The following is a 69,941-nucleotide window of genomic DNA, read 5'->3' on the forward strand; positions in this document are numbered from 1 at the left end:
TGCCACCTTGGCTATCTCTTGGGGAGGACACTACCCTGGATTGAGGGTAGCCTGTCCTGCTAAGAAGTCCCTGAACCCATTTCATCTTCCAGTTTCTCTCCTACCCCCTCCCAGTGGACGTTCAAGTCAGGAGCAGAACATGCCCTAGGCCAGGTGGAAAATATGTGAGTGGAAAGGTCCACATTCTCAGCTCAAGGACAGAGAGGGACTGTCCAGAAGTTCAAGGTCAGAGAGCGTGTCCACAGCCATGTCGCGGGCAATGTGTGTGTTCATATGCCTGTGCTTTGCTTTTGAAAGAGAGAGTAACAGACCTGGGCAGGGCTAGAGTAGGAGGGTCCTCTTACCTGGAGCTTGGGCATCTCATGGCATAATGACACCCCAGGTGTGCAGAGGCCCGAGGAGCACAGGGCTCTGTTCAGAATGCCCTGCTTTCCTCCCCCTTTCTTGCCTATGCTTTGGGGAAGGGCTGGAGTACTCTGACTCTGAGACCCTTCTTGGAAGTTGGCCACACTTGGGTCAGGTTGGAGCCGCTCTCTGTGGCCACATAGTGACTCCAGAGAGGTGGGGAGGAGGCTCTGGTCCCTTCAGATCTGCTGAGTTAGGAGGCTCGCTGTCACCGTGTGCAATGTAGAGCTGGTCTGCTACACCTCATGCCTTGAGTCAGTGGTCCGTCTGGTCCACCCTCTGTCTGTCTGGCCCTTTGTCTCTGCCTTCTTGGGCACCGGAGTCTCTTTATCCATTTGGCCATTGGTCCCTGCTCTCCATCTATCTGTCACATCCAACTGTGCCTCCATCTGCCCTTGCGTGCCTCCACCCCTCCTTCCTTCCTCCAGCCATCTGCCAGCCTCCCTGTCCATCCTGTAGACTGCGGGTGTGTCTATCTGTCCCTGCTCCTCTGCACCCTGGGAGGCTGAGCCTCCATCCAAGGGTCCATCCTGGCCTCCATCTGTTGTAGCCTGCCTTTCCATCCTGCTGTCCTCCTGCCGGCTGCAGAGCCGTCCCCTGGCCTTTCCTGTGTCCCTCACTCCTACGGGTCGCTTGGCTTGCGGGGCACCTCAGCAGAATTGCCGGCACCCAGCATGGGCCTGCCTTTGAGGGCGCCTGGCTGGCGGCTGGGGTGCAGCCTGGTCCGGCTGCCAGGGCGGGACTGGGCTGCAGCGGGTGGTGGCGGGGCCCTGCCCTGGCCCTGATAGCGATGCCCTGGCCCGCGGGTGGCAGGCGGGGCGGGGCTCTGGGCGGGGCTCTGGGCGGGGCTCGGCTCGGGGCGGGGCTCGGCTCGGGGCGGGGCTCGGCTCGGGGCGGGGCTCGGCTCGGGGCGGGGCTCGGCTCGGGGCGGGGCTCGGGGCGGGCGTCCGGGTGACTCAGCGGCGCTCCCGGGTCCGCGCGCCCGCGGCCTGGCAGGCGGGGCCGAGAAGATGGCGCTGCCCCCGGCCGCCGCGCCCCCCGCCGGGGCCCGGGAGTCGCCGGAGCCGCCGGCCTCGGCCGCCGAGCCTCCGGGGCTGCCCCCGCCGTCGGCGCTGCGGCCCGAGCCGGGCGGGGTCCCGCTGCACTCGCCCTGGACCTTCTGGCTGGACAGGTGAGGGGCAAGGGCGCCGCCGCTTTGTCTCGGCCGGAGGTGGCCCGGCCGCGGCGCCTCAGCGCAGTCCACAAGTTTCGGCCGCACCCCCTCCGCGCCCCGGGCCAGCGCCCAGGGACCGGGCGGGCGAGCGGGCGGAGGGTCCCCGGCGGACCGCGCTGTCCCGCTGCCCCGGACGCCCCCGGAGCTGTGACAGCAGCGGGCAAAGTTGGCCAGCCCTGGCAGCGCGGCCGCGGTGACACCTTCTCCTTCCCCGTCCCCGCCTCCTGCGGAGCCGCCGCGCGCTGGGATTCCACCGGGAGTCACTCTCCCCTTGCCCGCGAGGGACAGCCCCCTCAGGGGCAGCCCGCCTGCCGCTCCTCAGAGAGGCCCAGAGTACCCGCTGGCGCCCACCTGTCCCGCCTAGTCTCCTTGGTGGCGCTCAGGGGGACCTGGGCAACCGCGAACTTGTTTACCTCCAGTCCTCAAGGCCTCCCCGCCGCCGAGGGCACAGAGCAGGGCTTTTTTTGGACGCTTGAAAAAAATCCCAGGACCTAGAACTGTGCCTAGGGACACGGGAAAATGTTGAGGAGGGAATAGACCTGGGAGTGCACAGCCCTTCCCTGGGTCCCACGGGCGGCCAGTGAGGACCCCTCAGGGTGGACCCCCAAAGCCGGTGGAAACTCTGCTGGAACTCGGGGCTACCGCGGGCCGGGGTCACCGGGCGGGGGAGAATGTATGCGATAATGAGACAATTCCACAGAAGCACAGCTGTGGTTTTAAAGAGCCTTATATGAACCAGCAGCAAGATTTTCAGAAAGTGGCATGTCACTTTCTAAAGACAAACAGGGTCCCTTCTTCCTAGTGGAACTAGCACCCATCTCTGAAGAGTTGACACTTGCAGCCAGTTTGTTTTCTGAGGACCCAAATTTGTTGCGGGGTGGGAGAAGTGGAGTGAGTCTGGTTTTCGAAACATTTTCACTTTGGCTATGGGGTTATGGGATGGTGGGGCATTGGCTCACAACAGGAGTGGTGTGGGCACGCTGCAGCAGGTCCCACCAGGTGCCTTCACTTTCCAAGCTGTGCTGTATTCAGGCTGTTGGGTGGTACCTGCCTTCACTTCATCCAACCTCCACCCATGTCCTAAATTGTGGATGCAGAGGACCCAGGGAAAGAACACAAAGAAAGTTTCTTTTTAAGCAGGTCAAAATTCAGTCTACACAACAGAACAACACCTTGTAGGAATGGTCTAAGACTTTTAGTATCCTATGACCACACACAGTTTTTAAGAATTTCTAGTATCTTTTAAGATAAGAATATGGAACTTTAGCGAGGACCCAAATGGTGTCTTTCCTACTGCTGATTTGCCCATTTTTTTTTCTATGAAGTCAGTCATCAACTGAGGTATGTTATTGCCACACTGTCAAATCTTTAATAGAAACAGCCGTGTTCATTTAGAAGTCATAATTAGTTTCCTCGTTGTGCATATGAATTCATTTTGCCTAATCAATCATCTCATGATTTTTATTGGACTTTTTTGATTTTCCGGGGAATGCTCTGTATTTATGTGGACTGCTCCCCCTTCCCCTGAGGACTGTAAACACACCATGTTCTAGGAGTTCATTTGTAACTCTCCTAGAAGTAACATTTGCAGAGCCTGGAAGGATCTCAGGAGAGCCTCTCTGGGCCGCAGCGCTGCCCAGCTAACCTCGGGGGACCTCCTTTGTGATTCTGTAGCATCCAGCTACCTAACATTCCCCCTGCGTCTGCCTTCTGGCCTGTCCTGCATTCCAGTCTGCTGTGTGGGGAGGATGAGCAAGTCTGGGCCTCCCCAGCCGTCTGTGCACTGAGAAGGCAGCTCAGAGTGTGCTTCTGAGGGTTCCCTGAGGACACTGACTGCAAAACCCCAACAGGCGCCCAGCCTGGAGGAAGTGCTCAACAAGTCTTTGACTCTTAACTTCATGCTTGCCAGGATCCCAAGTTACCAGATCCTCCCACACCCCCGCCAAGGTCTCTGGAGCAACTTATGAGAATTCAGGAGGAAGGCAGCAGCCTAAGTTCCTAGATTCACTGCCCCCCTGGGTGAATTGGAGATGCTTCATCAAAGTTATTTGCATTTTCAAATAACTTTAAGTAACACTTGGGGTTTTTTTGTTTTGTTGTTGTTGGTTTTGTTTTTTTTTAATATTTTTTAGTTTTCTTTAGGCGGACACAATATCGTTATTTTTATATGGTGGTGAGGATGGAACCCAGTGCCTCACGCATGCCAGGCGAGCACACTACCACTTGAGCCACATCCCCAGCCCTTGTAGTTGTTTTGGTTTGTTTTAAGGGAGGGGTATAGGATGAAGCATTTTGAATTGAGACAGAGGATGAGGGGGTTTCTCCCACATTGCTGATATTTCTAACCCAGCCCTTTCTGGATTCTTGGAGGCCACTCTGTTTCCTGTGGGTTTCCCTGGTACCCCTCTTTCTGAGTTGTCCCTGTGGATTCCCCCGACTGGGGCCTCAACTCCACCTGAAGCGCCCCCCCCCCCCAACTGTCCTTGTGGACCCAGCTCCTGCTGCCTGTCCCCGTGAGGTCTAATGCTCTCCCACCTACCAGTGCGGAAGTGCCTCCTCCATTCCTGCTCATCTGAGCTCAGGCAGGAGAGATGGCGGCAACTCCAATCCCCCAGTGCTCCATCCCAGATCCTGGAGTCACCTATAACCGCTGCACCCAGAGCAGAAGCCAGAAGGGTCTCCCACAGCCACAAGACTGCGCTTCCTGCTCCATTCACACCTCCCTGCTCCCATTTCCCCTCTCCCCTACACTGACCCCTGGCTCTCCCTCCAGCATCCCCTAAGGCCTTTGCCAAGGTCCTCCTGCTGCCCAGAGGCTCCTCCCACTGCCCTTTGCTAGGTCACTTGCCCTGCAAGGCTCTGCCCTCGCGTGTCTGCTCCCCAGAACTTCCCTGATGTCACGGCACACGCGTGCTGACATGCGTGCCCAGCCCCCCCCCCTCATTCTCTCTGTGGTGTTGCCACCATTTGTGGTCTTCTGTCACTGGGATGTCGGCCTGAGGGCACCAGGGTCTCACTTCCTGATGCTCGCTCCTCAGCCTAGCCCTGCCTGGCATGGGTCAGTTTTCAAGGCGTTGAACGCTGCCCTCAGCACCACTGCCCTTCCCAGAAGTGACAGGGGTTCATTGCCCCCTGGCTACCACCTCTAGCCCCGGCTCCCCAAGTTCTGGACACTTCTGAGAGCCAAGGAAGTCCGCAGATGCTTTAAATGTCTCCTGGTTATCAGTGACCGAGCGGCTTTCTCGGCACCCTCTTCCTTTTCTGCCACCGTGTGGCTCAGGCCCACCACACTGTCTGCCTTCCATTTGGTCCTTGAATCTTCTGTCCCAGGTGTTCTGCTCTGACCTGTCCATGACCCTTTGAAACTTGCCCAAGTCGAAGCCATCCCCTCCTGTGTCTGTCCCTCTGTTTCCAGGCTCTGGTCAGCACCAGCCTCGTTACCCACAGCCTATTGGGCTATCTGCCTGCTTCCCAGCTCCTCCCTCCTCCAGGGCCCTGACCTGGCTGGCCTGGCTGGCCTGCCGGCAGGGTCCACCTGCTGTCGCCGTTCATAGCCACCTCTCTGCCACTCAGTGGAGTTTAACTGTCACTCCTGCAGATGTGTGGTCCAGGTGGTGGAGGAGGGAGGATTTTAGACCTGGACCTCTATCTGAGCAGCTCTGAGCAGTGATAGGACGTTGGTTTATTTATAGACACTGGCCATATTAATTGGAAGAAAAAAATCACTTTTTTTTTTTTAAGGAAAATCACAGATTTACAGATTGTGGTGGAAATTCACAGATATCAGTGTTTTAAGCACGCAAGCCACATGCAGTGTTATCACCTAGCCCTCGCCAGCTCCCACACACCACTTGGTCTGTATTTCTGGGGAGGCGGAGCCCACAGCAGACCTCTGGCCCTTTTCTCAGCTGAACCGTGGACTTGGCAGCTAGTAAAGTTGGACTCATGAGGTTCCTGCTGCCTGGGGTGCCCTTCTCCCCCTTGTCTTCCTGGAAAATAATTTTAAAAACCTGTCCTGCCTCCTTTAAGCCCAGGGGTCCCTGACCCCTCTGTTCCCCTCTGGCCTTCCCACAGCATTTTTATAGGCTAAAAATGATGGACAAGTATGATGGACAAGTACCTGTATCCCTCACTCTTGGCTGCAAGACCCTGCGCTGGCTGTGTCTGCGATTCTAGGAGTGCACATTGCAGTGCCTGGCACACAGTAGGTGCTTAGTGAGGTTGTGCAGGCTTCCATTTTGGGTCACAGGGGTGAGCCGTCACATACCGTCACCAGTCCTGCCTCGTCGGGTTTGGCTGCACCAGGTCTGAGCATCTCAGTGTGAAAGTCCTTCCTGCACTTCCGTCAGGGCCACCAGACTGTGCTTATTAGAATGCAAGACTCCAGACCCGCTCCATCAGCCCTCCGCGGAGGCAGCTGGATTTACAGCCAACGCCTCAGGCCTCCACACTGGGGAGTCCCTGCTCTAGGTATTGACCTTATGAACTGACCATACCAGTGGCCATTACTGTGGTGGGAGAGAAGATGGCTACAACAAGGTCCTTGTCCTCCTAGGAGGGACGGCTCACATGCCATGTGCTTCAGTAGCATCAGCAGACGGTACAAAAAGACATGAGTAATAGGGACCCTCCTTACAGGGAGCGGGAGGTGCTTCCCGGGGCAGACAGTGGTGTGGCCCATACGGCAGACCTGACATGGGGAGGTGAGGTGGGCTTCACAGGGACCCCAGACTCATCTTTGTTCACAGAGAAGCCTCCAGGGGTGAGGCCAGGGGAAGAGAGGCTGTGTGGGGGGCCACAGTGGGCAGCAGAGTGGCTCTGCTGCCGCTTCTCCGGCTTCCTCCCCTTTTTGCCCTCTGAACTCTTAAAATGGCCAAGGATGTTATTCTGGGTTAAGGGACTCTGGATAGATCTCTCTGGCAGGAAGAAGCCGTCCCCTGGGGACTCAGCCTTTCCCGCTGTAGGTCAGCGGCTGCTTCTTACAGAATGGCCAGGGGCCTCCAGTGGCCTCACTCGGGAAGGTCACTAATCCCTAGTGGGTAATATTGCAGGTGGCATTTACTCTCTTGAACCCAAGGCCGTGGGTGAGATTAAGCTTTAGGACAGATGCTGCAAGGGTCAGCCTTCTTGAGCTGATTTGTAAATCTCCATGTTTATTTGATTGTTTCCCCTCCATCTCTCATGCTCCCCTCCACCCAGGCTGGGTACAGAGGATGAACTGTTTATCAAGATGGAAAGAGCCTCAGTGGCTACTGCCAAGGAACTGTGTGATGGACCAGGAGTGGTAGGAGATGGAGGGATCAACACCGAATCAGCATGCAGAGCCAAACCCTTGGATGACACGGGTCGTCTCGACAGATGCATTATTAGCTGTCAATAACGGGCTCGGATGAACTTCTTATGTGACTCATCCTCCAACAGGAAGCTGATGTAGCCGCAAGCCACAGATCTATCTAAAAGTGATTATAGTGACAGCTTCTTTAATGGAGTGAATGATGGACGAGGGGCTTAGTCAGGCAGCTGGGCCTGTGCAGACCCTCCCCTAGCCAGCAGAGCTGGAGTGGATGGCAGTCCACAGGAGCCTGCCTTTAAAGTCTCCCCCGAAAGTTGATTCTCTTGGCTGAAAGGAAACCATCTTCCATCCGAGGTGGAATGTTTTTATCATTCATTTTTTTTTCCACAAAATATTGTGTGCATGCACCCTGGGGGCTTGTGTCCGGAAAGGAGGCATACCATGCTGTGTGACGTCCTGAGTATCTCTTTCCAGTGTGCACTGTTGGCAGGAAGTGTGCGTCACTCCTGCGTGTTCAGCATGGGGGGAAGCCCTGTGCAGAATCAGCCACAAAACCCTCGTTATATGAAGTAGGAGGACTCCACAACCCTCCCAGGAGGAAGAAGGGACACCACAGAAGTAACTTATCTGAGGTCACACAGCAATAAAAAGATCAGAAACAGGCTTTGCATTAAGGACTGCATGACCCCAAGCACCAGGGTCCCCGACCCCCTGAACACTGCTTCCCTGTGCCTATGAATGGTGCACGGAGCATAATTCTCCCACAGCCCCAAACGTGGGAACTGGGCCTGCCACTGAATTTCACAGATGGGGAGACCGAGGGCTAGTGACATGGGAGATCATTAAGCCAGGGACCCCCTGCTTCAGAATCTGCGTAGAAGAGAGCCTGCCCGAAAACACATGTTGGAGCCTGTTGCCACTCTCCTTCAGGGTGATGGGGCTCCTGTCCTGAGGTCCTGGTTTTACCAGCTGAGCCCAGGAGGACAGTGAGGGCTGCGTCCTTCTTAGGGTGCTGTCACTCACAGGGCTTCCCCTCCCGGTTGTGCTCATTTCTTCCGGCGCCTTGCACTGGCCCACATCGGCCGGCGCATCTCAAATCGAGGGTCCAGAGGCTGCATCTCTAACGAGCTTCCAGCTCTGACGATGCTGCGTGGTGACTGATCACACCCTCGGTGACAGTCAAGTAGGTATGAGGAGGCTTGCTCGGTGCCCACTTTGTCAGAAGCCCCTCCAGGTTTTCGGATGGCTGGTGTGGGGTGCCACGGCCTCTGCAGCTGGCCAGGAGCTCACAAAGCCCCCTTGTTCTTGAAAGCTGGGGCTGACGGAGAAGGCAGGGTAGGAGGGTGCAGGGCAGCTGGGGCTGTGCTGGGTGCAGAATGTGTTGGTGGCCCTGGGGGACGTGTCCACGGTGGCTCGTCCTGATTCAGGTCCTATCTCTGCAGCTGCGGTTACACATCTGGGCAGGCTTCCATTCCACCCTCAGACTTGGTTTCCGTACCTGCAAAGTGGGGTTCCAATGAGACAGTGTCTGCATGTGTGGCCGGATGAGTAGTCCTCTCATTTATTGGGCACTTGGCATTTCCTAAATAAGGAAGCAATGAAATGCTCTCAAGCATTCGGACTTAAATCAAGCTAAGAGTTTCATCCTGACCGTGCTTGGAGACCTGCTTTAATGAGGAGCGCTCGGGATTTGTAAACAGCTCGTTGCAGTCTTGTGTGTAAGTGGGGCTTAGGGGCCTGGAAACTACCGCAGGAACAGTTGGTCCAACATTATTGAATTTCCTGCCTTCTCCTGTCTCTCCAAATGAGAAGGAAGTCGCACCAATCTCACATAGAGCTTAAGATGCATTTCCTGTGACTCTGTCAAGTTCGAGAGATGGCAGTAATTTCAAGCTAGAGCTGGGAGCTTTGGTCTTAAGTAGCATAGGCAGTTCCCCGACGCTGTATGTCCCTCATCTGCTGGGCCCACCAAGGTCCTCTCCTCCTCTGCACTGACCTGCAGAGCTTCTGAATCAGCCCAATCCACTGGCGATGGCCTGCGCTGTGGCTGAGTCCCTGGGCTCAGGGAGGCTGCTACCTGGCATGCTTGCTTTTCTGAAGCTGGATGTAGGAGGTCCCCAGCTATGCATGTGACTCTCTCAGTCTCCATCCTTCAGATTGGAACACGTGCTCAGCACCCCCAGGTCTAAAGGCCTTCTGCCCTGCACCTGTCTGCCCGTCTCAGAGCTGATGATGGCCGTGTCCCCAGGGCTGTGTGGGAGGTGTTCAGAAGCACATGTCAAGACCCGTGCAACATTATCTCACGTGATCCAAGCAGCATGGTAGTGGGTGGAGGTTTCTGGAAAGAGGGCGAGGGTCAGGCTGGTCCCATGGCTGCTAAGTGGCAGAGCTGGGACTCAAACTCAGACCTGCTGATTCCTTTCAGTCCCCGAGTCTCCCTGCTTCCACCCATAGGTGGCCCTTGTTCGGTGCTTTATCTTCCTCTGTTGTCTGGCCCCCCAAACACAAGGTCGTGGAGTCGTGGTCCCCCCAGATTGTGCTGTTCATTTCCCATTGGGGTGCCCTTATCTCCAGGGATCCTGGCATCTCTGCCCTGCTCCTCCCAGCAGAGTAGCAGACACCTGGTGTTGGAGGGTAGGCCCTGGGAGGGAGGTGATCTCAAAGGGGGCAGAGAGGTGTGGCTGTGAGGCCTGCTGTGGGGGAACACCCCGTTGACAGTGCTGGTTCGGTTTTTGTGGGAGACAGCCTCATCCTTGGGGCCCATCATAGCATCAGAGCCAGACAGCCGAAGAAGGACCCAGATCTGCTACTAAAAACAGGCTCGCAAGCCTCGGCCTCCTAATCTGTGAATTGGGGGTAGTGAGACAGTCCAGCAGGATTTCTGCAAGCAGTGGAGATGACCCGTGGTCAGTGAGAGCAAGCCTTTGTGTAGCGCTCTCAAGCGGAGGGGAAGTGTTGGTGGGCGATTCAGATCTCTTACCCTGGGCTGTCCAGGGGACCTTTGTCTTTCTGATGCCATGTTCTGGGCTCCAGCTGTGGGCTGTGTTGGGGTGACATAGAATTCAGAGCAGGTGCAACGTGCTGGTCCCCTGGTTCTCGGCTACCCCTGGCTGTGGCCCCGTCTTCTAGGAAGGGGCACAAGCAGTCTGTATTCCCTTCTTGATTTTCCTACCCGCCTTCACTCTTCCAGGCAGATAAAGAGGTCTGGGTCATTGCTTTTTTGCCTTTGGGGAGATCTGAGCAGGAGAGAGGGTTCTAGAAGTTCGAGAGGGTTCTAGGAGATACACCCCATGGCAACAAGGGCTTTGTCTAGAATGGTCACTACGGGACCCCAGCAGCTAAAAGAGGTGTGCCTCACATCTTTGTCAAGTAAATTTTAAGCCACTGAGACTGGCAGACCTGTGGCAGCGGGGCTCAGCTTGGGCACTGAGGAGCTTTGGACCAGGTGGTCTCCATCGCCAGGGCTTTGTGTCCTGTGCTGTGGGGGGGTGGGGTCAATAGCAGCCCTGGCACGCCCTCCACCGTGCAACCAAGCAGTCTGCAGAGATGGCCAAAGATCCCTGGGGCGCAGTGTCACCCCTGAGTGCCATCCCTGGGCAGCCAAGCCTGATCAGCAGAAAGAGGGTTTTGATTTGGGTTCTGTTGGAGTCTGGGATTTGTAACATGAATGATCTCTTAAGATAAGAGAATATCCTGTGTGCGTGTGACACTAGTTAAGACGTCTCTTTCACTGACATCTGTCACAAACCCTGGCTTCTGGGGGTGACAGCTGATTGATAGAGTGGCCCCAGAGAGAGTGTGGCTGCCTGCCTCAAAGCTGTGGCCCCACCCACAACCAGCACTGCTACCTTAGGAAGCAGACATGGGACCCAGCCAGCGCGGCTTCTGGCTCCACTCTGATTCAGCAAGCCCAGGACAGACCAGCCTGCTTACAAGGCGGACGGTTTAGAACTCTCAGATCGCCTGCCCTTTTAAATGGATTTGGTGGCTGTGGCCCAGTTTGGCTTGTGAAAGAAGTCTGAGGCTTGGGCCTGAGGTATGAGCATGTTGGTGGTTTCCAGTGACCGTCCGAATCAGACGTGGTGACACAGGACACCAAGCCTCCCGCTGGCCAGCCGAGCCTTGCAGTTCTGACGTCATTGTCCTGGTATTTTGCAACCTGGATATTTATAAAACTTCCCAGCATCTGGAAGGAACCTTTAAGATCATGAGTTCAGCCTCTTCCAGGAAGAAGTTAGGAAACTGAGTTTCTGCGGAACCTGACAGATATTGTTCGCCCCAGGCTTCTGCACTGAGGATGTTCATCTGTCCACACGAGACAGGCCTTCAGTGTGATCCTGTTGCCTTATCTGAGGACTCTCCCAGCCCTTCTTTGTTGGGAAGACTCTGTTAGTATTGTTTCCTCCAAGAAAATCATATGGACACAATCTGGTATTAAAAAAGGGATTCAGAAAAACTAGAGGCCTTCCTGAGACCATGCCAAGAATCCACTGCAAAACACCTAGAAAGTGTAAGTGTTGGGCTGGGGCCAAGTTCAGTGTTGACACGTGGTCAGCACACGCAAGACCCTGCTTCTGTCCTCAGCACAAAACCCCAGTGTCTCTGCGACTGGATGGGCCAGCTTAGCAGCCTGGGATGGGAGCAGAAAATCCACAGGTGACCTGCATTCAGATCCAGCTTGTGTGCCCTGGGGCGAACTACGAAGTCCTCTAACCCCAGCTGGCTCATCTGCACAGAGGTCATAAGTAACACTGACCACTGCATGAGCAGAATCGCCCGGGGTTCAGCGCTGAGTCGAGGTCAGATGCTTAGCACAGTGTCAAGGACTTGGCACTACAGGGCTGGGGTGCACCTAGCACCGTGGTAGTGTGCTGGCCTGGCATGCACACACCCTGCGTTAGAGTCTCAGCCGTATTTAAAAAAAAAAAAAAGAAGAAGAAGAAGAAAAGAACTTAGCGCATACATATTAGCGGGTGACACTGTTCTGTTACTAAGCCTGGAAAGGGCTTTTATTCCACAGGTCTTTCCTGGGGTCTGGAAACTTCATATCTTCACAAACAGTACAACTGAGCAAACCTAATGCCCTGGAGTAATTTTCCCCTGCGCTGGACTAGGAGGAAAAGACCAGACTGGAGACAGAGCCACTTGGGAAGAGGTTCATTGATGATCTTTTAAGTTAAATGATAATATCCTCATATAGTATTTGCTGAAAGTGACACAATCCTGTATGAAGTATAACTTAAAAGTCGGTGAAAATTTGAACTACATCATGTCCAAAATGAAAAAAATGCAGAATATAATCCAGTCCCTGAGGTCTAACTCCTTCCCCCGTGTACAGCTAGGGAAAGAGTCCTGTGTGCATCCTGTTGTATGCTTTGGGGGACCCAGGAATATATGGGTTTTTTTTTTGGGGGGGGGGTCATATTTGCTGGAACAGTCCAGCCAGACTTTTAAAAGTAAGAAAACTAGTATTGAAATAACTACCAAGAGATTTCCTGTCATAGCAGTAGAGTTTTCATGGAGCACTCTATTCAGAAGGAATGAGTATGATTTTCATTTTCTTCCCCATAATCTTTCATAATATAAACCAAGAAAGCTAAAAATTCCCGTTGAATCGCCAAGTGTTATCTACCCAACTCGGTGCCTCAGCAACCACAAGCCCATCGCATCTGCAGCTGCTGAATTTCATCTGGGGCCCGGATCAGTAGTGAGGGGGGCTGGCACCCGGCTCTTTGCCACCGTGGGATGGTTGTCTTAGACGTTAGCTCTGGGAAAAACACAATCGTGATGGTGATAGTGGAGTTGCTTTTTAAAAACGAAATCAGGCAAATATAATCACAACCAGAAGAGAGTATTGTAACCCAGTGCCCCAGCGCCTTGGGGATATGTCTCCAGACCCAAGCCCTGTGAGGTCCCTTGTGCCCCGCTGGCCCATTAGGGTCCTTATTTCTGACCTCCAGACAGTAGTCCCCACTTCCAGGCATGAGTCTCTGTAGCCTGCCACGCCACCCCTCCCCGGCATGCCCCTTGCCATCACCTCTGCCTCTGAGCAAACGTGTGTGCTGTGCGCATCTCCAGCGAGCAGTGGTCAACCAGTGTCCACAAGGCGCGGCCTGCGGGGGTTCTGGGAGATGTGTCCCTGGGCCGGTGCTGGTTCCTCGTGCAGAGGTGTAGCTCTGGAGGAGCATGGAGTGGGGGATGAATTCTGACCCCCGGATTGGCCCCTAGCTCTAGCATGAATGCTGGGAGCCACAGCGGGGCCAGGAATGGAGAGCCTGAGCATCTAAGGATCCCTGCGATCACTGGCCACACCCCCAGTCCCAGGAAGTGGTGCCTGATGGAGCTCTTCCCATCCCCTGGGTGTGCTGGTGACTAAATGTGTAGAATGTTGCCATCTGGTGGAGCATAGAGCACAGACCACAGCCCAGCACAGCCTGCTGCAGAACTAGCTGCGTCCCTTCTGAAGGCAGGCGTCGGAACCTGCCAACTCAGGTGACTCAGGAGAGTGGACGTTTAGTGATAGGCCCTTAGAGCAGCGTGGCCCTTCGGTTTCCCAAGGGTGTGTGGTGTGACCACAGGTCTGCAGACGCCCGCAGGGGACGGCCCTCCAGCTCCTGTGTCTCTGCTGTAGTGGGCAGTGTCTCCTCTAAAGCCCTGGGCAAAACGCTGGGTGTTGCTGGGTTGTTTTAGTGTATTTTACAAACACGGCTCTTCCCAGTGCCTTTCTTCTTCCTGTTCCTTGTTCTCCCTTTTCAATTTCCTCTGAATGAAAATGCTCATTTTTAGGAGAAGCAAACCCGGGTCTTCACAAACAAGAAATTCATGGTTTTCATTCTAATGAGCACCCCTTGAGTGTCTGAATCTGTGGTCTTAGACCCGACTTATATTAAGAGCTGCGGAGGTTGTTTTGGACTCTCGGGCGAACGCTGACTGGTCTCTTTGCCTCTCTGTTCCTCTGTTGGCGACTGCCTAGGTCTCTCCCTGGTGCCACGGCCGCCGAGTGCGCCTCAAATCTGAAGAAAATCTACACAGTGCCAACAGTGCAGGTAAGAGCCAGAGAGGGGACCGTGGACAAGTGCTGTGACACTGTAGTGCCAGCGGCAGCCCCCGCCCCAGGCTGTGTGAGGAGTGTGTGAGTCGAGCATCAGGGCCAAGTGTGGCTGCCGTAGGGCACCTGCCTACAGGCACGAGGCCTGGGTTCCAGCCCAGCTCCACAGGACGGGAAAGAAGATAGGGCTGGTGCCACTGTTGGCAGAACATCGAAGACACCGCAGGTGCCCGCAGCCGTGTGGTGCCATCAGTTCTCAGTCCAGCTCTGAAGGCCAGTGTTTTCTAAACCCTAGTTATTTAGTGGGTCTCGTTTCTGGTTTCTTTACAAGCAGATCCTACCAGGTTCCCTCCTTCCCTGCTGTTGCTGCTCCTGCTGGGGCAGAATGAGTCTCTGCAGCCGGCTTCAGGCTGTGCTGACCAGTGCCCTGGGTGTGGCTTTAGGCTGTGCTGACCAGTCCTGGGGGTTTAGAAGGCCCGGCTTCAGGCTGTGCTGACCAGTGTCCTGGGTGTTCAGAAGGCCCGGGTGATAAAGAGCTTTCCTGCTGTGACCCTTCATCTCACCGTGTCTCAGAAACCCCAGCGCGTGGGTGTCTGGGTTGTTTCCCTCAGTCACTTTCCCGTGGCCACCGAGGGCTGGTGGAAGGACAGTCCCTGCCTCTGGCCATTTCTTCTCTAGTTAGGAAAGTGACATCAGCACATGGAAAGCAAAGGGAAGGGAGAGTGCCACTGTAAACAGTCGCCAGGTGCCAGGGGCGGGCAGCATCATGGGCAGCACGGCCCCTCTAGAGAAAGGAACGCCCTCGTGGTCTGGGAGGACCCCCCCCGCTGCCCCTTCTCTGGGTCTGCAGACATCGCCACCTCTCCCCAGCCACTCTGTGAGCCTCAGAGCACCCGCCTTTGAGGCCTGTCCTCCCCTGCAGCTCCTAGGTACTGTGGCTTTCCTCCCCGTCACCATGTCAGAGTGGTCAGGACTCCAGGGCAGTGTTGGTTCAGGCAGCAAGGAGTGGGATCACAGGGCGCTGTGCTGTGTCTGCCCTCACCCAGTAAACACCGAGGGATGGAAGGGATGAACGAGAGCATCACAAATGAACCACTTTCCGGGGCCACAACAGGTCGTCCCCATGAACATCTCTCCATCTGCCAGGCATGGTGGCACACGCCTGTAATCCCTGCAGTCTGGGAGGCTGAGGTAGGAGGATCACATGTTTGAGGCCAGCTTCAGCAATTTAGCAAGGCCCTAAGCAACTTAGCCAGACCCTGTTTCTAAATAAAAAGTAAATTAAAAAGGGCCAGGGATGGATGTGGCTCAGTGGGTTAAACACTCCTTGATTCAGTCTCCAATACCACAAAACAACAACAACAACAACAAAAAAACACCGCTGTCTAGGGCCATAGTCTCTCGATGGAGGCCAATATTGGTTCTTGGAAGTTTGGGGAAGAAGCCTGACACTGTGGCATAAAACATGGACAGGCCTTGTGCGTTCTGTGGAGAGAGGTTCAGTCTGTCTGTGGCTTTGACACTCCGTCGGGATGGTAAGGAAAGGGCTTCCTCAGGGCAGTGGGGGTCCCCCGTGAGGGAGAGGCTGGGCAGCACTGCGCTTCCTGTGCAGGGAGCTCCTTCCCGAGCCCGAGGTTGCTGTCTGCCTCAGTTTCCCCATCTGTGCAGTGAGGCGTCAGCAGGGCCTGTGCCTACACACCCAGGCGGGGGGAGGGCCAGATGGGACCAGGCGGGTACTTTGCAGGGCATGGCCCTCAGGAAGGTCGCGGCCCTCAGGAAGGTCGCGGCCCTCAGGAAGGTCGTGGCCCTCAGGAAGGTCGTGGCCCTCAGGAAGGTCGTGTCTTGCCAGCTTTTACTCAAGGGCTCCTGACTCCGCCCTCTGCTTCAGTGGTTGACTGACTCATGGGGTGGGCTGGGCACAGGGTGGTCACGCTGCCCGGATTCCTGTGCCCCACCTGGCACCCTGCAGCTTGGCCGAGGGACTTGGCCTCTCTGTAACCCTTTACTCATCTACAGAAGAGAAAAGCCACGATAGTGACTCTGCCTGCTGTTGGCAGAGTTCCACGGGCTGTGGGTCAGGCACACGGGAAGTGTCCCAAGGACCATGGAAAGCCCCTCTGCCGTCATTTGTGTCCCCTATTGTGACAGAGTCCTTGCAGCAGCCTGACCCTGGGGACTTAGCAACCAGCTGCTGCCACCCACCCCCAGGAGAGTCCAGTTAGCAGAGAGGGTGGCCAAGCAGGAAGCACCCTATTTCAGTGTGGCCCTGCTAGGGCGACAGCTGGTCTAGCGCCCTCCTAAGGAACCTGTCGCCCCGTTCTGGCCACAGCTCCAGGACCATACAGGGAAGGACAGTCGTGGAGAGCCGACAGGGCTGACGGGCAGCAGTGTGGCTCAGCCTGGCTTGGTTTGGCCAGCCTGTGTCCGGCTGGTGCCCAAGCAAGGGGTCAGTTTCTGCTCCCAGCATGGGACGCTGGCCTGCAGGAAGGCAGAAGGACAAACCAGAGCGAGAACAGGTTACACTCACAGCGGAGGCAGTCTGCACCATGGCCAGGTCTTCCTTGTTATCCCCCGAGTGCTCCAGTCCCCGTCACGTGCTGGGGCATCTTCTCCTACTTCCCCAACCATGCTTTACGTAGGAGAAGCATGTGCCGCTGTGTCCGGTGGTCCCTTTCGGGCCATGGTGCCCTGGATTGCACATCTGACTTACCCATAGATCAGGGAGGTCAGCCCTGAGTGTCCTTAACCTCCCGGGAGTGGTTGCTGGTGCTTAGGAGCCAGGCAAGTGCTGACCTGAGAGTCACCTGCAGATCCACTTCTTGCCTTGTGTCAACGCTTTAATTCTGTGGGCACTGACCGTCTGCCTGCCTCATCAGGTCTGATCCCTGTATGTGTGCACCTCATTACGTTAAGAAGCACCTGTTAATGAGCGCTTCACATCAAGATGCGATCCATCCTTCTGTTCTCTGAGGCCCTTGTGCAAACCCAAGTTCAAGGGGTGAGGGAGGAATTCTCATGCCTATTTATCATTGCGGAGACCGAGGATGGGAAGTCAGTGGCCCAAATGTCCAAAGGGAGCAGCCGGTCACACTGTGCCCATGGGGCCAGACTCCTCCGCCCTAGCTCAGTTCTCTTTCACTCCCCTGACCGAGCGGTGACCTCAGAGGACCCCCTGACACCTCACTGCAGCCAGCAGCTTCCGTCCACCTGGAGTTGAATTTATTTCCCTTCTCCATCTTGGGAAAGCTCCATGTTCTGCGCAGGGTGTTTTCTGGTGCTGATTCCATCTCCAGCTTCTCCGGTGGCTCTGTGTCCTTGGTGAGTGCAGCACGGAGCCAAATGTGACTTCCAAGCATGCCCAGGCTTCCGTGTGGCACAATGCAGAGTGTCCTGCTGGGTGAGACTGGCAGGGGAGGACTCCCTTGTCCCCAGGGTCTTTCAGCCTTGCCTGTCACAAGACTGAGAAGTCCACCCTGAAAGCACTGTGGCAACCTCAGCCGTTTGCTGGGTCACCTCCAAGACCAGCCACACCTGTCCCATGTGCCTATGTGCTACCCGGTATTCCTCCCAAATGGACTCTTAACTTAAATTGACATAGAATAGAAACTTCTATTTCTTCCATTAATAGAATCTCAGCATCATTTATCATAACCAGAAAGTCTTCCTAAACAACCTGTGCAGCCTGTTAACACGGGAGGGCAAACTCGTCCTGTGCGCGGCCGGTGACATCCAGACTTCCTCTCCTCTGGGAGGTCCAGCCGCCTGACTGAGGAGTTGGTCTGTGGAAGGCCGTCAGGTTAGGGCCTTAGAGGCTCTCCCTGAGCTGCAGGCTGGTTGCTAACAGAGGGTTCTCAGGCAGCGGCTGCTTCCTGCCTCCTCATGTGGAGAAGGACGCACTCCCTGCCTTCAGAAGCCCACACCTGCCCTCACGGCAGTTCCTGTGTCCTAAGAATTGGGGGAGGATGCAGATAGGTAGCCCATAGAGGGGACAGCATGCGCCAGTTCCTCTCCTTCACACCTCCAAGCCCAGGCACCATGGTCTCCTCCCCAAGACCCATTATAAGGAAACGTGATCCGATAGGAGGGTGCGTACCTTGGACTGCGTCAGGAGAGGTTCCTCTGTCAGGGCAGTGTCTGTGTGAGGGTCCACTGTCATGGCCATCTATGTTGACCTACTCCCCAGGCCTCCCATGGGAAGACCACCATCAAGGTCCCCTCCCCTCGGTGTGTCTTGCTCAGGTTACGACAAAGTCATTTAGTTGACAACAGAATACCAGTGACCATAAAGCTGTAACTGATGTGGATCCTTCTGTGTGAAAAAAGTCATATTCCAATATATAATAAAACCCACGTGAATGTAGTCAAACACGCTCATGTGATTTTTCAAGTTGAGTCTTCAGAAGTATAAAAAGATCTAATTGCCGTAACAATGCAAGTTAACTGGACAAACTTAGTTAAACATTTATGCACTAGGGGGGAAAACATTTTTTTCACAGTGTCAGTTGATAATTTCTTTTTCATAAAACATTTCTTTTGTGTGTGTTTCAGGTTTATGACTTTATGGAGTAGGACTCACAGAGGTAGTGCAGTGGTTACTGTCTACCGCACAGATGCATTTTTTTGTCCCAAGTGCAGACAGAATCCACTTACTGAGGGAAAACCCCAGGTACAGCCTGGTAGCTTCAGCCCTGTTGTGGTGTTGCCTTCCTAGATTCGTGTGTGGACAAGTTGCCTGGAATGCTCACTAATAACACGGCTTCCTGACAGACAGCCCGGGCCCCGCGTTGGCAAGGAACACGCTTTAAAGTCATATTACATTCTCTAGCAGCAATTCAGAAGGGATACTGAGCAAAATGTATTTCAAAAGGATAGGATTTAATGTGACTCGGCTTGGTAAATCGTTACTGGGTCTGTTAAACAAATCATCTTCTCTCTTAAAGATATTCTGGAGTGTGTACAATAACATACCCCCTGTGACCAGCCTGCCTTTGAGATGTAGTTACCACTTAATGAGAGGAGAGAGGCGACCGCTTTGGTAAGTGTCTAACTTGTGACTTGAGGTCACAGTGGGAGGGAGATGGCTGGGGACCTTGGGAGAGATCTTTTCACCTGCGTGTCTTTCATGTGGACCCCGAGCAAGCCTGTGATTCTGGCTGTGGCCCAGGGTCTTAATAGCTTAGTGCCTGGGCCAGAGGGTTGGACACTGAGTTTGCCCAGGTCAGAGTCTCAATTAGCAGCAAGTCCTGCCTCAGACCTTCATCCGGTCTGCTATGCTCTCACTATTCACAGGAAAATGATTCTCGGCTCACTTGGTAGCAAACACAGAAACCTAAATGGAGTCTCAAGTGGATTTTTCTGGAGCCCCTAATCCAGTCCCCTGGTCAGGGTCATCCCATGGGTTCAGATCCGGGTCTGCAGCTGTTACCAGCCCTCGATGCTCTCCCGGGAGCTTTCCTGGTTGGGTGGGTTTCAGGTGGCCTCCTATTTGTGGTAACAAATGGCCTTCGCAGGTACCCAACAAACACGACTTGGAGTGTAAGCTGGGGCTGTGTGTTCATCCTCCATCCCCCGAGGGTCCAGGCAGCCTCAGCACCACCTCCTTGAGATTAGGGACCCTGTTCTGACACGCTGCCTGCCCTGGCCTCTGCTTTCTGCCCTCTGTACCCCACCCCTTGCAGTTCAAGGATGGGGGAGCTTACCCAGGACGGCCGTGGGCTCTGCTTTTGAGGTCATCAGTTGTTCAGGCCTTGCAGGCAGCAATGCCCATTCTCAGCCAGGCTGAACTGTGTGCCATTGGGTGTAACTGTGGATGTTGCTCTTTGATCCAGGGAAGAGGACAGTAATGCCAAGGGCGGCGTCTGGAAGATGAAAGTCCCCAAGGACAGCACGGTAGGTTGGTTCCGTCACTTCCCAGAGCAGGTGCACTTGGAGTTGCCGGGGCTGCGTGCTGGGGTGATTTGGGCTTTTCAGAAGCCAGCCCGTGGGTCTCCCAACAGGTTCAGGGTGAGAGATTCCTCTCTGACCCGGGCGATGTTCCTCTTTACACTGTCACCTTCAAGTGTATCGCTGTGCCCTGTGTGGACATGGTGTGGGGGCAGTGCCCACTCACATTGCAGACAGCCGACGGTCTCTGCTGCAGTCCTTCCTCGCCAGCCCAACTGACACGGAGAAGTTGGTTTTCCTCAGAGGGACGCAGGATCCCTCTCTCCAAGACTCCTCAACCCTGGACTGGCAAAGTGCCCCCAAGAGTGACCACGGGTGCAGGACAGGCTGTGCATCGTGACCTTCTCTGGGTCTTGGGAGGCTGTTCCTGGCCTCTCCCAGAGGCCTGGCAGGAGGCTGGTTTGCAGAAGCCACACCTCAGGAGCCTGGGTTTTCCGGGCGTGGGAGTGGGCTCCAGGTCCTCGATTGTCTGAAAATAAACATGGGCATTAAAAGTGTCTGTCTTCAGCCCCAGGAAAGCACAGAGCTTCACCAAAATGGACAAAGAGAAAGAGCTGCCCAGCCTCACCTTTAATGGAGAAGCTCCAAGATTGAAATGTCGCTGGGAATCCTATGTCTGAGCTGGAGCAAGTTCCCGTAAACACAGACTTAACAATAGGACCGGATTCACCTGTCGGGGTGCCAACCATCACCCGGGTGTGCACCTCCAAGACACGTTACTAGGCGTACTTGACAAAAATATCAGAGGGACAAAGGACACACTGGGCCAGGCCTACGAGCCCCCTACCACCTCACAGAGACCGCAGAAAATGAAAGGAAGGGCGGAATCGTAGGTTTTGTTCTTAGGTTTCACAGAGAATTCTGTTTGTCTTTCTGGGTTGTTGACGCACTAGACCTTGAATTCTGGAGGAAGCAGCCCTGCTGTCCGGGTCCACTGTCTTTGTTAGCCCCTGGGCCACACTTGGTCCCAGGGAACCTTTCCTATGCCTGGAGCCCAAACAACTGGACTTGCTGGGCCTTGCTGCCCAGTGGAAGTCTGGTGGACTCGGTCGCCCTCAAGCTGAATAGGAGTGGGAATTCCCCTGCCCCGGACATCTCCACCCACCCTGGACATCTCTACCCACCCCGGCCTCGTCCCCAACACAGCACAGGGCCAGAGTTGCACAGGTAAAAGGTGGAAGGGAGGACTTCCAGAGGGAAGACCAGTAGATGAGGAGGGACGGTCTAGGGGAGAGGGGAAACCTCCTTGAGGGTGGGGGGCCACCTTTCAGCTCCCGGGTGAAGGGCGGTTGCTTGGTTAAAGGGCGCGCTGCCGTCAGCTCCCAGGAAGCACCAAACACCTGCCATCGTGCTGAGTTACTGTGTGTCCAGTGCCTCGCCCAGGGTGCACCTGCAGCTGTTGATGGGACCATCTTGAAGGTGGCGCTGTGTCCTTGCAATCGCGGTGCTCGGCCATTGGATATTTTCACTAATGGAGGCCACTCTCTCAATCCCAAGAGGTCAGCCCCATCGTTACTGGTCTGTTCAGCCATGGAGACGGATGCTCAGTCCCTTAACCTGCCCATCAGCCTCCGAGGATCCAGGAGGGGAGACTACAGAGTGCTAAGTTATGGCCAGACAAAGGGGACCAACTTCTCAAGTGGAGGAAGGAAGAGGGCTGGTGGTCCTCTAGGACGTTAGATTTAACGTGGACGTTACACGGTGTCAGTGGATGTGGGCTGGCCGAGCTCCAGCATTTCCCACGGCCAGGAGGCAGACAGGGCATGGACGAGTCCTTCCAGGGAAATCGCACAGTCACACGTAAACCTGCCACTCAGAGAATGGAACTGTGGGAGTCCCTAGGATCCAGCGAACTTGAACTCCCTTCAGCGTTCTTTCCTGGGGTGACCTTTGAAGTGCTTCATCAGATGCAAGGAAAAAAGGGAAGGATTTTACCAGTAGCTCTCAAATACAATCATCTCAAGTCAGGAAGAGGTAAAGAAACCAGAAAATGACCGTTGTTGGAGTGCCTCCTGCCCCTGCCCTTCTCCCAGCCTCACCAGGGACGCGCCAGCTGCTGGCTGGCCTGACTCTGATCACTCGTGTCTATCTGGGGAGCACTGATTGTGAACCGGTATACCACGTGCCCACGGTAGGTGTTTACCCCGCCGTCTGCGGGCTGTAGGTGTGGCCACGTGCAGTGTGGGTGAGGAGGGACTGGGACTCGCTCACCTACTGAGCACCGTCTGAAACTGTGTTTTGTCTTTTTATTATGCTCCCACTTCAGTCCACAGTTTGGAAAGAGCTCCTGTTGGCCACCATCGGGGAACAGTTCACCGGCTGTGCAGCGGCAGGTAAGGGAGTGGCCACTCTGTCCTCCTCGCCGTCAGGCTCTGTCCCGCTGGCCGCCTGCACAAGGCTGTCCGTATGGTACTATTGCTGCATGTTTGGAAGGGGACAACTGGGGAACCGTGAAGTTATTGGCATTTTTTTTTTCATGTGACCACAGGGCTCGGTCTTAGGTATGGATGTCTGTGTGCATGGGCGTATTGCCATATGTAAACAGTCATCCAGGGGTTCTGACCCACAGATTCAGTCAGTCACGGATCAGAAATATGGGAAAAGATAAACCGAGCCTGGATGGAACACACACTTTGTTTTTTCCTTGTACTCTTGAAACGGTACAATGTAACTATTTGCATAGCATTGATGTTGGTATGTAACACAAACGTAAGTCGCTGTGTAGTATCAGGGCCCTCGAGAGGATTTAAGGTACAAGGGGCTTATATGCAAATGCTGTGCTATTTATATGAGGGAATTGAGCATCCATGGATTTTAGTATGGGGGTCCTAAAATCATTCCCTGCAGATACCAAGGAGTATATGTAGACACGCAGGTGTGTGTGCACGCACACAGCACAAGCCTATAAATATTTCCATACATAACTCAGCTTCACAGTATCCACCACCATCTGTCCAAAATAAATACGCAGAAAGAAAAGACCCCTTGTCATCTGAGGGCCCTGGATGAGTTGGTCTTTGTCTTCCCTGTCTCCTTGGTGTCTTCTGGAAGGGGAAGGTGCGTGGGTGTCCAGTAGGGTTTGTAGGGAGGCAGGGACCCTCCGTCCTGCTCAGTCCCTGCCCCTTCCTCTCATCCTTCCTGGCCTTTGCTCAGAGAGGACATTCACAGGGGCCGGGATGCGCCCACTGCCATACCCCAGGGGTCCACACGGGGGCCCCGTGAGCACCCTTCTCCTTTTTGTGCTGGGGATGGAACCCGGGGCCTCCTGCAGGCTGAGGTCGAGCTCCTCCCCTGACCGGGTGCCCGCCCCCCTCGGCCAGCACTTCAGTTTTGCTCTGCGTCCATGAGGAATCCCCACAGAGGACCCGTAGCTGCCTGGTAGAGTTCTGTTGGACCTTTTTCTGAAGGCTTGGGAGGTAGACCTTAGCATAACAGCTTCTCTGATCCGCCTGAATTCACTTAGGCCTTCATTGACTCTTATTTACCATCGTTCTTACTATTCCTTGCTGAAAGGCTTCCACAGTGGCCCTCTGGGGAGCTTTCAGTGCACACCACGAGGGCCTCCCCGCCCCGGCACATCTCCACCCCTCTCCCCTGCAATCTCAGATATTTCCACTTTGGTTTTGTTTACTTCTTCCACTACTTGTTATCCATGTGAGGCAGAGCTTAGGTGAAGGTAAAAGTGTCTTAAAAGTTGTGATTCCTTCTGGGTCTGCAGGAAGCATTAGCTAGTTTACCCTGGGCCTCCTGTGCGTGACCTTGAGCACGTGGAGCCCTGGGAGAGGGAGTTTGTGCAGGAATTGCTCCCATTTCCAGAACCGGGGAGAAGTCTAAGTAATAAATACCCAGCACTGAGTGAGGAGTCCTTCTGGGCCACGTCTGTCACCTTTGAGCGGTGGCTCCTCCTGGCTGTGCTGTCTTATGCTGCTGGATGATTCCGTGTATGGACAGGGCTTCTTGGCTGGTGGGCCTGTGTGGGCTGGGCTGTTTGACCACGCTCTGGAATGGCCTGTGCTCTTAGCTACCAGGTTACTAGAGCCGAGCCCAGCCCAAACCCAGACAGTTCAGCCTGTTGGCACCCACCTGGTACCTCTCCTGCCGACCAGTGGTGTAGAAAAGGCCGTCCTGAAGCCAGGATGCACAGATTTCCCCAGAAGGCTGGTCTAGAGGCCTCTTGGCCTCTCCTGATGGTGGAAGGCCTCCCAGCCTCCCTCTTCCTTTGATAATTCTGTTTTTATGTGAAATGTATCATTGAGCTCTAGCAACTCTATATTTAAATGAGAACCATATCTGAGGTTGGCCTCCACAGGAGGCAGGGTGGGGTTTTGTGTGTGTTTTCACTTTTGTCTAAATGTGATGCACATACAAGGCCCACACTTCCTAGAGCCTGGTAGATGTTCACGGAGTACGTACGTCCCAGTCACTAGCACACAGGCCAAGGAGCAGGACATCATCAGCCCCCAGAGCCTCCCCCCGCCCTCCCTCCCTTCAGAGGGGCCGCCAGTGCCCCTTCTTACCCTTGGTCCCATCCTGTCCGTTCCTGGACATCTCTGTAAGCAGTCAGTGTTGTGCACATCTACCAGGTTCCATTGCTTTTACAAAGGAGAGAAGGAAGAGAGGGAGAGGGAGAGGGAGGAATTGTTTGCTGAAGATGATTTGAGGAAGTTGGACGAACCCTTATGGAACTCCTACTCAGATTCCAAGGTGGCCTAGCCTGCACAAGACCACGGAGAGAGGGGCGTGAACACGTGGGTCTGCAGCCCAGCAAGCCAGGCGCAGCGCGTTTCCAAAGCAGAGCTTCCTCTTGGTGGTGGGTCTCATCTCCCATACATCCCCCACCGATGGCCCTGCCGTGGACAGGAAGGCCAGCCGCGAGGCCTGTGCTGATATCAACTTCCCTGCCCAACAACCTCGGCAAAGCGGCCGTGAGAGCGCGTACCAGTGAATAAGCCTTGCTGTGTGGCCACCATTGGCTGTCCACGAGACAGCCCTGAATCTGGAATCAGATTCATTTAAAAAAACAAAGCCAAAAATAAATAATATTTTTTTAAAAAAGCCTCTGCTAATGCGTGCAGGCAGCCTCCATGGCCATGCGCTGAAGGACGGTGCCAGCTGACCCTCAGGGAGTGTCCCTCTGCCTCCCGCACAGCGCTAACAGATGGTCCCTGGTTCTCAGTCCACCCTTCAGTGCAAGCCTAGAGAGCCGGAGGGAGGCACCAGAGGGTGGGAAGGGTTCCCAGGGAAGGAGCAGGCCAGCCTCAGAAAGCAGATGTGCAGCTGGGCACGCAGGGTCCAGGCCCAGTGAGCACTGGGCCAAGGGACTAGCCACCCCAGGCTCTGCGAGAGTGTGGCAAAGGGTCGGGACGTTCTTTCAACCAAGCAAGGCTTTAGGGAAGGGTTCACTCGAGTGCACTTGGCTTTCCGAGGGCAGGGATTGCGCAACCTGTGCAGAGAAAGCCTCATCGCTGGGTAAGAAATGGAAAGAAAGCTTTGGTGACATGTTTAAAGGGCAAAATGACTTACCTGGAAAATGCGTTTGGCTGGAGCACTTTATGTGAGCCCCCCAGGGGATGAGACCACTGTGCTGTGCACACCACTGCCTTCCCAGCTGTACCCCATTAAAACAACTCCCCACGAGGCCTCCAAGACCCCGCTTTCCCGCCCCACCTGACTTGAAGTGCACAGGTGCTTAAAAGTAATCCCACAGACCTGAAGCCATCTCAGCCCTGTTTCCCCGTCTCCCGCAGATGACGAAGTCATAGGAGTAAGTGTCAGCGTGCGGGACCGGGAAGATGTCGTCCAGGTCTGGAATGTAGACGCCTCCCTGGTGGGTGAAGCCACCGTCCTCGAGAAGATCCATGAGCTCCTGCCCCACATCTCCTTTAAGGCCGTATTTTATAAACGTAAGTGTTTCTTTTTTAGTTACTACTTTGCAGCTTATTCAATCAGACTTTCAAACATAGACCATGTGGTAGGCCAGGCACAGGCAGGGCCACTTGAAATCCTGCCACTCAGATGAGGTTACAAAACACACCAAAGGGTTTTTTTGTTTTGTTTTGTTTTGGGTTTTTTTTGTTAAATCAACAAGTTGTCTCCAAAATTAAAATAAGGCTTTATCCTTGCCTAACTGCGGGCCTCCGAGAAGGAAGAACACATTGTGTCTGTGGTTTCAAACATTTAAATCTGAACTTGAATTTGTTCTTCTCAGGAACACACACACAAAAATTAGACTCCATTGGAAACAACAATAACAAAAAAACTGCTATTATATGAGCCAGCAGGTAGATGTTCAATCACCCTTCGCGAGGGGAGTCTATAATGTATAACGTCTGTGTCTGGGGGGACCGCTCATCCCGCGCAGGCATGGCTGAACCTACTTCGGGCCTCAGCCTGGCTCAGGACGCGGGCTGGGGTCCAGAGAGGAGCAGGACTCCGTGCACAGTGTGGAATGTTAGCAGTGTGAAGAGCTGTGTGACCCTTGTCTTCATCGTGACCCACGTGCATTGCTTTGTGTGTTCTTTTGAAACAGTCATCTTTTCTTCATAATGAAACCACCCTAAGGCTGCTAAGCCAGCGTTGGGTAGATCGAGCTTCAGGGTACACTTTGAACAGGGAGTCGAAAGAGTGGACAGCCCTACAGATGTGTGATAAATTTCCTACGTCCCAAACTGTCCCCAGAGTCACTAATCCATGTTTGTTTGTTTGTTTGTTTTAACTACTGTATTTCATCAAATCTAAGATGCTCTTGATGATAGGAGGTCCCATTTCTTATTATTACTAAGGGGGAAAAAGAGACTCCAATTACACTCTGAGCACAATCTCGATTCCATAGTTCCTCAGGTATGGGGGGGGCAGGATGGGAGCATCTTAGAATTGCTGAAATACACGTACGTCATAATCATCTCACTTTCCCCAACTCCTTTCCAAAAAAGAATAAAATAGCAGATTTGTTTAGTGTTGGTCTAAAGGTAGCTAATATGAAAACTAGGGCCCCGTGTAGGGAATCGTCCGGGCACCTGCAGACAGCTTGGGGAGAATGATGGGGCGCTGCAGGTGCTCAGGAGACACCAATCCTTTGAATTTTAAAGGAAAGGTTAAATAAAAGAGACCAGCCACACGCTGTGCAGGTGTCTGCTGGCCATGCAGCGTGGAGAGGCCACATTGGTAGGTGCCGTTTTTATTCTTCAGGGACACATTGATTGCATCTTTACCCCAGATATAAATTTAAAGGCCTCTAAGGCTCTTTTCTGCTCCACAAGACTGACAAGCAGAAACTCAGAAGGGCATGGCTTTGTTGCCACTCACGAAGGGGCCGAGACGTCCCTCAGCATTCTGAGCGGCCCGTGCTGACTCTGAGGATGCGAGCTGCGCCCAGAGCAGCCCTCCCACGGCACCTTCCCTTTCTTTCTCACCTGGGCATGGAGGAGGTTGGCGGCAGATGATCTGCAAGGTCCCTTCTTCTTCAGAATCCTAAGAACAGGTTTCCCGTAGCCGCAGGCTCAGCATTGGTGTGCGTGTTTCACTAGGCGATCAGGGTACGGGGCGCTTAGGCTGGTGGTAGGGCATCGGCCATGACCAGGCAGCAGGAGCAGGGCAGAGGACTCTGCCTGGCGCTGTGGTAGCAGGTGGTGGGAGAGAAAAGCCACACGGGAAGGCAGATCCACCTGCCAGCCGATCAAGGTGGGTAAAACCTGACGGTAGGGGCCAAGGTCAAGCCTGTGAGCAACGCAGGACTGGCTACAGTCTCAGCAGAACCCACACTGTAATGGCACATAAGAGCACGTAAACCTCGCAAGATTCTCAGAATTTGGAATGGGAAGACGGACAGTGCTACCTTGACTCAGCAGGGCCCTGCCAGGTTTCCCCAAAATCAGGACCCACAGCTCCCAACCTCGGGTAGAAATGGCCAACCGACCTTTATTCTGTGTTGGTCATGGGCTCCTCTGTCAGTGTCCACCAGTGTGTAGAAGCTGGGTAACAGTGGAGCTCACCAGCATGTTCCGTCACAGCCTCTAGGGGTTGGGTGAGGACTGGCCATTGCTGCGTGATTTCCACACAGATTATTTCAGCAAGAAATTCATGGTGCACAGCGGACACAGTGGTGCACACCTGTAATCTCAGCCATACGAGAGGCTGAGGCAGGAGGATCGCAAGTTCCAGGCCAGCCTCAGCAACTTAGTAAGGCCCTAAGCAACTTAGGGAAACCCTGTCTCAAAAAATAAAAATGGCTGGGGATGTGGCTCAGTGGTTAAGTGTCCCTGGGTTCAATCCTCAGTACCAAAAAAGAAAAAAAAGAAAGAAATGCACAGTGTACAGGTAACACACACACACACACACACACACACACTCACACACATATATACAAACATCCCAGGTGTGACCGAGGGTCCTCCCTGAAGTGAACACTGTTGAAAACAGGGGCAGGCAAACCAGCAATCCGAGCCAGGTCTCTATTTCCCTCTCCTTCCCTCCTCACCTGCTTTTGTACACCTGTGCTCCAGAGGATGGTTTTTTTTAATAGCTGGAAGAAAATCAAAAGAAGAACTATATTTTGTGAGACATGAAAATTATATATCAAATTTCAGAGTCTGTAGTCTCATTGGCTTGTGCAAGTGCCCGTTGGTATCCATATTTCCTGTAGCTGTTTTAATGCAACAGGAAGTGCTACTATCAGGAAAAGTTGGCCCCCCCCTGGCTTGGAGAGCAGTTATCCATTCCCCTCCCACCCCATTGCCCTGAGGTTCCCAGAGCACCCTCCGGGACCCCCTCCTAGTGCTGTGCAGTTTGGCTTCAGCGGTTATGTGTGCCTTGCCGCATTGACGTGAAGGCTAGCCCAGACTGCTCTTCACACCTAGAAGTACTCAGAATCTCTGGGCAGTCTGTGTCTTTGGCCTTATCATTTGTAGACCAGCCTTGCTCTTGTCTGTGGCTTCTTTGACTCTGCAGCACAGAATATTTCGTGGCAGGCCAAACCAGGCTTCCTTTCGTGTCTGCCTTAAAATATCTTCCTTAGAAAGAAAAAAAGCAAGCACAGGGAAATACTTGCAAAGCGATAGCCATAAGAAGCACTAAATTAGGTCAGATTTCAGGCCACTCCCAGGATTTCGACCAACCCCAGGTAACCCTGGGGGCTGTCTGTTGTGTATCCCTGGTGTTGGCCCAAAGAAGAGAACGTGACGTCTACTGCCCAACAATAGTCTGAAGATGAGTCTGTTTGAAAAACAGGGGGAGGGCTTCAGAAGTAGAGGGGCAGCCCACCTGAGTCTCCCTAGGACCCACTGCAGTGGAGCCAGGGTGGGGACCAAGCACACGGGATCCTGAATCTCCCTGGCTCCATCAGACCCAGCTCCACAGTGATAACTAACCAGGTCCAGAAGCTGGTCCCCAAACGTGGCCCTCGCCTCGGAGGACCTGTTACAATAGGTGTCTCCCTTTCAGTCTTCTGCTTTAAAAGTCTTTGGAAACATTTGTTGTAGCGTGTTTTTTTTTTTTATCCTGGAGTTGGCAATTATAATTCCTAATTTTGCTAGCCAGACAGCAGGGGGCTGAGGATCCCTTGGGAGGCTGGGGCAAGAGGGGACAAAAGAAAGACCCAGGAGTTTAGCAGGGAAGCAGAAGAGACTTGGCTGGCCTGGCCTGGTTCTTGTTTTCTTTAGCTTTGGTGTGTACTGCATCCTCGGCTGGGCTGGGCTGGTGCATGGCCGGGGACGGCTGGCCTGGCCCTGTGCGTCTTCTGGGTGCCTGCTCCCTGAGGTCTTCGCCTACAGCCCACCGTCTTCCCTCCATCAGCGCTGGGGATGCGTCACCCTTGCAGGCCCAGCAAGAAGAGACAGGCCGCATGCCCACTGCCTGTTGATCCCTTGTTTGAATTTCCATGATTGCGTTTCTCAGGAAGTGCACGCCTTAGCTAACAGTCACTGGCATAAAAGAGAAAAGAAAAAAAAAAAGGTGTTTGAGCGCTTGCCAGAATTTGGGGAAGCGGAATGAGGTGCCTGGAGGAGGGTTGGCCCATCCTTTGCTTAAAGTTTTCTTTCCTTTTTTTCTTTTTTTGTTTTTTTCTGTCCTTTAGCCCATGAAGAGCATCATGCTTTTGAAGGTGGACGTGGAAAACACTAATTGCACTCTAAAGAATTCTTTGTCCTTTGCTGAGTGGTTTTGGAAACGGTCTTATCAGGAGGGAGAGTGAAGAGAAGACCCTCTGAAGCCCGATGCTGGTCAATTTAGAGTGGGTTTAGGACTCACAGTGGCAACAGCGGCAGGTGGGGTGGGGGAGGTGGGGTGGGTTGCTACCGTCATGTTCCTTGCTTTTTTTTAAGATTTTTTTTGATTTTTAAATTCTGTTCTTTTCACTCTGATTTTTTTTCTTTTTTTTTTGGCCCTTTAAAATTCCTTCTTGGGGCTAATTGTTGTTTTCTGCACTCCCTGTTCACTCTGAATGGCCCGGCTTCCCCTAGTTAATGAGTCTTTGAAGCTGCACGTACCAGCTAGTCTGAGCACTCGCTGGGGGAGCCTGGCTCCGGGTTGGTTGTTGTGACACATCCCTGCAAACCATGAGCTGTGGCCATTGTTTCTTGTGTCCCAGGGAAAAGAAAAACCACACCTAGGCTGATTTTGCCCTGACATCACACACCTCTCTCTTATTTTCTGTTTTAAAACTTTTTTTTTCCTTAAGCCGTAAAAGGGAAGCAGCAGTCAGAGTTGCCTCACATGAAAACTACAAGCACATTTTAGTATCAGAATAGAAATCAGGCTACAGGTCTCTCGGACCCTCCGTGGAAATACGTCCAACCAGAATTTCAGCTGGGCCTTTCCATGGACAGCTCGGAGCCGCGGCCTGGGATTTCTCCTGGTAGTAAACCTGCTGTTTCCAATTGAAAGAGGAATCGATCATTTTTTCAGTGTTTGAATTGAGCTTCTTCCACTGTTGAGGTGTTTTCCCCCACTGAAGACTTCCCAGATCCCCTCGATCACGTTTTGTTGAAAGAGCCCTGCTCCTCCGATCCGCCCTGATCCGTCAATCCGGATCCCCATGGCCTCTAGCCTGGCAGCTGTCCCCTGCATTGTCACCTAGGAGAAGGAGCTTAGATCTCCTTTCCGAGATACACGTGAGCATTCCCAGCACTGAGCTTTGAGCGCCTCCTGCCCATATTGATCATTGGTGTTGCTGACGTATAGTGTAATCACTGCCAAAGAATCACCAGTCTCAGGAGAGGGAAATGGCCGCGTGGGGAACAGGGGACCCACTCAAAACGTGCCGGTTCCCCTCTCTCAGCTTTGCCCCACTGGGTGCTTTTACCTGGGCGAGGGCAGGTGCAGGAGGCGCCTGCTCCTCCTGGCCGGCTGGAGTCGTGGGAATGGTACAGGCACACGTGTCCCAGACCTCGAGGTACCAGGACTTCCAGACCCTGTGGCAGGCAGCTCCGGTCCCTGAGTAAGACTCTCCATTCAGATAGTCGACCGTCCTCCGCAGCGCCTGTGGGTGACAGGTCCCTCCCCTTCCCTCCCATCACTAACCACGTCAGCCATGATAATCACCAATCATCGTTTTTAAAAGTGCTTTTTTCTAAACTCGAGTTTTTTCAGCAGTTCCACTATGAGGTATAAGAATATCGAGTCCATTTAGTAAAAGTCTGGGACTTGTATCTCTCAACGACATACGTTTCTCTGAACATTCATCTTCTTTTAGAATTATTCCTCAAGGATTTAAAAAAAAAGCTATTCTGGACATGAAATTCTTTTTTATAATATACGTATTTTTCTGATTGATGAGAAAAAAAGGATAAAATCGACTTCAGTATAATTCTCATATATATTTCCATAAAGTAAATGGATTTTGAGGAATTTTTATTTTTGGAATTTTTATTTTTATTTAAAGCATTTGTGATGACATGTTTAACTTTTGCCTGTTTGTAGCCTTTGGAGTAAAAATAAAATAAAATAGGAATGTTAGGCTCATGTTAATGATTTCCAGTTTTTACTGTGTATGATCTTGGAACCTGACGAGTACACAGAGTAGATTTTCTTTTTTTTTGGTCCCAGTGAACTTCTGCAACTATTTCTGACCCTCAGGAAAATACTAACCATGAGAAGGATTTAATTTGCCAAATGTTAAGAACCTATCATCTAAATTACTTTAAGAGTGGATTTTTGTCAGATTTTGCTTTGGAAATTGTTTTAATTGAATATTTAGTCATAATAGACTTTGTATGAACTAAGCTGATTTAATCAGTTTAAAAACCTCTCATTACCTTCTTAGATTAAAGAAGCTAATACTCCTTTGAGATAGAAGGAAATCTTTCCCAGGGCATGTGACTTCTTCCGTGTTAGGCAGTTCACCCTTCTTGGCCGGCGCTGGGGCGGATCTTGGGTCCATCAGCCAGGTCCTGGTTAGGGAAGGCCTTGCAGTCTGGGAAGAGAGCCACAGGGAGTTCAAGGGGCTCACTTTCCCTTCTTGCAAATTGTTAGGGTCTGCAACACAGAGCCAGGAAATTGGATTGAAGCTGATATGTTTTCTGCCCCCACCCCCACAACTGTGACTGCCACACCATAGGGCTTGTTTCCCTTAGGAGAGCTGGACCCCGTAGGTGAGGGCCAGCAGCCCCCTCAGAGACTGGCTTGTAGGCATTTGGGTTCTTTTGTGTAAGCACTTTCTGAAGTGCTAGATTGCTCAATGTTTAGGTTTTCTCTTCCACCCCAGCTTTCCCTCGTGTTTGAAATGATGATAGTTTATAGCAAACCTCTACATGGAATATAATATCGTATAAATTCGTGGTACCCTTGATGGAGGGAAAGAACAGGAAAACGAAGTCAGGATCCTAGTAACTGTTAGGTGACGCCCACTCTCTGCCCTGGCCTCTCCTGGGCTAGCTCTGTTGACCCACACACAGTCACAGGACTGCACGATGGGAGGACCCTTAGATGGAGTGGGGAGTGGCAGATACAGTATTCAGCCTACCAACGGTGGTGCCTCCCCCGGGCACGGGGCCAGCAGACCAGAGCTGAGTGCTCCAGTCTGAGCCCGCTGCCTCTGACTGGCCTCCTTGTGGAGGCCTAGCGTCCCCTGCAGGTCTCCCTGGTCAGCACTAAATGTCTGCACAGACGTGGCCGCCTATTGTAAATAGCTCCTCATCCTCTCTGGCCCACCCTGAGGGCTGGAGTCTGGAATTGACTGCTGTGACTTGGCCTTCGCCATGAGGCTCACTCTGCAGGCTCCCGACTTTGACCTAGAGCTGACAACATCTGCATTGGTCACTGGGTGGCGCTGCCTCCCAGCCAACAGGCCCCTGCCCGCCCCAGACTCTGCCCAGCCATGTTTGTGGGACTGTTTGAAGATCCTACTGCGTGTTGCTTTGAGACTTTTATACAAAGTAGATTAGAAGGTGTGAAAATCACTCTTAGTGGTCGACATTTAGTTCTTGCACACCTGATAAAAATGGGTTAAAGAGAGAACTCTCTAGACACGCTTAAAAAAAAAATATCGACTCCTCAGTTCTCATCGGCCCCAGGGGCAGTCATGGAGAGTAAATAAACATACAAATAAGAGCTACAGTAAGTGTTTTATCAAATAGTATGCCTGAAGACAAAAAGATAGGATTTATTTTTCCTTTTTAATTTGCTGAACATAGCATGTAACCCCCCTCCCCCCGCCCCCCCCCCCCCCCCCACACACACACAGACACAGACACACACCTTTCCTGTATTTTGGGTTTCTGGAAGATTTCACTCATTCCAAAGAAAGTGGGCTGCCTGTGCACTGTGGGAGTTTCTTAATACACGGAGGCCAATTAGAACGATTCTGGATTTGGTGGCTCAGGACTATAAAAAGCCTGGATAACTGTCTCTGTTGACACCGAGGAGACCAAGGGCAAAGAGGAAACAGGCGAGGTACAGAGAAGAGCCCCCCAAGCCGAGTTCCCGTGCAGCAGTTAGACAGGTTTCCCTCTATTCTCTCAAAAAGCAAAAGGCCCCCCCGGAGATTCCCTACCTGCCCAACTATACTGTTCCGGGCTCGTTTTCTGTTATCTTTTACATAATGCATCAAAATTCAAGACCTTATTTGTTAACACATTGAAGCCACAAGTCCCTGATTTCATGGTACTGACCTGGCCAGATATTTAGGAGAAAACTCAGGGGTTCTTAGAATTTGAGAACAGAAGGGACCTTTGAGATCATCTTCCAGGACTTCTTGCTTCTGAGCACACAAAAGAATCCCAGGTGCTCACTCACCTGGGGTTGTGTCCAGCTCCCCTGGAGGTCGGGGAGGGCTGGACATCTGCATTTTTACCTGGGCCCCCAGTGACCCTAATGCTGATGGTCCTCACTTGAGAATACCTGGTCTTACCCAACCTCTGCATATGACAGGTGAGAAACGCACCCCCCCGCCGCGCCCGCTCCAATACCCGAGAGTCCTGATTCAAATCTGAAACATCAACAATCTTGCAAAAGCTATCGAAAACCATTATGACCAAGATTGAGTAGATGATGCTCGTAAATAAGAACTTTATGGCCAAGACCACAGCTATCCTAAGCAGCCCATCTCTGGAAGTCCTTAATATAAAACCTCACATGCAGAGTGCTGGCTTTTCTCTTTTATAAATACCATTTCAGCCTGTTAAGAGAAAAGAAATTAACGTTCAGAAAAAGTAGCTACTCCATATGCGCAGTAACTACTTTTCTATAATGTCTTATAGCATCTGGGGTTCAGCATCATTGAACAAGATTAAATGAATGTTATAGAGCTATAAAATTGCATGTAAAATAACGCAAAACTGTGCAGATGACTATCAAAGTAGCCTGGGAATGAATTTCCACTAAAATTAATTGTCACTTTCTAAATGTAGCTTAGCAAAGCTGTTACTAAACTGAAGGGATTCTTTAATACATGGAAGTCTCAGAAAAATCCAGTGAGTGTCCCCAAACCCTGCACAGGAGAAGCAAGTCATTGTGAAGTCAATATTTTTTGTTCTCCATTGCTCCTAAAATTTAGAGTGCCATCTTATATGTGTGTGTTGAATGTGCCTTAGAATATCCAATAAGAGAGCCTTTGGATATTCTATTGTGTCCCTCGGAAATCGCAAGGTAGAAGGAATCTGTGTTAAGTGTTTCGTTTGAGTTTTTTTGCCTGAGAAAGTTACAAACTCACAGAATTAGAAGATTTCTAATTTCAACGTGTGATATTGAAGTCAGGATTTTTTTTTAACATTTATTTTGGAACAAGTGATTATTTGGGATTTATTAAACTAGCAACACTGCATTAGAGAAATGAGCATGAACTTAATATATGTGTTTCTGAGTTCTCTATAGAACATGAATGGTACCTATTTTCTTTTTACATACAAAGAAGCAGTTTTAAAGAAAAGCTTTTTAGTTTCAGCACTTTTCATTATATAATGAACAGGGCATATTAAAGGACTTTGAACATTTCAATGAATCTATAGGGTCTGTGTTTTCAAATGGAGTTGTTAATTTTGTGAGCACACAATAAATTCCTCCCAAATTTTGCAGACCTTAATCAGGTAACATGCCTTTCAACCTCTGGTATGATTTTTTTTTTTTTTTAACGCATGAATGCTATCTTCTTAATATTTATTTGTAACGAGTCATTCTAACTTTGCACAATTTAGTTTCATTTGAATTATTGCTCAGAAGAATTAGAAGTGTGAACTAATGAGTACACTTCGACTTGAGACCATGAGCATCCTTTGCTCCGAATTTAAAATCTTATCAGTTGTCTTGCTTGAAAGGCATTCATCGTCTGTGGCCTCCTACCTGCGTAAGCTGAACCAGGTTTGTTGGCCTCCTGTCTTGGATCCCCCAGTGCCCCCCACCCCCATTTATACCATCTGTGCCCTGTGCCGTTGGGGACCCTTTCACATCTGGCTACAAGCTGGTGTAATGCCCTCCCTTTTGATCTGGCTTCATCTAGTGATTTGCTCAGTATTTTTAAGGTCAGACTGAAAACTTTTCTGTTCTAGTTATTTTTGATTTTTATACTGTGTGTGGTGTTTGATGTTCGGATCCATGTGAAAGTTGCTTCTAGGAGCCAGTAATTTTTATTCCAGCCTCTTGCAGCAATAAGGTAAGATTAGTCTGTCCTCTTCTTACTTGAAAATGCAGTGATTTATGTGTTTAGTGCAAATGTTTATTCATGCCAAAGTTCTTGCTGCGTTCTAATTTGGGACTCGATTGCTATGAATGGTGCTCCTTCCTCTTTCAAGTTAAATTTTTACAGAGTGTGCTTAAGTGTTATTAGTTTGCAGAACTTTATTTTGAGATCTTTCCTGATCTGTTGCCACTGATTTCCCACTCCGTCTTTGGGTTCTTATAGTGTAGAAATGTCTTTTTTAATCCTGCAGGTTTAAAACTCTATGCAATTTTATCAGCCACCCTGCAGAATCTTAATTAAGTTCCAAGTGTGTGTGGTGACTTCCATACCCCTGTTCATTCCACATGGGTCAGAACTTTCCACCCGCTGTGTTTGGGGCTCCTAGCCGAGCGCCTGGCACTCTGGTGAGAAGCAGCCATTTCTATGGGCCCTGCCTCTGTGGAACACAGTCGGCCATGGGGCTCCTGGTTGTCTCTTTAAAAAACACATCTTGTTTGTTGAATTAATTTTCTTTATCCTTAAACTCAGAATGGTTTTGCTTTAGAACGAGTCAATTACTCTCTTCCTCTTTCGAACTGTAATTCGCCCACGTGATTCAGTGGTCCCCCGTTGGGCCAAGCAAAGTGAATGTGCTCTTCCTCTCCGGCTGTCCAATACCCCCCCCCCTTTAAAAACAGCACAAACCCAGCAGACCCTAATTTCTTCCATCCACCTGCAGACGGTCCTATCTCACGCTGTAGAAGCAAGTGCCCCGAGATCATGTGTGCGATGCCCAATTAATTTTAACACAACAAATTTAATGAACTCTCTGAGGGGCAGGGCACCAGGAATGGGAGGTTTTAAAATTTCATGATACCTCTTTGCCACGTTTGAGTCTGTTGCTGCCACCTCTCATTCTCCTTGCCCTTGGTCATCGGATGCACTGTTTGGATGGAGTTCCTGGTGACTTTCTTGGCAGAGACCCCACTTCCCCCGACACATGGTGTGTGGGAGGCCAAGACCCTTGCCTGTGTTTTTTTCCATGGGATTCTTTAGGTGCCAATAATTGCTGTTGCAAGAAGTGCTCACCGCTTTTCTCTAGTGAATGTGTTAAAAATCTCTGGACTCTTCCAGGATGATAGGCCCTTTGTTATAGGAAGAAAAGACAGCAGTAGCCCCTACAAGGCTCTGCAAGTTCAAATATGCATCACTGAAATAGATTTCTCCTTCCAATCATCTGGCTGGGCTGCAGTGCTGACTAGCTTATTTCTTGCCAGAGAAAATAAGTTTAAATCATAAGCATGCTTAACGAGCAGGCATAAATCACCAGGCTTTGTGATCGTGAACTTGTTGGGCTCTGCATGGTTTGTACAGATGTGGGGCCCAGCCCAGCGAGGACGTGGGCAAGCCCCGACTCCTCAGCTTCCTCTCCATCGTTTGGGCTTTGCACCTATAGGGTTCTACACAGGATGGGTCCAGAGGGGGGGTCTCAGGTCTGAGGACACGTTGAGGCCTTGGGGTGCTCTCCTTCTGGGGAAACGTGGAGATGAAGGCACAGTTTAGGGCTGTGTTCCGTTTTCAGGCAAAAGTAAGTGATGTTTCGTGAAGGTCATCAAGGGATGAGGGACAGGACTGTGGCTTTCTCAAGTGTCTTTAAAAAAAAAAAAACAAACATCTTTGAATCCAATCAAACTTTGACAGAGGCTGGTCGGCTTCAAAGAGTGTTCCATAGGAGGCTGCTTCCACAGAGGTACGGCACATACTTCAAAGCTATTCTTGCAAGACACATTTTTAAAGTATGTTTTAAAATAAATAATAATACACCCACACCAATGTGCATTGCATAGTGACATTTTAAAGTTTGGGGAGTCAGGAAGCATGAGTTAAGTATGCACCGATGTTATGGAGAGTCACTTTTTAAGACCCTTTTCCTATAAAAACAAAGGTACAGAAAACCCACACAAAACAAATGCGTAACTCAGTGAGTTGTTAAAGAAGACTCTTGTCCTTAATCTCAGCGGCTCAGGAGGCTGAGGCAGGAGGATCCCAAGTTCAAAGCCAACCTCAGCAACTTAGTGAGGCCTTAAGTAACTCAGTGAGACCCTGTCTGTAAATAAAATATAAAAAAGGGCTGGGGATGGGGCTCAGTGTTAAGTGCCCCTGGGGGTTCAATCCCTGGTACCAAACAAACAAACAAAAGACTCTTACAACAGCAGGTCAAGACATAAACTTGGTGGCCTGCTTCCACGCCCCTCCCTCTCACTGGAATACCCACTGTCCCCGCCGATGCTGGCACCTGCACTTCTCCCTGGCTTTGTCACAAGTGATAAACACCAGTTTTGTCGTTTTTCTTATGACTTTGCTTACAAAAGTCACCCATAAGAAGCCTTTTGAATGGGAAGTGCAACGCTCTGCACCATAGGGACGTGTCTCCCTGTCAATCAGTGACTGGACAGACCCACACGTTCCTGCAGCCTGGGCAGACTGGCAGCGTCCATCAGGATGGCTCAGGTATCGAGTTCCAGGCCATCTAAGCATGTAGATTTCTTCTCCCCAGAGCCCTAAGGGAGCCGAGCTATGATTGTTCCATGTTCTGTACATGGAAACTGAGGTCGAGTGTGACATAACTTGTCCAGGGGAACAGATGAGTCGTTCCCAGAGCCAAGGGACATCCACGGTACGGTGGCTCCGGCTTCCTCTCATGCCAGCTTCCAGTGGACAAGAACTTTGTGATTCGTAACAAGTTCGTTTTTAAAGCAAAGTCTCGTTAGCTATGACAAAGGAGATGGGAAGGAAAAAAGAATCCCTGTCCAGCTTCTAATTTTTCACTTTACAAATGAAGAAAATGACCCAGGATTAAGAACGTTATTTAAGATCACACAAATGGTTGGTGGCAAAGGTGCAACCAAATCCGCCAGTCTCTTGGCTCTGAGCATCAGCGATTGTTCCTAATTCTGTCCCTCATGTGGGCCGAGTATGTGCTTGCTAACCTGCCTCCGTGTTTCAGGTCCACGTGAGCAGATTGGCCCTGAAACTGGCTTTCCAGCTAGGACACACCAGCTACTGGCTCCTTTTCTTCAAAGTTGAACTGGGAATTTAAAAAAAAAAATTTATATTTGAAGCTTGCTTTTCTGTCTCACTTATTGAGTGCCCAATCTGTAGGCACACATGCCTAACACTCTTCTCTGAAAAATGTACAAGAATAACACATTTGACTGGGGTGGATGGCAGGTGAAAAAGAATTACTTGTGCAGTATGTAGGCCCATAAACACATTGACAGCCAATTCTGGATTATCCCAGCACAAATGGATCATGCAAAAATCCCTCCTCTACTTCTCCCCGGTGACCTTCAACTGTTGGTGTTTGGGAATGCTCCTACCGGAGATTGGAAAGGAGAAGCCCAGAGAAGATGGAATCTGGTTTCCAGACCAGAGCATTAAGTGTCCTAGCAAAGGGTCAGTAGCGTCACCATTTAAGGCTAGAGAGAGACTAGGATGACTCTAGAGAGACTAGACTTACTCAGGATGCCCAGCCTGACCCTGAACACGAGGAGGGGGAGCAGACAGGCCCGGATGTGAGGAGCTGAGAGTGGGATTTGCTTTATTGGGTTGGAATCCTATTAGGTTGTGCCTTGAGCAAGTGACTCAACGTCTGAGTCACAGTGTCCTCAGCGGAAGAGGCTGAGCTGCTTCAAAGCAAGTAAGATAGCTCAGCCCTTGGCACACAGCAGAGTTAGAAAATGGTGCTCCCGTTTACGTCCGTTCATCCTTACGGCACGGAGAGTGCACCACCCAAGGAAACTCACTCCACCCTCAAGGGGAAGGTGTGGGTCCAGCCTGCCTGTCTGAGGCCCCGCGAGTCTGTGGTGACAATCCTTGGGCCAAATCTCCTGTCTCCTGATTGCTGCTTTATTATTGCTCTTCCTGCCTGATGGCACCATATTGGGACAAACAGGTGGCCCTTTTTATTGAGTTCTGTATACCTGACTTCAGAGCTCACTTGAACCCTAGGTGAACTTCATGGGGCTGTGGCTCAGTGGTAGAGCACTTGCCTAGCATGTGTGAGGCACTGAGTTCGATCCTCAGCACCTCATATAAATAAATGTATTGTGTCCATGTACAACTAAAAAAAAAAAAAAAAACCAACCTAGGTGAACTTTCCAATCCATCCTTTTCCAAGGACATCATTACCATCCTTTTTCAAGTCTATAAGAAGGAAGTGCAGTGGGTAGAAATGTTTCCCAGCCTGAACAAATTCTGGTTGAAGCCAACGCCTCCTATTGTCCCCTGCGGATGGAAGATACTCACACTTGCCATCACAGGGTGATTATGGGACATTCCCAGGTGTCCCCTGCAGGATGTGCATATTATTTTAATCGTGGACACCTTAAAGGACAGGCGACCGGCTTCAGTAGAGCTGAGATAAGGACCACATGTGACATTGACTCAACCGCCCAGCGAGTACTTATTAAAGTACTCTGATGTGCTACGTTTGCAGCTACAAAAATAAACAAGATGTCGGTCTACTTCACGGAGCCTGCCATTTACAGGTTTACAGGTTGAGAAAGACCATTAAAACCCAACTCCCAGGCCACGGGAAGGACAGGAAGTGTGTGCTCAACATCTCTGAGCCCCAGACCCGGGGCAGGCACCCCAGCCCACCTCGCGGCGGATGAAGAGATGTTTGGATTTGTTGTGAGCAGCTTTGGTTTAGTTTGGGTTTTGAAGTCAAAATAGCCTTAGATTTCTAAAGCCGAGTGTTTTCACTAATCTCATTACTTTAAAATTCCCCCACAATCGCTTCGATACTGAATTCAGTAACCACAACGGCTGTTTATAATTGGTTGGAGATTTTTAAACCTTTTTCAAAGCTGAGCGAGCCCTGGACTTCTGCTTTTTGTGCGTACCTGAGGGGCCAGCATCCTAAAAAGCCCTGTGCACTGAACTGTCAGCCGTGGGGACTTTGTTACTCGGGGTGGGGGGTGGGGGGATCAAGATTGCTTACTCTGTAATTTTTTTAAAGCCCTGTGACTCCTTATAAAGCACATAGATCATCTGAACAAGAAATATGACACTAAGTCTAGGATTAAATAATATCTCGGGGCCACCGCCTCATGCGATCTCAGCAGTTTGGGGACTCTGCTAAGTGCAGGTTAACAAGACCAGGGCACCGTAAATGAGCATCTGTCCCGTGACCCAGCTGGAGCCCCCTCCGGTTATTCATTCCAGAAGTGCACGCTGACACTGGGTTCAGTCCTGTGGCCTCGCCCGCGCGCAGTGGTCTTTCAAGATTGGCGGGAGGTCAAGTCCTCCAGCCCCAGGCTTGGTGGAGCCACTAAGTGTTTCGGGATCCAACTGGCTCTGCGGGTCCTGGTGACTCGCTTTTAACAATTAAAGAAAACAAAAGGCAGAGGCGGTGGGGGGGGGGGGGCATCTCCGAGCCCTTCGTGGAGGAAAGGTTTCAAGAAGAAAAAATAAAGGGTTTTAAACCAGAAGAGGAAGCTCTGCAGAGAAGAGCCGGGTGGACTGGGCACCACGGCCACTCCGCCCGCTGACCTGGGCTTCGCAGTCCAAGTTCATCGTCCTCGCACTTCAAAGGGCTGGCTCCCCATCCTGCAGTTTTGCTTGATGACAAATTAATCAAACTCGATTTCTCGAATGAGATGGACACAAAAGAAGGACAAGTACCCAAGGCCCGAAAGTCAATACAGCCCTTCTGGCTCTGATTAGGGTAACAAAAGGATCGCTGGAGCCCTCTTCCTGCAGCTCCCGGCCGTGGCTGCGGGTTGGAACTGCAAGCCGGCCCCGCTTGTAAAAGAGGAAGGTCTGATTAAAACAGGTTTCAGCTGCGGCCAAGTGCACGGGGAGCCCTCCTGACAGAGAAAAGGGCTTTTCTCCACGCCACCTCTTCTCAAGAGCAAAGCTTCCGCTCCGAAGAACCTAGAGGAAGTAGTATATTATGGATCTGAAATGTTTATAGATGGCCCCTTTCAAGTTTCCACTGTGAAGATGACTTGAAAGGAGAAGAGAAACCACCATCCTGTGCTCTCTGACAAATGGAAACCGAGGGCCCGGGTTTGGATCGGGAAATTTACTTCTGCAGGGCAGGGTTAAAAAAAAAAAAAAAGACATTCTCTGAGCCCGGGAAATGGATGTGCCTGCGAAGGCAGGGCCTAGGGCGGGGAGAAGCCACTGCCAGGGGTGTGCCCACCGGCGAGCACAGAGGCAGCCCCCTGCTAAAGCAGGGCACGCGGGGTTCTAGTGCAAAGCCTCCTGGCCGCTGCTCCTCGCCTGCTCCTCCCGGGAGCATCCAAGGACACCGCCTGCTTCCTCCTCCTTGGGATGGCTCTGAGTTCTGGATTTAGAACAATTGCTGTTGCAAAAATATGGTCACTTGACTGCTCTGGGTGCTTCAGAGAAATGAAGGGTCCAGACCTCTGGAGCCAAGTTTCAGAAGGAAGGTCTTAGGATGTTTCCTGTGGAGGCAGAAGGCACCCATCTGCAAACCTGGGTTTGGAGGACCACTTCCGTGCACGCTGATGCCACCCATCTGCAGAGGGTTCCCACAGGCCCATGTCTCCTTTCTGACTCTTGGTTTGAAGATTCTTCCTCCAAGTACCTTTCTGTCCCTGAAGGGCAGTTCTCAGGGTGTGTGTGGCGCCGTGCGAGGCTTCATAATTCAAGGCTGTAATTTAGATTCCGGTGATGTGCAAATAGAGAGTGAGCCCTACGCCCCCCGCCCCAGCTGCTCCCTGCTTGCTGGCCTCCTGGGGTGGCTGTAAGCCCAGGCTCCTGCTCTGGACGCCTGTTCTGAGCACAGTGGGGAGCACCCCTCCTTCCTTGCAGTTCAGGGAACACTGCTGTTCTCCGTGGCCTCCCTGTGGCCCTCGACTCCTACATACAGCATGTGGCTGGTTGTAAGTGCAACATCAAACTGAGAGTTCCTGGCCTCTCCCATGTCCACCCCACACGCAGCCCCTCGCAAGGGAAGGGCTGTTGGCTGAACTCAAAAGCAACCTTTGCACAAGCTCGAGGGAGATCCCACTTTAAAAAGCCCGATCCCTGTCCTGGGGAGGGGGCTGCTGGTATGCACAGAGCCCACGCCATGGCTGAGAACAGCTCCCCCAGCCCACAGCGTACCCCAGCTGGTGACCCGATGACCTGGTGCCCGCCTGGCTTTGCTGAGGTGCAGCTGGCCCATCTGGCTAGCAGGAGTAGCCAGTGGGCCCTGAGAAGAGCAGACTGGCCCCACCCCAGGTGGAGTGCTGCTCCTGGGGAGGCCGGGCGCTGACCCTTCCCGGGCCCAGGGCGCAGGTCAAGGTGGCCTGTTTTTAGCCATTTCTTTTAAAATCATTAAAAAAAGGGTGTTTTTCTTTTTTCCCACAAACCTCTCACTCTTAGGACAAAAATAACACATGCTCAATTTAACCAATACAGCCATAACAATAGCGAACTCCCCCACAATTAAAAAACCACTTTCCCCCCCCCCCCCAGGCCAAGTGCTCTACCACTGAGCTACACCCCCAGCCTTTTTTATTTTCTTTTGAGATGGGGTCTTAATAAGTTGCTCAGGCTGACCTGGAACGTGCCAGCCTCCTGCCCCAGCCTCCCCCGGAGCTGCGATTATGGGTGCACACCATGTACTGCCATACCTGACTAAGAGAAGACTTTTTAAAAGGATCCTAAAGACACTTGTAGGACATGACACTGGGGATACGTAAAGACCCGGACGAAGATTGAGCTGTTTGCTGGGGGACGGAGGCCAGGAGCAAGGGCTGAGAGCAGATTGAGGAAGGACGGAGGAGGGACAGAGGGATTGGGGTGGGCTTCTGGAGAGACACCTGCCTCCTCTCAGGAGAGACTGTGAAAATGGCTTATTAGCAGCCCTGTCTCCTCCCTGTGGTCAGGACATGCTTGAAGGGAAATGAGCGTCCTGTTTCCTGTGGGGACACAGGTGAGGAGGGCCTCCTCCACTCTGCCTTGGCTGCAGGTAGGAGGGGGGTGTGAGGCTAGGAAGAACCTAGAGTCCTTCCAGAAACTTCTATAGACAGAAGACAAGTCAGCACGTCCGGAAGTCCCTACTCCTCAGGAGGCAGGAGCTCGAGGCCAGGCTGGAAACCAGTAACACTCCATCTCCAAAGAAGGAAGAAAAAGGAAATTGGAAGCCCCTTGCCTGCAGAGAACCAGCCCAGCACTCACCTTGGCCCACAGGTGACCTGTCTTCACACCCAGAGGCAGAAATGGGCCTGAAGAAACCCAAGTGCCTACGTGTGGCTCTCCATCTTCAGCCAGCGTGGGGCGTGGGTGCAAGGAAGTCACGCCAGCGGTCACGCAACCAAGTGCTAGGCACAGGACTGGAGGGGTACCCGGTTCACGATCCCAGTGGGCAGCTTGAGAGAGTCAAAGTCTGTGCCAGATCCTGGGAAGGCAAAAACCGGGGTTCATGACTCAGGTGACCCCAATCTGCTACCTGGTCTATTGGGTCTCTGTCCACGCGGAGCCCTCAGAAGAGCCTCACGTCCTTCAGAACCAGAGAGTGGGGGTGGCAGAGGTGTCAGGAGGTCCCCAGACTCTGAGTGGGTGCTTCCCGAGGTTCCGCCCCCCGGGAAGGTGTCCGTGACACTGGTGCTGACGTGTCCTCATTCTCCCCCCCTTAGTGGCCACGGTGCATGTCATCTTTAAACCCAACTCAAAGTCGCATAGGTCGCAGACAAAAACAAAACAAAACCCACCAACCTAATCAGTTTAGAGATTGAAGGGTTGAAGGACAGAACATGCCCGTCTGTGACGGTACAGGTTTCTAAAGCAGATACTATTAAGAGACAGACTTCACATGTTTGATTCTCAGAGTGGCTTTCTCTGTTGTAAGAAGCTCACAGCAGGTGAGCAGGTCTGGTTTTCAAAGTTGTAGCCTATCATCCCAGCAGCACCGGAGGCTGAGGCAGGAGGATCTGGAGTTCAAAGCCAGCCTCAGCAGAAGCGAGGCACTAAGCAACTCAGTGAGGCCCTGTCTCTAAATAAAATACAGAATAGGTCTGGGGATGGGGTTCAGTGGTTGAGTGCCCCGAGTTCAATCCCTGGTACCTGGTAAAAAAAAAAAAAGTCATAGAAATCCCCAGCTTGGTCTGAAGCTGCGTAGGTAAATAATGTACTTCTAGAGTCTTCTAGAGCCGTGTGCACCTCAGTGTCAGCAGGAACCCAGCAGCGAGGTTGGCAGAGCCCCCAGGCTGCCCTCCAGGGGCCCGGCTGGAGTCATCAAGAGGAAGACAGGACCAGCTATGCCTTGGCAGGGTCCTGTACTTGTCTTGTGATGGGGATGGCAGCTTGCAGGGTCAGCAATGAAGGATTTATAGCATTTGTTCAGTCAAGTTCGCTTCGGGGGGCTAATTAGTGCATCATGGTCATGCCTAATATTGGGGTTCCTTTGACATAATCATGATCAGGCAGATGAAATATAACTCGCTCCCCTCCCCTCCCCTCCCCCCTCTCAAGCTCACTGTTGAGTGTTCCTGGGCCACAACCTGAACTGCCCCCCTGCTGCAGAGCTGGGGACCCCGAGATTCACCCGCAGCTGACGTGTTCTGCGCCTGGGAGGTGACCAGGCTCTGCTCCTGGGCTCAGCCTACCCGCACCCTCCTCCTCTTCTGTGCCCCCTCTCCTTCGGCGGGCTGCTGCCTCTCTTGTTGAAGTCTTCCCCGTGTTTGGTGAAGGGAACTCAGCAGCAGGACCTCTGCGGGGCCTCCGGGCTTAGAAGCAGCAGGGAAGCCCCGCAGAGGGGCACTCAGACCAACGGGCGGTGCTCTGGGTGGGTGGGTGTCCCCTTTTTGGTCTGGTTTTACAGCAGCTGGTGACAAAGCCCAAACCCCACATGCTGGCACCACCGGAAGTTAAAGTGCCCTCTTTTTCCCTCCTGCCTGGGACAAGAGCTTTCAGTTTATTTTTCCTTGTGATTCAAAGGAAGGAAAAACAGAAACACACACAAGGAACAGTCGAGTCCTCACTTGTTCCAATGCCAACGCAGGTCCCTGTGGGCTTTTGAAGTGGCCTGTGTTGCTGGGCTCAGGATGCTCTTGGCACATGCAGCCCTCAGACCCCATGTGGTGCATGTGTGGGCAGGGGCTCGGGGGTCTTCCCGGCAGGTCAAAGCCATGAGCCGATGGCCACTGTACTGCAGGCTGGCTGTGAGGAGACCCTGCTTCCCGATCACCAGGAGGCCCTACGTGAGCTCCCCCACCCCCGCCGTGGTCCTTACCTTGTAGAGTAACCACCTTGCAATGGGGCGCACGTGGGGCCCATGGTTCCCCACGACGACATGGAAGACAGACATTAAGCAGTGGTTAAAATATAATTAATAGTCACAGTTAGCCGGCACAGGTTCCAGGCCAGTCCCTGTATGACTTACAGTGTTAACTCACTCGGTTCTTCTGACCTGTTGAGCTCCCAGGACTTGCCCAGGGTGACTAGAGAGCGGAGGGTCAGGATTTGAGAACAGATGTGCTGGCTCCAGGCTCCTCCTTAGGAGCACTCTCTGTATACACTGAGCACCTACTTGATGCTCACTCTCTGTATACACTGAGCACCTACTTGATGCCAGGGCCTTTCATGCGCCATCTCATTGAATCATGGCCATCCCCATTTATAGAGGAGGAAACAGAGGTTCAGAGGGGTGAAAGCACAGGACTGAGGAGGGGGTGCCGGAGCCGATCTCTGCCCAGGCTGCCCACCTCCTAAGCGTGTCCTTGGGCTCTCTTGCCCCAGATCATGCCATTGGCACGGTGTAAAACTGCCCAGGGCTTGAATTCCAAAGGAGCCCATTGGGGACTGGATTCCAGAGGCTGTGCCCCCCAGCAGGGGGGGAGGAGCCTTGCCCTGGGTGGCCGAACTGCCCTGTCCACACCACTGCTCCCCAGGTGGCTGTGATTTTTGACAGATGGGGAAACTGAGGCTCGGGGAGGCTGAGTGACTCGTGTGGAGGCCTGTGCCTCACCCAGAGGAGGCACCGAGGTCCGAACAGTAACACACTTGGCACGGGGATGGACTTGGTCACCCAGAGCCACTCAGGAGAACAGGGGTCCCCCATTCCCATGTGGGGACTGTTCCCATCTTTCCACGTTCACCTCACACCTCCTCCCCCTCCTCTGGGAACTCAGGTTCCCACCGACCTGCACAGGAATTTGGGGACGACTCACTGGACAATTTCAGAACAGCTCTTTGAGCTGCTTGGGGTAGAAGTACCAGCTTGGGGGGACAAAGGAAATAACCACAATAATTATTATATTTTAAAGTATCGATGGAAATCTCTGTGGGGGTGATTAGGAGATCCAGCTGTGCAGGCGGAGACCTCACAAGCAGCCGAGATCCTGTGCCCGACCCCTCTGGGTGCAGGCGGGTGACACGGTGGGACATAAGCTTGGAGCTGGAGTCACTCTTCTATGCAAAAGTAACCTGCCCACCAGGGTCAGGCCTGCAGGAGGTGGCCCCTGTCACAGCCCTGGACTGGTCAGCATCAAGGGCCCAGTCGACTAGCTCTTCTGAGAGGTCCATTCCCTGGCATCCGCAGGGAACTCACTTTGGGGGCCTCGGTGTCAGTGCTATAATTAATTATTTCCTGTGACCACAGGGACAGGCACCTCCTAGCACCCTGCATGGTGCCTTGCAGGGCTCCTTTGGCATCTGCTCAAGGAGCAGGCCTTTGGGCGGGCAGGCAAGGCGGGTTTGAGGCCACCGAGCTCTTTCTGCGAGTTGATCCAGGCCCTGAGATCCCTGGCTGCTCACATCTGGTCCCTGGATGCGCCCTCTCCCCACTCTGCCGGCCGAGCTGGGTGGGTAAGATGTTCTCTCTCACAGTCGACTTGCCTTTGATCTTCAAGGCTGGATTTCCCGCTTCAACACCTGGCCGGCTCAGCCCCTCCTGCGCCCGCCGCTGGCCGCTGGCTTGCTTTTTCAAGTTCATTTTTCATAGGCAGATGGTGCTCATGCTGGGCCTGACTGTAGCTGTGGCCTGCTCAGTGTCCGGGAGCCTTCTACTCCCTCTGGCCAGTGCAGACAGGAGAGCCTCCCAGGCACCCTCTCATCTCTTAGGACGACGTCATTGCCTGCTCCTGAGAGGTTGCAGGTGATGCTGTTGGTCTATAAGCCACACTTCAGACAGCGCGATCCTACCCTGCACTTGAAATAACCTGCACTCCGGCCTCCTGAAGTGAGGGCCTGTCTCTTCCCGTTTCCCTTAACAGAACTGCCTCCTCGTCCCTTCCCAGAGTCTTCTGGCCCAGGTGACTAATTCAGACTCAGGTGCCCCTAGCTGATAGAGAGGCAGGGGCTGGAATCAGAGATCTGTCTTCGAGACCAGGGGGTAGGTTCTGTGTTGTGATGACCCGAGAATCGCCTTGCTCATGGCTGGGCCACCGCGGTTTTTAGTGGGTCCTGGCAGTGCTCTGCCAGGATAAACTTTTAAAAAGACCATGATGATGGCAACGTGAAGTGACTGTTACCCCACATTTCCTTCTCTGAGCTACCTCAGGGCTCACGGGGGACCTCGGAGGGGCAGCTCAGTGCCCGTGCAGAGGGCCCAAACCTAAGCAGGCATCCTATCAACAGAGGCTCCCGAGGGCAAGCTGTGTCCCTGCCACCCTGCGTCCCTGAGCTGAGACCCGTCTGTGCCATTCAGAGTCATGAGAAGGATTTCCATGGGACCAGCGTGATGGCAGCTTGCCCATCAGCTGGTGGGACCTACCGGCCTTTTTTTTGTTGTTCTGAGGAATGAACTCAGGGGCACTCGGCCACTGATTCCCAGCTCCTCTTTTTATATTTTATTTAGAGACAGGGTCTCACTGAGTTGCTTAGGGCCTCGCTAAGTTGCTGAGGCTGGCTTTGAACTCGTAATCCTCCTGCCTCAGCCTCCCGAGCCGCTGGGATGACTGGCGTGCGCCACTGCGTCCGGCCCTATGTGCCTTTTGATGATACCTCGAAGGCTCCCTTGAAGCTGAGCCGGGTGTCTGAAGTCTGTCTGGTACAGTGGCTCTGCCAGGAGGGACGCCCTTTTCACTGTCCTTAAATGGGCTTTGTGATTCTCCCATTGATGCCTCCAGGAAGTCAGACTCGAGCTGAGAATCTAGGGCCCCCAGATGCTCATTCTGGTTCCCGAAAGGGCTTCGTGCCTGCTGCCTGACCTCGGTTGGCCTCGCTGTGCCCACCTGAATATGGGTGTGACCGTGGTCGTTTATCTGAGACCTGTCACGTGACAGGTACAGTCTCCACCTGCACGTGGGGGACAGTCCTCTGAGACTCCCCAGCAGTGGTATCACCTGGGGACCCGTCAAGGGGGCCAACCAGCTCTCTCCAACCAGCTGGGTGGACCCACAGGCTCTTCTTTATGTTCCTGGGTCTGGAGTATCCCGTGGGGATGGGGTGGCTCCCAGGGAGGCACTGGGTCAGCCGGGACGGTGCCAGGGGTGTGCCCTCAGGACTCAACACACCTGCTTCTACCCACGTGGTGTGAAAGAATTTCAGTATTTTAACGGGTCCATCCCCCCTTGGCCTATGAAAAATACCAAGGACTCAGCAAATTGCCCAGGACCTCCCAACCAGCCCGTGGTGGGGCCCAGGTGTCGCACACTGGAGTCTGGCCTTACCCGCTGAGGAACACGACTCAGGTGGCTCAGCAGAGGGTCTGAGATGGTGCAGGGTGTGGGGTGGAGAGCGCTGGGGACCTCCTAGGCTTCTTCGTCCTTCCTCTGGGCTGGACGCCTGCAGGGTGCCCCGTCACTTGGTTCAGGGCTGCTCAGGTGGGTCGAGGCCGGAGCCTGGGGCCTGCACGCTGGGCCTCCACTGTCCCCGGGTGCCATGACTCATGGTTCCCAGTCCTCCCAGCACGCACGTGCACGGGAGTCTTCCAGCTCCAGGTTGGCGGAGAGTTCCCAGGCAGGATGTTTACCTCCCCCAGAGGAACGGGCACGGAACCAAGCAGCCCTTGCTTGGCAACCCCTGCCGTTCTTTCTACCCCGGGGCTCCCTGCCAGGCCGACTGGGGAGGGCACCCCAAACAGGCGCTGGTGGGCCTCCATTCTGCAGAGAACATAATGAAGGTTTTCAGGGTGATTTATCTTGCTAAACACGAGAACACAATGGACCCCATCCATTATTCACCGTGCCAAGCATGGGCTTTTCTCTCCTGCCCGGGATGCTCTGAGATGGTGCTCACCTGCACAGCAGAGTGGGCAGAGAACACGGGTGCCCCACGACCCCGTGGCACCAGGGTTTAAAACTCAGGAAGGATGCGATTCCACATCTGCATTTTTTCTGAGCATCATGAAAAACAGGGGCTTCTCTAACTCCAGGTGATTGACTGGAAGGTGCCCCAGCAGTATAGGTATCGCTCCGCATGCTTGAATGTGATCTTAGAAATTTTTCCTCATTGCCCAGGGGACACCTAGACATGTGTCCTGGAACACCAGAGTCCCCTCCCCACCTGGGAAACGGAGTGCTTTCTTTTCTAAGAATTACAGTGAAACCAGGAAAATGTAAATGTTTGTTTTGATTCCCGGCAAGTTTGACGAAGTGGAAATAATACCCACTTTCTGACAAATGAAGGCTTTTTTGAAGTGGAGTAAATGCTAATGAGTTATTAAGTTCCCACATGCTCAGTGGGACGATGTATGTTCGGACTGATACCACTGCTGGGTGTGATGGCGCACACCTGTCATCCCAACAACTCCAGAGGTCAGGCAGGAGGATCGCAAGTTCAAGGCCAGCCTTGTCAACCTAGAAAGACCCTGTCTCCAAATAAAAAGAGCTGGGGATGTGGCTCAGAGGCAGAGAGCCCCTGGGTTTAATCATTAGTGAAAAAAAAAAAAATTGACCCCAGTAAAACAGTAATTCTACCGAGTTAGTACCATGAGTCAGGTGTGGGTACCTCCAAGTCTGAGTTCATTTCTCAATTTTCCTTCTATTCTAAGCTTTATAGGGAGCTGTGGGAACAAATGGGTTTGTTCACAGAGAGGAGAGCTGCAGAGGGCAGTTTGCAGCTCGCATGTGACCCTTGCCCCTGTCTTCTAGAAGGTTCTGTGTGTTACAGAAAAGGTGGAGCTTGTTTTTGGTTTGGTTGGGTTTGAGGTTTTTGGTTTATGGAAACATAAGCATCCCGGAACCCTTTAGGGCCTCAGCCAGTCTCCATACTTTCCCTGTCTTGATTTTTAGACTTTGAGCAATGGCAGGAGGTGGAGTTTCTTGGTTCTGCATCTTGAGTGAGAAGGCAGTATCTGGGGGCCGCCGGGCACAGGCAAGCTGGGCCACCTCTCTCAGCCAAGTGGTCATTCCACAGGAAATGGAAGCGATGTTCAGCTGTGGAGGATGAAATGGAGCAATTCAAGTGTTAAGTGCATCAGCTAGCAGGAAGGAGTCCCCAGAGAGAGGCCACCCTTCCCTCACCCGCTGCCCAGGGCACCTGGGAGCCAACGTGGGTATCCAGGTTAGAGAGAGAAATATGGAGAACTTAAGAAAACCCCCACAACGCAAAGCCGCAAGTTTGGTACTAATGACAAAGGTTGTTCTCATTTCTGTCACCCTTCCCACAAATGCCAATCAAATGTCTATTACATCTAAGGCACTAGCCGTGGTTTCCTCCACCCCAAAACTGGTGACGCGCCAATGGGCTGCGACACTCGTGTTGAGTTGTAAAGGTCTTTAGGGGGGGGGGGGGATGTCAGGGAAAACACCCCTGGTATTCACAGAACCGTCTAGACATTCCCGAAAGATGGTTCTAAAGCTCCTCCTTTCTTTTGGAAGGGGCTTCTGTATTCCCGGGGCTTAACGCCACCATTTCCTACTTTCAAGATCATGTTCAGGATTATTCTAAAGGATTCTGAGACTTTCCACAACTCTGTCTATTTCAAGTCTGTTCTCGGAAGATGGAACTCCACAGAAGGCAGGTCATGTGATTTCCAGTCCGAATCTATAAATAACCCGTGTATCCATTTTAGCCCCCAAAACTCTACCATCTGGCTCTCTGTTCACACAAGACACCAGGCCGAGCTTGGAAGGAGAGTAATCCTGCCAGGCAGGAGCATCGTAGGATAATTGTGATTCGAGTAGCTGTCCTCACTTCTGGTGTCTTGGGGACAGTCCCTTGGGCTTTCCCAAGGTGAGCCGCACCAGATGAGTAGGCTGGAGCCCGGGGTGGGGCAGGGGGGTGTCTTCGAGGTGGGCCCTTATTTCTCTTCCTTGGTATTTTCCCCACGAGTTTCCAAACATTAAAACTCCCATGGCTCAGCACCGAGAAGGTCTGACCTCCCTCCTGCTCCCCTTGACGAAGTTTCCAGTTCCTGTGTGTGAGGCAGGCAGAGGAACACAGCTTGTTTGGGGGATCCCAGATGGAGTTTGCAGGGTGGGTATTAGAAACGTCGTTGCTTCTGGGTGGTAAGCAGAAATTTTAAATTGGAACAGCAGTAAAACACATGTGTGTCGGGAGGTGGGGCGGGGGTGGGCAACCCCCCATGTCACTTGTGCCTCTGTAAAGAGACCCTCGAAGAGCCGAGTGGGTCTGCACTTTGAGAATTCCTAATGGGTACAGGCAGTTCCGACACCGAGCCGAACGTGTTGGAGTCTTCTGGTGATTTTCTTCTGATTTGGAGGGGCTGGGGGGGCGAGCAGACACACCAAGACACATTCAACCCAAGACGGGGAAATGCGGGCACCTGGCACACCCTGCTGATGTGGGGGTGACGGTGCACGAGGGAACAGTCTAAGTGCAGGGACCGCAGCAGGAACAGCCCCAAACAGGAGGGGGACGGGCCAGCCAAGGTAAGTGGGTAACTCTAAACAGACCTCAGGGTGGGCTGGAGGTGGGGGTCAGACAAGAGGCAGACAGCACCGAAACAAAGCCCCCCCCCCCCCCCCCCCCGATTTATGAGGAGTGAGTCGTTTGGAAGTGAGATCCCTACAGCTCTTGAAAATGGAGCAGTTAAAAAGGGAAGGCATCTCCATTGTCACAGGGCAGGAAGAACCCGAGAGATATTTGACATTCAAATGCCTTTTTAAAAACTGCCTTTGTTCCAAAGTTCTTCTTTTGCATCTGGTTAAATGCATATTAATTTTTTCTGCCTTCAAAATGAATCATCCTGTTCTGCATCTTCTGTAGGGAAAGGAAAGGGGGGACCTGTAGCCTGCAGGATGCACTCCCCAGCTGGCACGGGTGGTTCCTGTACCTTCTCACCCTGGTGCCAAGGAGTGGGAGCTCTCACGGGGACAGAGTGGGAGGGGAGGGAGCCACGGAACCCTCTTGAACTTGGAGCCGGTGCTGCCCACCCCTGGTGCTGTCCCTAAGGACGACGGGGCGTTTGCTCTCATAAAAGCCCTTGCTGACACCCCAGACCTTCCCCAGATCTCCGTCACTTACCCCGACACCCCCAGACAGACCTGGAACTGACATCTTCTCCTTCCCTGCGTGTTCCCGAGAGGGACGGGCGTCGCAGCCACCGAGCTGGCAAGTTCGGACAAAGAAATGAAATTCGGGCCCCTTGACGGTGCACGTTGACTTTGTGGGTGGAGAGAAACCTGGAGGAGAGAGAGCAAAGAACCCTTAAACCCTCCAACAATTGGCAGGCAGGCTTCCGGAAGACGGCTCCTCCAAGGACCCTTCTAGAAGGAAGCCTGGGTCTGAAATACACTTGCAGATGACGGGGCCTGAGCGTGGGGCTGGGTTTCCTGGTGTCCTGTCCTTGCAGGGGGGGCGGACGAGGAGGGAGAGACGAAGCCGATGAGAACCCAGAACCGGACCCTCCGGGCCGCCCGTTCCTGACTTCCAGCAGACTCTCCCTTTGATGTTCTTCCCAAAGACGTCAGCACCTTCACAAAGAGTACCGCTTCTGAAATGTCGGATGGAACCGTAATAGTCACAGAGCAAGAACCCAGATGCCTGTTTAGAAATCCCTCAGGGCCTCGAGGGCTCGCGGGACCAGGGCAAGAGCACCCCGCGGTGCTTGGCCTTCCGTGGAACCCGCTAACACAGCGCTCATCGTCACAGACCACCCCTTTGACACGTTTATCTGGTCGGATTAAGTAAAGAGGATTTTTAAACCCATATATTTCTTTAAAACATGGAAGAGTCTCTTCGTCCATAAACCGTGGTCATAAACTACCATAAGATGGCACTGTAACATAAATTATGGGGACAGTCGGCTCTGGTCTGAGGAGGATGAGCCAAGTCCCAGTTGGCGTGCAGGGTCCTGTCCAGGGAACTGTGTGAGCTGGGGACCTGCGATAGTCTGAATCCTCACTGCATCTGAACCCGGGCACGGCTGGCCAGGAAATTGAAGCAGCCCGGCCATTTTAGTATTTTTCATTGAAAATGAATTTAAATACAACCTAAAAGGAAAATATCTTAAAAATAATAAGAAAATAGAGAAGGCGTACCCCAGGTGGAAACATGGGAGGCGTTCCCACTTTCCTTCCATCCCAGGCACAGGATAACCGGGGCCTCTCCTTCCTGCCTGGCTCCCAGGACAGGGGGCTGTGCAGATTCTCAGTAAGTTGCTCACCCCACAGGGCTCGGCTGTGCTGTGCCAGCCCATTTGTCCCCTGGTTTGTCAAAAAGCAAGCAGTGCCCCTCACTAGATGGGTTTGGGGAAATTAAAAACAAATATCTTCAGAGACACTGACACAGTCGGTCTGTCTTTTGTCCCCCATGGTTGGTCTGAGAAAGGCTCGGCTATGCCGCCTATGGGCACCCGGTTTTGTGGCACTTCCTTAGAGATTAAAGAGCAGACAGGGAAGGAAAACGTCACCCAGGCTCCTTTGCAGGGGCTCCTCCGCTTCAGGGGCTTGATGGCAGCAAGCTTTCCAGCACATTCTCTGGCTCCACAGAGAAGCTTTTCTAAAAAATCACAGATTCTTGGAGATCTTGGGCTGTTGTGTTACCAAGTGGGTACTCTCTCTGGCTTGGCAGAGAACCAGGTACGTGCTCTGCTCTGCTCAGCAAGCAGGTATCCGGCCCCCTTCAATAGCACGGGCTCTGGCGGGAGGTCCCGGGAGCCGCTGGAGCGGGAGGCGGTTTGCGGAAATGCTCACATCCGCGTGCGTGAGCAGCACGTCCTCACCTGGCTAAGAGGAGGTGGCTGAGGCCTGGCTCCTTGTCCTGGCTGGGACCAGAAAGGGAATTTCAAGCCACTGAAAATACCAAGTCCCAGCCCAATGGTGCCGGGTGTCGCAGTCTAGAAAGCCCAGGCAGGTTCCGTGGTCTCAGAAGGCCACAGAGCCTCACCCTGGGGGGAGGTCAGCCTCAGTGTTGCAGGGACAGACCGGGCTAGGTCGCCTGGCAAGCCACACGCTGAGAGTCTGCGCGGTGGAGAGGAATGTTGACCCGTGGGTCCCCAGCAGGGTGAGGGGGATGGTGGCAGCTCCTCCCGCCTCCTGTGACCATGGCATGGGCAAGGACCGTGGAGGGGGCAGACGGCCCAGGCCTTCTGCTTTCCGATAGCAAACTGTGGGGTCCCAGGCAGGCTCTGCTGCCCCAGCTACTCGCCCACCCCGGGGGACTGAGCGACGTCCCTGCATCCTTAATAGTCTTCATAAACTCCTCTTGAAAATAGTGGTTCAGGCCCGGCACGGTGGCGCACACCTGTAATATCGGCCACTTGGGAGGCTGAAGCAGGAGGATCCTGAGTCCAAAGCCAGCCTCAGCAATGGCAAGGCGCTAAGCAATTCAGTGAGACTCTGTCTCTAAATAAAATACAAAATTGGGCTGGGGAGGTGGCTCAGTGGTCGAGTGCCCTGAGTTCAATCCCCAAAGAAAGAGAGAAAATAATGTTTTAGACCTCCCCCTCCCCCCACCCCTGGGGCGCACTGATTTCTCTCCAATGGAGACAGTTGTGTGTTAGTTCATAAGTGTGTGAAAGTTGATATCAGGGGACCCTGATTTCTTAGTGCCAGGGTTTAGAATGGGGGGGTTATCAAGGTGCTGTGGTGGGAGCACCGTGTCTTCCATTCCTATAACCGATGCTTCCCTGGGAATAGCCACCTTCTACAGGAGTCTGGGAACCCTGGGAAGAACCCCGCACCAGTTAGGGCCTCACCAGGATGGAGTTAACTCCTAGTGAGGAGGCCTGCTGGCTCAGAGGCTGAGAGCTGCAGAATTATGACTAGGAGAACGTGGATCCCAGTGTGAGTTGGGTATGAATGTTATTCCTAAGGAAGTATAATGTCCAGGTTCCATTGACATCTCTGGATTGTACTGAAAATACATCTCGGTGCATTGAAGAAGGAGTCTTAGAGGGAAATCTGAAATTCACTCTCATCAGAGTTTCCTGCTGGTTCATCCCTCTCTTCTCCTTCTCTGACTGGTGAGGACTCCCAGCCCAGGGTGGCAAACGCATGTTCTCAACACCGGCAAGGAGACACCATGGGATGATCTGGGGTAGGCAGCTGGGAGTGGTGAGGACTGGGGCAGAGAGCACCTGGGCCATCCAGAGGAGCCTGCTGAGGGCTGCTAAGTGGGAAAGTGTCCTGGTCATGTTGTTTTGATCATCAAGGTAAACAGAAACAACACTTCTGGGGGAGGGGTACCAGGGATTAAACTCAAGGGCGCTTAACCACTGAGCCACATCCCCAGTCCTTTTTTACTTTTTATTTAGTAAGAGGGTCTTGGTAAGTTGCTTACAGCCTCAGTAACTTGTGGAGGCTGGCTTTGAACTTGCAATCCTCCTGCCTTAGCCTTAGGGATTACAGGTGTGTGCCACTGCACCCAGCTAGAAAGAACCATTTTCAAATGAAGTATTTTCAAAGTCAACGTTTTAAAAGTTCCAAGTGAAACAGCTTGCCTGTGATCGTGGTTTTGGTATAGATGGCCAAAGAAAACCAAGCAAACAAAAGTCACTGCGACCCAGCCCCTCTCATCTAACCATCAGGAGATCAGCAGGGCCGTCTCCCTTTGGGTCCTTCCTCTTGACCCCCCTGACGATGCGTCTCTGCTCTTACGACACCCCCCACTCTCAGGCTCCCACCCTCTGTCTCCCTTCCCAGGCAAGGAGATTCTAAAACCAGCAGCGGGTACGCTGCTTACCTGGTTGGTCCATGTTCCCTCATTGCCTTCCAATCAATTGGATTCTTCTTACCGAGCTTCTAAGGCTACGGACTCCCCTAACCTACGCCCTCTCAAAAACAAAATGGGGCAAGAGTTCGTGGCCTTTCAAATATCTTCAAAACCTTGTTATTTTCTCATTTCCTGAGAAAACCCTAAAAAGCTGTGTGATTTGACTAAGTAAAAGTAATTTGTGTGGCCAAGAGTGGCCGGTTGATAATGGACTGTGACAGACGCCCAGCCCATGGCAGGCAACGTCAAGGTTTAATTTCCCGCTAATAGTAGCCATTAGCACTGTTTAACAGGGCCGTGATAACTTAAAAATAGTCTAAAAAACTGGACACATGACTGAAATATGGTGTTACATCAAATATATGGTTCATTCAAAAACCTTAGGGCAAGTGAAATGATTCTGTCTGTTAGAAAAGATTCCTGGCTTTCCGTTTTGCAGTGGAATTCAGTGGAAAAATGCTGCTGGTACATCACCAGGGCCACGTCCCTTTTCTTGGTTGAATGTCAGAAGTGAAAATCCTGTGCGTCTTGCCAACACCCAGAAGCAGGGGTTTCACCGTTTATTTTTGTCCAAGTCTCTTCCTAATGCAACAGCAGTAAGAGGTATTTTTTCCTCTCTCTCTCATGACTGAGACGGCTAGAGGCCCACATACCCCAGGAAAGTCAGATCGGGATGTGGGTAATGACTCGGCATCAGCTTATGAAAGCAGTTCGTGGAATGCATCCTGAATATATTTTGCAGGATTAATGAAAAGAGTAGAGAAAAACTGGTCTTTTTCTCTCTGATTCTAAAAGGATGTTCCCCACCCAGTGATGAAATTGGGGGGAGGAGGTAGATTCGCCTCTCCCTTGGATCACCACGCAGCAAGCCTCTCAGCTGAATAGGCAGGGTTTTGTTTTGTTGTTTTTTTTTTGAAAGTTGGCAAATACCTTCTAGCTTTCCACGTTTCATTTCCAACTCAAGTAACTGGAAATTCTCACGTGCTTTTCGGAAACAATGTGGTGTCTTGAAGGAGTGCTCAGGACCAACTCAGAGACTAGCAGTCACCAGGGCAGGCGATGCGCATTGAGAAGGCCTCGATGATTGGGGAAACCCTATGATCTTGGCACGAGCAGGTTTCACTTCCGGGTGGACCATGGAGACTGGGGTCTGGGAGGACCTGCCCACCCAGGTCCTGCCTCTCTGGTTTGCGCTCTGTGGCCTCTCATTCTACTGGAGGCTATTTCAATTGAACGTAGACTCCTAGAGGACAGACCTGTGACATATTAGAGGTTACGGGAGGCAGGTGTCGGGAGAATGTGATACACAGTGCAGACTTCTGTGGTCTTCCCATACCAGGTTCACGTCCCCAGATTTCTGTGTCGGTGGCCTGGTGGCTGGAGATGCTGAGTGCAATGTTATCACCCAAAGAAAAATCCCCATATCTGCACACTGCCCTCACGTATTAGATGTACCAGGGGTGGGCATCAGGCTCACATAAATATGCACCAGGAGGCTGCCCACTTAGGACCGGCAGCTCCCACAGACCTGCGAGTAACTTGAGATCCTGAAGGTCTGGCTCTTGATATCATTCTGTTTAGGAAAGCCCTGCAGGTGGAAGATAAATTGCTGTCTGAATCTCATCTTGGTGGCCATGATTTTACTCCACGCACGGCCACGTTCTTCTTCAGGGCCCACCGCAGTGATCTGAATAGAGGTTGGCGATTTCAAAGCACACCTCCCAATGCTTGGCTCGAGGCAGAACCACCTCTGCTGTTTTTGTGCTGATCAAGCCTGGCTGTGACACACCACATCTGGTCACGTCTCTCCCGTCCTGTTTATGTAGCCATGCCTGGTGTCAAGTGGTGCTGGGTCTTGGCACGGTCGTCATCCAGAGAGTCTGCGAGGCAAGCACTATTTCTGAAAACGGCAAGAGAAGTTGCCAGTGTGTTTTAAAACGTGTTCCGACTTCGGGTTGCAAGAAAGAGAACTATTTATTTTAAAGGCTTGCACTTTTTGAAAAAAAAAACAAAATTCTTGCTCCGTGAGTGGCTATTCCCATAAACTGGAGGGAAAAGGGTTTGGTTACTCAATTGAACAAATATTTATTGAGGCATTCGTGAATTCCAGGTACTGTGTCTGGCACCATGCTCTCATCTCCCGGGTTGCACCGGGCACGGGAGGCCAGACTTCCCGTTCAGTGGCGGGAGCTTGGGCCCTCTGCCCCGTGTGCTAACGGCCCCCACATCTGCAGCCCCAGTTCCCTTCTGCCTTCACCCAGAGTCAGTAGCTCTAACTGCCTTTCAGTAGCGCCACTTGGGTTCTCTGGAGCACCCTGGACTCACACGTCCAAGGGAAATACAAGCAAAGCAGAGGTTACGGAGTAGGGGCGCGGCGTCAGGGCTTAAGGGGTAGAGTTTCTGTTCAGAGTGAGGATAGAGTCTGGAAATGCAACCATGGTCACAGCATCATGAATGAACTTAATGCCACGGAATGTGTACTTCACAACGCTAACTTTTATGTTAAATAAAATTCACTATAATACAAAAAAATACAGGTAATGTCCCAAAGCAAGCTCTGGATGGCATTCCTACCCCGAAGCGGGTTCCTCCTGCCATCCTCCTTGTCTGGGTGAGTGGCACCTCACGCATGGCTGGCTCCTGTTGAAAACCTGGAGGTGGCTGGGCTGAAGCTCAGAGGCAGAGCACGTAGCATGCATGAGGCCCTGGACTTGGGGTCCAGCACTGCCCACAAGTTAGTACCTGGAGGCTTCGTCCTTGAGTCTTGTCCTTTGTGAACATGCAACGGCCATCTCTAAACCCAGGTGGTTCTGCCTGGACAATACACCCAGAAAGACTCCTTCCCTCTGGCTCAGCCTCTTGGGCCAGCTCTTCTCTTGCTCTGGCCTCCTCTAGTCTCTCTGCCTCCACTCTTGCCCTTCCCTGCCTCTCTTCTTGGTCCTGCAGGGCCCTTTAGACCTGTGAACTTGACCATGCCATTCTTCTGTCCGGCTCCCACTGAGGCCTTCACAGCAGAATCGGGCTCAAGGTCTTTCCAGGATGGAAATCCCTCACGGTCTAGCCTGTGACTACCTTGCTGAACTCAAGCTGCCCACCTGCTCTGTTCCGCTGCCCACGCTGGCCTCCTCCCAAGTGCTCCTAGAGCCACCAAGCACGCTGGATCCCAAGGTCCCTGACATATGTCTCCTTCCGCCCCGTCACTCTGTCCTAGCTAGCGGCAGCATTGACTCGGCATCACCTTGTGGGAGAGCCTGCGGCCTCCTGCTTGGGTCAGCCTCCTGTCCTGCCCCCTTCCCTCTCCCTTTGGCCTTGCTGATGGGTCTGCCATCTGTCCTCCCTACTGTGCCGTCAGCCTGTCAGGGCAGGAGTTATTTTTCTGGCTGTGTTTACTGCCTTCTCCCTAGCAGCCTGGAACTTAGTAGGTTTGCAGTAACATCATATAATTTGCAAGACACAGAGCAACTATTTTATCATCTGAATTTTTTTTCCTTGTAAGTTAGTTGGGCTTAATACAGAGAATTGGGTTCTCTAACAAATTCCCATTTGAATTATGCTTTTCCCTTGCTTATGTTAAAATGTGTGATCTCTGAGCAAGTGAATGTTAGGGTATAAAGTAAAATATGTTAACAAACTGGCCAATCGTCGGCAACTGGATTAAGATTCGGGAAAAATGTAGGAGCATTTCAGGTGGGCAGAGGTCATACTACACGTGGTGAAATTAGTGGTGCTACTGTGAGCTCCTTTGGTGGTGGCTCTTTGTCCCCAAGTTCGAGGAACAGGCTTCAAGTACCGCTGTACTCAGGGGCTTTTCCTTCCTGTACACTGCTCGGCAGGTCTGCCCTCCAGGGTTGGCATACTATTCAGGCAGCGTTAGGATGCCGCTTTCTTGTCTAGGTGGTGATCCCAGGGAAAGAGAAATTCCTTTTATCCCCGGCCCAGCAAAATTCCCAGTGCAGAGTCACATTTGGGTGCCAAAGATGAACCAAATGTCAAAGCTGGGGGTAGAAGGGATTTGTTGGGTGACCTGAAGCACAGGTCCTCCTGCACGGGAGGGAGGGAAGAATTAATGTCACACACAGCCACAGGACCGTCATTCAAAGAGAAGTGAAAAGAGGCGGCCGAGGACACTGCGTAGGTTAGGATGTCCCCTCTGCCCTGTAGCCTGGACGAGGCAGACACCGGGCAGCTGAGTGATCTCCTGCGCTGCTCCGCGGATTCACGCATTCAGCTGGTCGCAGCGAATCATGGTGACATTTTAGCTGATTGTGAACAGATTCTTATGAGGTGCATCCCAAAGGACAGTTGTGGAGCAGAGGGATGCATGCAAGTGACCTCGATGGTAGCAGGCTAAGGTTCCCGGAGCACGAAGCTAGGGAGATTTGGAAGAGTCAGCCGATTCCCAGGGCCTTTGCTAAGGTTCTGTTTAAACGGGGCCATATTCTATTTAACCAGAAAAGTCTTTGAATTGTGCCGGTGCAAGGATTTCCTCTCCTCCGCCTGCTGTCCCCAGCTTTGAGACAGGGCAGCTGAGTGACCCACACTGAGCTCAGCCGCCATCCGGTTCTTTGGGTCCTTTTGCCTGGGACCCCATAAGTGGGTGTCTCAGTCCCGCCCATGAGCCGAGCCCCGGTCCTCAAGGGCTGTGCAGGACCATGGAAGCACACCGTGCTTTGGCCTGGGGATGGCCTGATTTGCAGGCCTGACGGTGCCATGCCCCGTGTCACTGTTGTTGGACAAGTTCCTTAAACACCCAGAACCTTCCTTTCCTTATCTGTGACTTAGGGACCTAATAATGTCTATGTCATTGTGTTGTGGTGATTGGAAAGAAAGGTCTAGGGAAAGGACCCAGCAGTCGCAGACTCGTGGAGACACCCAGGTAAAATGAACACTCTGTGCCAGGGGCTGGGCCTCATCTCAGGCCCTTGGCCCGGCACTGCCCTGAGCCCTGCAGATGCATTTTCTGAGCCAGGCCTTGTACTCGATGGGGCATCTCTTCCAGATGGCATGAAGGGTGATTTGGTGGCCCGCAACAGAAACCTCCCAAGGCAGTTCAGCAAAAATGGGAATTTAAGTGTGGGATAAGGAGTATCTCAGAGAATGGAAGGAAATGCTGCACACCTGGGCCCTGGTAAGTGCAGGGGCCAGGGTCAGGGCGAGAGACAGCGCCCCCCCCCCCCAGGGCATGATGGAGCAGCTGCATCTACTTCTGGAAGCCCCTATCCCCAGTCATTCACCTTCCCAGGACAGTGGCTGATTGGTCCAGGGAAAGCACATGACCAATGACCAGCCAATCAGGACAACTCCTCAGCACACAGCCCTTATAGAAAGCCTCAGACCAGCGCAGCCTGTCAACTCAGGAGACCACGGCAGGAGGCCTGGGAGTTCAAAGCCAGCCTCAGCAGCTTAGTGAGGCCCTAAGCAAGTTAGCAACCCTGTTTCAAAATAAAACATAAATAGGGCTGGGGATGTGTCTCAGTGGGCAAGCACCCCTGGGTTCAAGTCCCAGTACCAAAAAAAAAAAAAAAAAAAGCATCAGACTAATCTATTATGTCTGAAGTGCTATGTTCACTCATGTGTCCTTCAAATAGGTATTAAGAACCTAAATGATGCCCTATATGCCATTGGCTAGGGGTGGGGGAGACCAGTGCCTGATCATGTAGCTCACAGCCCCAGAACAAATGAGTTATACAGGACCCTTTGGCCCTGGAGAACACGTTAGGATGTCTCCCACCATTACCGAGGGGAGGGAAGGATGTTTCTGTGGAACACTGAGCAACCGTTAGCAGAAGAGGGAGATACAGCAGCAACAGCAGCTCGGCTACCTACTTAGATCAGCTTCTTGAGCCTCGGTTTGCTGCTCTGTAAAATGGGGCTCATGGTGGCTAGAAACAGAATAAGTTTGAAGATTGACTAACTCAGCATGTGCAAGGTGCAGGGCAGGGTGTCGGGCCTGCAGACCGTCCTGTGTGTGACACTATGTGTGACACTGTCCTCATCCCCGTTGTACCCAGTGCCACCCCCGCCCCCGTCTGTTCCAGCTTTCATCCTTTTCCGTATGGAGCCTAAGAAGTGGCAACTGTTGGCCGTACCACAACCCCACAGCAACAGGACTTTTTGAGCAGTAATAAAAAGAACGGGGAAAACTTTGGCAGCGTCCCCCTCTGCAGTCACTGAGCGGTGCCTCTCAGGTTTCCCCCTGGACGGGGGTCTGCAGCCTGTGAGTGTTAATTTAAAGTGAACTCTCTAAGTGGCTGCTTGTGCCAGGGCCAGGGGCTGTCCACACAGAGCCTGCCTCTGCAGCAGGTTCTGGGCCGGCGACTTGCATCCAGCCTTAACCCTGCACACACTCGTAACACAAGACGGATTGCAAGTGATTGAAATGTAAGTTTCTGTTGCGCTGAGATGCTAAATGCAGGACTGGGAGCATATGGACGGCTCCATATTTGTTTTCTGCATATCTGATGTTAGCAATTTAGAACATCACTGGGACGCTCCCTGGAGAATTTTAGTTCTGTAAATGAAACAATTATTTTGGCAGTTTGGGAAAGATATATTCATAACTTTCATGGTATTTAAAGGGGAAATGCACCTTCCCTGAGTCCCTTTTTCCCTTGCCAGATACAAAGAATGAAACAAGAGTGCTGGGTCCATCGCTGGCTTGGTAAAAAAAAAAAAAAAAAAGTCCCCTGTCAACGTGCTGCGTTCACAGTTGAATTTCTACGATCCACAGTGAGACAGGGAGAGAAGGGGTTCCTCCCGGTCTGGAGTCAGAGGAGGTGCGCAGAACACCATGCCTGGGTGGTTCTGTTGGTTGATCGTCTTCAGTTGACCAGGGAGCAGCTCGGACCTGCTCTTGTTGAAGTCTGAGAGGAGGAGGGCAGGGCTGGCCCTCCATGGTCTTCAGGGCTATAGAGTCAGAAGTCTTTGGTTGCAAGTGACAGAAAGCAACTTCCAACAGGCTTGAGCAAAAAGACATCTCTTGCGTGTATGTGTGTTGCGGGGTGGTACCAGGGATTGAATCCAGGGGTACTTAACCACTGAGCCACATCCCCAGCCCTTTTTATATTTTATTTAGAGATAGAGACTCACTAAGTTTCTTAGAGCCTCTCTAAATTGCTGAGGCTGGCTTTGAACTTGCAATCCTCCTGCCTTGGCCTCTGAAGCCGCTGGTATTCCAGGTGTGCACCACTGTGCCCAGCTAAGAGAAAATTATGATTGGGATAAGGTGATATTTGGGAAGTCTGAGATCTGGACCAAGAAACTGAGAGCTCCAGGGCTGAGCAGGAGCGCCACGTTGCACATGCACCCCCTGCCCCCCCAGTTCCACTTGGCTTCCTGATTTTCCTATTCTCTAACCCTAGAGCAGACGTGGCCGCCCCACAGCCCCTGAGTGTTTAGATCTCTTCCCATTGAAGAGACCATCCTGGGGGGAAGAGAGACTTTGCCACTCAATTCTGAATTCCAGGCGAGAGGCCCCTTGTCTCCTGTCTCCCAGAAGGGGCGCTGGGCACCACCCTGTCACTCACACTGGTCCCTGGAGCAGCAGCTTGTTACAAGTAGGACTCACGGGCTGGGGGTGTGGCTCAGAGGTAAAGCGCTCGCCTAGCATGCGAGAGGCTCTGGGTTCCATCCTCAGCAGCACATGAAAATAGATAAAATAGAGATGTTGTGTCCACCTATAACTAAAAATAAATATTAAAAAAAATAGGACGAGTCTCCCTGGCGCTTCGTCAACACTTGCTGGGGTCCTGTCTTCATCAGTCTTTTTGCTGCTGAGACCAAAAGACCTGACAAGAGCAGAGGAGGAAAAGTTTATCTGGGGCTCAGGGTATCAGTCCCTAGACAGCAGACTCCACCCCTCAGGGCCTGCGGTGACGCAGGACATTGTGGTGAAGAGTGTGGCAGAAGGAGGCAGGTCAGGACCCGGCCACCAGGAAGCGGAGAGAGCTCTGTGCACCAGGGACAATATATAAACCCCAAAGGCACGTCCCCAGTGACCACCTCCTCCAGCCACATCCCAGCCCTGCGGTTGTCCCCAGGTAACCCCTCTGGGAGCAACGTACCGATGAGCTAAGGCTCTCGAAGCCAGATGGCTTCCCCTCAGAACCCTCTCCTGTGTCTCACACATGAGCTCTGGGGACACCTCGTATCTAAACCGTCACTGCCCCTCTTCCCTCCCAAGTGGCGGGTGGCAGGCTTCTAGTGGGCGTTTCCGATCTCACACTAACTCTGGAGAGTCCATCCAACCTGGCCACAGGGGGGATTAGTGGACCTGGTGGCGATAAGGAAGGCGGGATGTGGGACCTATGGCCTCTGTCACTCGGGGTGACTCCTTCTGAGCTTGGACTCAACAGAGGTGCCCTTGGACCCCCATCAGGGACCCTCTCATGGGAGGCTTGTGCCCAGGCCTTTGAAACTTGCTGCTCATGACATCTCTTGGCTGTTGTTTAGGGACAGAGACCTCATCTCTTTTTTCCTGCCCCTGGGCATGCAGTAGGTGCTTACTTTGTGCTTGGAGATAGTCAGATCATTGTCTTAATGAAAGGGAGGAGTCGTGGTCCTTCTTGCCTCCTTCCCAGACCTCTAGTTTCTGCCCAAGTGCTCTCCCTGGAGGCCTGAGGTGGCTGGTGGTGCCGCACACCTGAGCCCGGATTCTGGAGAGGAACCTAGCAAGGGCTCCGCCTCCGCGCACGTTCCTGGTGCCTTTTGTGTGCGTCTCAGAATTGCTTGCCGGCCTTCAAACCCAATACACGCATGCGTAAAACAAGGCACATGGGTCTCGCCTGTTCCCCATCTCTCTGCTGATGAGGGTGTGAGGTTAAAACAGGTTTTTGAGACCCCTTGTTTAGAGCTGTAGTTTTAAGACTTTTTAAAAGGCAGAGTACAACTTCACTGACTTCACCAACCCCTTTAGAGTGCTTACTACATGCCTGGCACTGTTCCAAGGGCTCTCCAAATATCCTTGTATCTATGAAATCTTCATAACCTCCCCTGTTGACAGAATAGGTTCTGGAGGGTCCACCCAAGCTGACAGAACAGGTTCTGCCAATATCTCTTGTGTGGAAACTGGAGGCACAAAGAGGTTGGTTAACTCGCCCAAAATGGCCCAGCTAGAAAGCAGAAGTTGAGCTACGCACCCAGGCAGCCTAGCTCTACTCTTCAGATCCTGGAGATGCTAACCAGGTTTCCCCTTCAAACAGAATCTTACACCAAGCAGAGCAGGTCTTGTTGGCATGGAGCAACGGGCATGCTGGCTGTCCCCTCAGCCCTGCCTGCCTGCCTCGCTCAACCCCCTTCTCCCTCTCTCTAACCGCAGAGGACTCCGGGGAACGCGTTGGCAGAGCGATGCAACCTGCTTACCTCACGAACACTTGCTTCCCCTGCACAGGTGAACTGGGGGTGTGCTTTAGCCTGGGCACGTTGGGGGGGTCACTCTTGCTGTTCAGGGTGTCTCACGCAGGGAAGGAGCTGGGGGTCTCTCTCCAACCACTGCTGCTAAAGGAAAAGCATCTTTCGTCCCTTTAATACATGTTCAAAAGGAATGGGGACCCTGCCGGGCTGTAATTCTTGTGAGTTTTTTCATGATTTGCCTAATTCCTTCCAAAAGGTAAAATCAATTAATCGAGCAAAACTCGATTAATTGATTTTGCCAAGGGTCCGATTCTAGGCGATTTTAGGCTGCTAAATTTTGAATGGGACCCAATAGGCCGCGATGAGATGCCGCTGAGATGCTCATCATCCTCTCTGGCCACAGGAAGTGTCCACTGGCAGCTGCTCACGCTGAAAAGGAGGTGCTATGACGGCGGCATACCTGACCCAAGATGGCCCACGCAGAGGGCAGGGGACGGCTCGCTTGGGACATGTGGGCGCTGCCTGCACACGCCGTGACAGCCCACTTACAGAAATTATTTGTGATTAGCGTTGTGCTATCAATCGAGATTGAGAGTATTGATCCCAGCTGATTGCAGAGGACCAGATAAACTGAAAGGGCAATTGACTGCCGTGTCCCCCATCGATCGAGTGCCACAGTTCATCGCCACTGAAATTATTTTCAAGTACTTTGGGTTATCATTCCTAATAAATATAGAAATTGAGTAATCAAAATGACTTACATGCACATCGAACCAAAAGCTTTTAAGGAAGTGACCATGTTTAAGTGAGTCCCTCTTCTCCCCTGGCTTTCCACTCCAGCCCCCGGGGTCTGTTCGGGCTGGGCTGAAACCCAGCTTAAGAAAGAAAGGGAACCCGGCACCTCCGAGGGAGGAACGCTGGGCGCAGCCCTTCCCCAGGGACGCCATAGTCCAGGGATGTCCTGGGGTGCAGGAAGAGCCCCACTGGATGGTCAGACTGTTTTCCTGTGGACAGGCTGTGTTTTCTGAAAGCCGCAAGATTCTCTGTGTTCCACTCACCTTTGGCTGTAAATGTCCAGCAGCTGTTTGCAGGTTCTCAGCAACCTTAGCAGGAGCATCATTGAATCAAAGTCATTATCAGCCCCGCACATGCAGATTACATGGCATGTGACCTCTGCTGGCCGAGGAATGTGGCTGGGTGTCTGTTCTTGTTTGTTTGGGGTGGGGGGTTATTTTAAAGAAGATGTAGCATTCCACAGAGCAGGTGGCTGAAGGGTAGGACCAAGAATCCACAGTTAGCTTAGGAAGGAGTCTCCCTGATGGAGCTCTCCATAGAAATGCAGCCTGGGAGGAGGGGGAGGGTGCTTCCAAAAGTTGTGTGATGGGCAGGGTCTCAGTGAAATCTCCAGGGCTTGTGGGCCCAGTGAGTCAGGGTCCCAGCATTCAAAAACTTGCTCAATGGCACATTTAAGAACCAACAAGAGCCTGGTGAAAACTGCAGCTCCATTGTACAGAATACATAGGTCCAGTGGCTGAGAAGGGCATCCATTCTAGATAAGTAGGGCAGCACACAGTGGCAAGGCCTGTGTGTATGGGAGAGGCCTGTGCGTGTGCTCCAGGGAGTAGGGAGGGAAGGAGACCCGTGGCCCAGCCATGGGCAGGGGTGGCACGCACGTGGCGGCCCCTGGTTCAAGGGTATTGTGCAGCAGCCTTCAGTGCCCCCCCACAGCTCAGTGCAGCTGGGCGTGGCCTCCTGCACTACCTGGTCCTCGTGGGAATCAGCCAACTCAGTATTTACGTCAGCTCAGGTCAACCCTGGGCAGATCGACCACACGGAAACAAAGCCATGCTCTCAGAACGATGGTGGTCTCAACCATATCATATGGGACCCCAGTGGGAGCCCCATCTGTAATTCAAAATTTCCTGATAGGCACATTTAGAAAGTAACAAGAAAGCAGTAAAGTTAACTCTTATAATATGTTTAATTTCACCCAAAATAGTCAATATATTGTCATTTCATGTACTCAATATAAGAAGCTATTGAGATAGGCTATTTCTTTTGATGTTGTTGTTGTTACTAAGTCTTTGAAATTGTGGCTTTTATACATAGGGTGTGTCTTACTTGAGAGTGGTCACACATCGAGGACCCTATAACCACATCTGGTGACCCAGCATGGCTCACAGCTGCCATTGTGCCCAGCAGAGGTACGGGGATCAGACCGTTGGGTAGGGACACTAGAAAGAGTCACAGAGTCTGCAGAGGTTTCTTTTTTCTGTTGACCAAAGACAGGGACTATACCCCTGCCCCAGGTCCTGTGTTGTAGCGTGTTGTGTGTATTCATGTGTAGACGTGTTTCTGGTTTGGCGTACGTGTATACATGTGGCATGCATATATCTGAGAGAGCAGCTGGGCCAGCAGATGAGTTCCCACACAAATCCACTTCATTTATTCCTCAATTAGGATAATTGTCATTTATCTGTCAGAACACAGTCCTCGGTGGTCCTGCAATGTCACTGTCCCTTATGCATTTTCTGGGCAAGAGCTGAGCCTACAGACCTCCTCACGCACAGGCCTGGCAGACAGCAGGGCCCATAAACATGTCCTGAGCTGACTGTCACCCCTGTGTTGGGTTGTCATCTGCTCTGTGCTTTGTGGTTGTTGCTAGGGGCTGAACCCAGAGGTGCTCTACCACCGAGCCACATCCCCAACCCTTTTTATTTTTTTAGAGACCCTAGGTTGCTTAGGGCCTCACTAAGTTGCAGAGGCTGGCCTTGAACTTGTGGTCCTCCTGCCTCAGCCTCCTGGGCCACTGGGATGGCAGGTCTGCATCCCCAGGCCCGGCCTGGTCTCAGCTCCTGATTGGCAACATCAACGACTAGAAGGTGAGAACAGAGGCACTTGCTCAGCATGAGTGTCCTGCCACTGGCTCACCAGCTGGGTGTCACTCTCTACCCAAGGGTCACCTAGGCCCATGGCTCGCCGCCCTCTCACCTCTGCTCCTGTGACCTGGTGTTTTCATTTCCCAAACGCCCTGCTCTTTGACCTCCGGCTTCTGCATGTGAGTTGACACAGAGGGCCGATCCCTGCTCCCTCCTCAGGTCTTGGCTTGGGGCTTTCTTCCTGGAGAGTGCTTCGGGGGCTCGAGGCCGCGTGCCTGTCCCCACTGTGCACAGGTCACCCTGCACCCTCAGTGCTCTGATTGTCATCCCTTTCTCTTTCCTGTACCAGGGGTGGGATTGCCAGCCCCTGAGAGCAGATCCCAGGGGCTGCAGGCCTCCAGGGGAGCGGGACAGGCCGGGTGGCAAGAGCCTGGGGTCTCCACCCCAGAGCCTTCAAAATGGCCTTCATCCCTGGCCAGGGATCTCTCTTTTCTTTTTGATATTTTCAGTTGTAGATGCACACAATGTCTTTATTCAGTTTTTCATGTGGTGCTGAGAATCAAACCCGGTCCTCTCACGTGCTAGGCAAGCCTCTGTCACGGAGCCACAGCCCTAGCTGTCACAGTGACACTTCTAAATCCAAA

At 52.4% G+C, this 69,941-nt stretch overlaps 1 protein-coding gene across 1 annotated transcript; it reads left to right on the top strand.

The window, feature by feature from the left end:
* Nucleotides 1–1,415: 1,415 nt before the first annotated feature.
* On the top strand, nucleotides 1,416–31,857 carry Eif4e3 (eukaryotic translation initiation factor 4E family member 3). Its single transcript, XM_046425496.1, has 7 exons — nucleotides 1,416–1,576; nucleotides 13,885–13,957; nucleotides 18,900–18,994; nucleotides 19,788–19,848; nucleotides 22,169–22,235; nucleotides 25,650–25,805; nucleotides 29,972–31,857. Exons 1-7 carry the CDS (start codon nucleotides 1,416–1,418, stop codon nucleotides 30,016–30,018), a joined length of 660 nt encoding a protein of 219 aa, XP_046281452.1. The 3' UTR covers nucleotides 30,019–31,857.
* The last annotated feature ends 38,084 nt before the right edge of the window (nucleotides 31,858–69,941 follow it).

The sequence above is a fragment of the Marmota monax genome, unplaced genomic scaffold (genome assembly GCF_021218885.2).
Source record: "Marmota monax isolate L192 unplaced genomic scaffold, Marmota_monax_Labrador192_F-V1.1 WCK01_AAM20220418_F8-fsc00028, whole genome shotgun sequence".
NCBI classification, from domain to species: Eukaryota; Metazoa; Chordata; class Mammalia; order Rodentia; family Sciuridae; genus Marmota; species Marmota monax.

Bases quoted from the DNA above. Each gene is read 5' to 3' on its own strand.
- Eif4e3 (XM_046425496.1), top strand. From the start codon at position 1,416: ATGGCGCTGCCCCCGGCCGCCGCGCCCCCCGCCGGGGCCCGGGAGTCG. The intron at 1,577-13,884 runs GTGAGGGGCAAG...GCGACTGCCTAG, and splicing joins TGGACCTTCTGGCTGGACAG to GTCTCTCCCTGGTGCCACGG. The intron at 18,995-19,787 runs GTAAGTGTCTAA...TCTTTGATCCAG, and splicing joins GGAGAGAGGCGACCGCTTTG to GGAAGAGGACAGTAATGCCA.